Source organism: Canis lupus, chromosome 5 (genome assembly GCF_003254725.2).
Source record: "Canis lupus dingo isolate Sandy chromosome 5, ASM325472v2, whole genome shotgun sequence".
Lineage (NCBI taxonomy): Eukaryota > Metazoa > Chordata > Mammalia > Carnivora > Canidae > Canis > Canis lupus.
In genome coordinates this window covers 19,036,060-19,097,007 of record NC_064247.1, presented here as the reverse complement: position 1 = coordinate 19,097,007, position 60,948 = coordinate 19,036,060, and the positions used below count along the sequence as shown (strand labels likewise).

Here is a 60,948-nt window from a genome sequence, read left to right as displayed (position 1 = left end):
TTGCCTTTGTCCACGCATACTCCCAGGCCCAAGGGAGGGGGCTCCGTCCCTGGTCCTGACTCTCCCATAGCGTGGGGAGCACACTGCACAGCCCAGCTCACCCCGCCCCCCCAGGGGTCTTCTGTTGATAGGACACTCATGAGCTTCCCCTTGGGCTTTCACATGGCCCAGGAGGGGCTGAGCACTGGCTGCATAAATGCATGGGTAAACCGAGGCCCGTGGTGAAGGTAGGGCCTGAAGCCAAGACTCCTCACTCCATCGGCCTCGCTCTTTCCCCTCCAGGGTGCTACCTGCCAGGTGTCCTCTCCCTCCTGGCCCCACCCACCCGGGTCTGACAAATTGGCTTTACTTGTACGTTCTCGCAGCTTCCACTCCTTGCCACGAGGAGAAGCAGCCCGTTGAATCCAAACCTCTGTCTCCCAGCCTTTTCTGCCTCGTTCACATGCATACCCAGAATCTGCTGGAAACCTGGGTGCTAGAGCCTTTCCCGCCCCAGCCCTGTCCTTCCTCACATGGGCCGAGTCTGGGGAGTTCAGGTGGCTGCGGGCTCCCACGGGGTGGTGTCTGCCTGCTACCCCATCCCAGGGACAGCCGTGCCCATCGCCCAGCTGGCTGGCGCTGCCAGCCTCTCCGAGTGCCCTCACGTCCCACGAGGCAGGCCTGGGCTCTGGCCTTGGGGCATGCCAGCGTGCTGAAGACCAGATGGGCACCATCAGGGTGCAGCATATGGACCCGTGGAATCAAGCACCCAGGCTTGACTCTGATCCAAAGTAGCGGGGTGGGTGCTGCGCTGGACCCCCTCTAAGAAGACGGGCAGTGGGGGTCTGGCAGTAAGAACGTGGGGTTCAGAGTCCGGAGGACCTGGGTCCGAGGCCAGCTCTGCCATTCACTGTTTGATCTTGACTGCAATTCAGAACTGCTCCAAGGTCCATTTTGTCAACTGTGAGTGGGGTACAGTAATGTCTGCTCCTCCTACCCTCAGGACCGTCAGCAGCTAGAAGGCAGGTGACCTCAGCTTTCTAAAAACCCTGGTGCTTTTATAAAAGTGAAAATTATAAATGGGGGAGCAGGCTCAGGGCTGGTACGGGAGGGGGGCCGATAGCCCAGACACTCATTTCCAAGGCAGGAGCCCCCGGAGCCGGGACTCAGGAGCCAGGGGGTCCGGGGTGGGGGTGGCCGTGCCTCCGCTGGCATTGCTGGGACTCTTTCGCCACCCAGTGGGCGCTGGCTGCAGGCGCTTCTGCCGCTTGGGCGGGTCTGCAAAGGGACCAGGAAGGGGTGTCCCCTTGTAGGCAAGTGGCTTTGGTTCCTTTGGGTTTCCTGCTATACCAGGCTGGGCTGGATAAAGGGAGGATGCGATCCAGAGTCACACTGGAGAAAACGGGCTTTAACCACTTGCGAGAAAGTTCAAATGGACTTTCCAGAAGGTCTCGAGTCGATATTTCAATCCTGACCTTTTTTTCCTCCTACCTTTGCCCTCCCAACCAATCAGTCATGCCAATCCAACTCCTCCCATCCCTGAGAGGCTGGATTGGGAGCCGCTGTCAGGCAGTCCAGACCCCAGGCATCCATGGGGCCTCACCTTACAGAGGGAAGGCCAGCCTTGAGTGAAATCCAGCTCTTCAAAAGCTTTGCTACTGGGAGAAGCAGGCAGGCCAAGGGAGGGTTGCACGAGGAGCTGAGTGCCCAGGTCTGGCTCACTGAGGGCCTAAGTAAGAGGTGACCACAGGGGGCTGCCTCTTGGCACCTCCAGCCATCTCAAATGAATGCAACTAAACGGTTTGGAAGCCCCCTCCCAACCCTGGACTTTTGGCTCTGTGACTCTCACCACATCTGAAGATCCTCAGCGCAAAGGATACATATCCTGGCTCCGCATCACCTGTTAGCACTTCTTTAAAAAGCAGCATTTCACTTGGAGTTTCTCCCTCCGCCTACTGGTGTGGTCTCCAGCTTAAGTGAGCTTCTAGTGACACTGGGTGGTGGCAAAGGGGAAATGCATGCATGATGGTTAATCCAACCAAGGTAAGGATTTTCCCTAATAAATCCCTCTTTGGGAAGGGAAGGAGTCACAAAATGGCGGGGGTGGGTAGGGGGTAGGGGGTGGGGGTGGGGGTGGGGGTGGGGCTGGACCTCACCAGTTTGACTTGATTAACATTCACGTTATTCTCAGAAATCTCTTGCCAATTAGCATTCCTCCTTAACACCCTATCCCAAGCAGCAGTACTTGACCTTTCCCTTAATTCCCCACGGCACAGCTGAGACCAGGCTGGAATATTTAAATTAGATTTCTCTGAAGTCTCAAGGACAACAAAAGAAAATAAGCACCAAGAACAACATAACATTAGCCCAGCTCTGGCCTGCTTGCCTTCAGGAGCCGGGGACCATCTTTAATCCCTGTCACGCCACGGAGAAGCCCAACAAAGACAGACCCAGAGTGATGGAGTGACCAGTCCTTCTGTCAAAAGTCAGCTCCTCTCCGTGCACCTTGGGTGTCATCCTCTCTGTCCTTCCAAGCTCTGCTCCTTCTTTCCCCTTCTCTCTGCGCCACCCATTTCTCCCTCCCAACCACAGTGTTTCCAGCTTACAAACATCTCCCAGTTTAACACGTTTCTCTGATTCCATTGTCCCCTTTGGTTGCCACCCAAACCCACCTCCTCCCAACGGCGGCATTCTAGGGAGAGCTGTGTAGAGACACTCTTCATTCTGCGTGTAGTTTTTGATCGGAGTTTTAATCTCTGTTACTGCCTTGAAATGGTCTTCTCAAGCTCATTCCGTGGCTCCTCTTCCAAAATACAGTGGCTACTTGACTGTCTTCCTCCTCTTGATTTCTCACTAGCATTCTAGACCACTGGCTCCTTTTGGAAACACTACCTCTCCTGGTTTTTCGCCAACCCCACCAGCTGCTGCTGGTCACTCTCATTGGCTCACTCCTTCCTCCTCCTCTGCTGGAACTCTGCATATCATATTTGGCCATCTCTGAAGGCTTCCATGAGCCTCTTACCTGGTCTATCTACTTCTGCCACTTTTGGTATGGGCTAACGACTCCCCAGTTTTTTGGGTGTGTGTGTGTTTTTAAAGATTTTATTTATTAATTCATGAGAGACATAGAGAGAGACAGAGACATAGGCAGAGGGAGAAGCAGGCTCCCTTGCGGGGAGCCCGATGCAGGACTTGATCCCCGGGCCCAGAGATCACACCCTGAGCCAAAGGCTGACACTCAACTGCTGAGCCATCCAGGCATTCCAACTCCTCAGCTTTTAATCTCCAACCTGAGTTTTCCATGGCCTCCCCGTGAAGGCCCTGGCATTATCTTTATCTCTTCCCAAGGAGCGGAGAGAGAGTTTGAAGGGGGCTTGCCTACTTTTTAGAAGCCTTGGCCCAGAAACATATAAGGATATGTATCTTTCCTGGGTGGACCCCACTGGACCATAGTCACAGCAAGGGAGACCAGAAGATGTGGTCCAGCTCTGTTCAGAGCACAGAGGGATTGATTTTTGGTGAAGAGCTAGCACTTTCTGCCACAGTCTGCCCTTCTAGTCACCAAACATCTGTTTAGACTCTTCTTCCCACTCAGAGAACGTACTCACCCCCAAAAGAGAAATGACTGGATACTCCATCTCATCCTTGTAGCACCTATTTCAAAATTCGGGATCTCTGAGTCCTCGCCATCAGCTCTGTGAACTGAAAGCAGGTTATCTGTATGGGTTTATGGCTAAAATCAATGATGGTAGGTCCATCCTATGAAAAGTCACAACGTTTTGTGAGCTGCTTTCTGCACTCATCAGTTGTCTCTCCTTCCTCAGTATAAATTAAGACACTATTTTCCTCGCAGTTTGGTGTGACCAGGTGACTGAGGTCCAACAATCATGTGTGAACAGGAGTCATTAGTACCATTGTTGGACCAAGGCTTTGAAGGTGCAGCACACATACCTTGCATTAAATTCCCAAGGTTGTTCTAAGAAATTACTACAACTTGGTGACTTAAACCAACAGAAATGTATCTTCTTACAATTGGGGAAGCCAGAAACACAAAAGGCAGGTGTTGGTAGGGCCACATTCTCTCTGAAGACTACAGGGGAGAATTGTTTTTCTTGTCTCTTCCCCTCCTGGGTGGCTCCTGTGTTCCCTGCTGGTGGCGGCACCTCCACCTCTGTCTCACACGGCCTTCTTTCCCCAGGTCTCTGTGTGTTGTTGACCGTCTCTTTTAAGGACATGCTCAGTGGATTTAGGGCCCATCCTTATCTGGTATGATCTCCTCTCAACCTTCACCTTCATCACATCTCCAAGACCCCATTTCCTTATAAAGTCATATTCTGAGGTTAATGTGGATGTGAGTTTTGGGGAAACACTGTCCAGTCCACCTGGGCCTCCTTGACAACAAAAATCCCCTTGCACATGTATCAAGGGGAAGAAGGGAGCACACCCAAGTCCCTGGTCCAGAGCGATGCTGGAGTCCTGGTACATGGGTATCTGTGAAGATCCCCTGCCCTGGCAATGGAGAAAGTTCTTTAATTGGGCTTTGGATCTCTTGTCTTGGAAAAAAAGCCTAGCCCATTGTTCTCTGAAGCTCCTGGTTCCAGCCTCTAGAGAATCATTTTTTGACTCTTATCTGCTCTGGCCACATTTGAAGTGGGTCCTCGAATTTGGGCCTCCCTTAGGACTGCACAGTTTCACCACCAGCCTGATTCCCACTCGCACAAATCTGGGGGATTGAGTATGGTTTTAAGCTCCCATAGTCCAAGGCTTTTTTCAGCTGAGTTCATGGATTTTTGGCAATTCAATTTCCTTAAAAACAGCCTTTGGACCTATGCTTCCAATCCATTCCTCATGCTAGTAACCAGCCTAAAGTTCTTTCCTAGACATAGTTGTCAAACATGTTTTTATTATTACAATTCTTGTTATTAATTTTTTTTCTCCCTCAAATCTAAGCTTCCTTGTCTGCTTCCCGTTGGCTACCTTGGGGCTGTCTGAAAAAGTCAGCTTAGGTGGGAAAGGCAACAGTCTTAATTTGATGTTTGCCACAGAACCAAATCCCTTTATAAGAGGATTTTAAATAATGAGCCTTCATTGCCTGAAGCCTTGTCCACTCTTCATTCCTATAATTCAGGGCACAGAAGCAGTCAGCTTACGTATACCCAAAGAGACACATACTTCTGGATTCCTCCTATTTTCCTTCATTTCTTCTTGGTAACTTGTTATTTTTTTTCCCTGAACTCATCCCTTAATAATAATATCTTTCTATAAACCTGGAGAACAACCAGCATACAATAACATTGTGTTGCTTTCTCCACAGTTTCATAGCGCTTCAGGCTTGGGATACACTTGGTCTACCTTCCAGGTAATTACAGGCAGAATTTTCCTAAATGTATCATTCCTGCCTACCAGGGGGGCTCCTCTTTTCTAGCCAAGCTCTCTTTGCTGCCAGTGAAGGGCCTAAATAATCTGGCCACATCTGCTTCTCTGATCCATCTGCCTCACTGCCTCCCATCTGCTCCCAGACAGGGCAGGCCTTTGCAGGTACTGTTCCCTCTGCTGAGAGCCCACTGGTCCCTCAATCTTTGCCTGGCTGCCTCTTCCTCGTGTAACTCAAGTGTCAACTCAAATATTGCCTCTTCGTGAGGTCTTCCCTGACCATTCCATCTAAAGGTTGTTTCTTTGGGGCACTGGATGGCTCAGTTGGCTAAGGGTCCGACTCTTGATTTCAGCTCAGGTCATGATCTCAGGGTCTTGAGATTGAACCTCGCAATGGGCTCCACACCCATCGAGGAGTCTGCCTGAGATTCTCTCCTTCTGCTCCTCCTCCTGCTACCACGCATGCGCATGCACTCTCTCTCTAAAAGAAATAAATCTCTTAAAATAAAAGTTGTTTTTTCATTGCATTCAGCACCATCTGACATTCTCTTCTTTATCTGTGTACATGTCATGGTCCGTGTCCCATTTCCCTTCTGTGGAGCCTCTGTGAGACCCAGAGTCCCATTGGTCTCCATCGCTGCATCCCTGCAGTTTAGAACAGCACCTGGCACAGTGTTACTAGGAGAACAAATGTCAGTCCTTACATAACACATGTGCCAGGCACACAATTTTAATTCTGTGTTGAAAACTTGTTTTCCTGAAAAGTTTCTGAGATACACAAAAGATAATATAATGGGCTCCTCACAAAATCTGTCACCTGGATTCAACATCAAGATTTTACCATGCTCACTTCATCTATCCTTCCAGCTTTCCTTCCTTCTTTTTCTTTCATTTTTCTTTTCTTTTTTTCTGTTGAAGTCTTTTAAAGAAAACCCCAGGCATCGTGTCACTTCCCACCCCTGGCTACATACTTCGATGTATGCATTTTTTAAAAAAGATTTTATTTATTTACTCATGAGAGACACACAGAGAGAGAGGCAGAGACACAGGCAGAAGGAGAAGCAGGTTCCATGCAGGAGCCCTATGTGGGACTCGATCCCGGGTCTCCAGGATCATGCCCTGGGCTGAAGGCGACGCTAAACCATTGAGCCACCTGGGCTGCCCTGACATATGCATTTTTTAAGTAAAGTTTTCTGGTGTTGCTTCAATGGCATTCATACACCTTCAAAAATTAGCGATGGTTCCTCAGTGTCATCACTCTGTCCATGTTCAGATTTTCCTGATTGTCTCAAAACTAACGTTTTAGTGTTAATCTGTTTGGATGAGGAGCCAATCTATGACCATGTGCTGCATCTCTCAGATCTCTTCCCCCACCATGCTGTTGACTTGTTGAGGAAAGGAATGATTACAGTTGACCCTCCAATAACATGGATTTGAACTGCATGGGTCCACTTATAGTGATTTTTCCCCATAACTACGAGTCCAGCACTGAAATGTATTTTCTCCTCCATATGATTTTCTTCATAGCATTTTCTTTTCTCCAGTGGACTTTATTGTGAGAACACAGTGTATTATACACATAACATACAAAATATGTGTTATTCAACTGTTAATGTTATTGATCAGGCTTATGGTCAATAGTAGGCTATCAATAAGCTTTGAGGAATCAAAAGTTCTCTGTATATTTTCAACTGCCCAAGGGCAGCACCCCAACCCTTATGTTGTTCAGGGCCAACTGTTTTTATTTGTTTATTTATTTGTTTATTTATTTGTTTGTTTGTTTATTTATTTATTTATTCCAACTGTATTATTGAGTTGTAAGATAATGAGAACCCAAAACGGGGCTGGATGGTGGGAGTGAAAAAGACAAAATGGTCTGAGGAGATGTCGTGGAGGAGTCTTTTGGTTGACCCTGCCTTCCGTCCATGCAGTGCTGACACCACTACCCTCTCTCAGGCATTGGGAGTTACAAGAATGCCGGTTATCTTGCTCTCTCCTACAGGGTCTCAGGTGTGACAGCTGAAAGAAACCCTCAGATTAGCTCATTGTATCTCTTGCTTTAGTCACTTGCTCAGACTCTCCCAGCTGGGCAGAACATTTGTACAACCCTCTCACTTCTTCACAAAATCCCCTCTTTATCTTGCTTCCTCTGAAGCTTGTTAGGAGAGAGTCCCCATACATGATGCTTCCCATGGTTCCCAGACCACCTGTGCATCAGAACTCATGAGGCTTTGTTCTGCTTCTTTATTATTATTTTTTTTAATCAAGCAGGCTCCATGCCCAATGTGGGGCTTGAACTCATAACCCTGACATCAAGAGTTGTATGTTCTACTGACTAGGCCAGCCAGGTGCCCCTATTCTGCTTCTGTAAAAACTATACTCAACCAGTTGGTTCCCTACCCCCAGACCTTCTGAATCAGAACTCGTGGGCATGTTCCCTAGGAATCTGTAATTTTAAACCACTTTCCAGATGACCATGATGTAGCTGATTCAAAGACCTGCATCAAAAACCTTACAGAATGCACTGATTGGTGTGAGTCCTAAGATAAAGTTTGTAAAGGATTTCTGCCAGCAGAGTTACAATTTCTTTGGAGTCAGTCATTCCTCACCTTTTTTGTTTGTGCATGCTTTTCATTACAACTTTGTACATGTACCCAGTATTTGTTTACGCCTTATTTTCAGGTACTACTGTACTACCATATTAGGTGTAAAACATACTAAAATAAAAGTGTTAAAGATTTATCAAGTAAATAAAAATAGAAGTTCTAAAAAAAATAAAAATAAAAATAGAAGTTCTAATATTCACTTCTTGCAGCCTGGTGGTTTTTCGTGGACTCCCATCTGTGAACTATTGCTCTGGGATATTCCCAGCCAATTATCTTTTGCCTGAGGCTGCCCTAGGAAGTCCAGTATGAAGAGCTTCCAGCTATCATGAGAAACTTCTTAATTCTATTTAACTTTATCATAACCTCAAATCCTGCTTGAAGAGATGTTTGTCTAGTTTACCTGGCCTGCATTTTTTTCTCTATGACGAGACCAGGGGAACTTTCCCAAATTAGTTGCACAGTAGGAAAGCATGGTACATCCATCAGCAGCTCAAGTTGGGTTGGACCCCAGCCCATTCTTCCTGTGGCCCTCATGGATCTCTGGAGGCTTAGGACACAAAGATTCCTAATGAATATATTTCAGGTTGCAGAGGGAGGAAAGGTGATTGAGGGCCTAGAGGAAGCAGAAGGCAAAGTCTGGAACTTGCCGTTTCTAGGGCTCTTTGTTCCTTCCCATAGATCTGAGTTTCCATCAGGTATTATTTTCTTTTAGCCTGAAGAGCTTTTTTAATTTTTATTTTTTATTTAGTATTTCTTAGTCCAGGTTTGTTGGTAACAAATTCTCTCAGCTTTTGTTTATCTGAACATGTCTTCACCCTCATTTTTGAAGAGTACCTTTGCTGGATATGGAATTCTGGATTGACAGTTATTTTATTTGTTTGTTTAGAGATTTAAGGATGTCATCCATTATCTCTGGCCTTCACTGTTTCTGATGAGAACTCAGCCATTATTTGTGGCATTGTTCTCCTTGCCATAATATGTCATTTTTCTCTGAATAATTTCACAATTTTAGGAAGTGTAACTGTATGATGTGCTGAGTTGCGACTTTCTTTGCTTGGGGGCTTGCTGAGCTTCTTGGATCTGTAAGTTAGTGTGTTTTACAAAATTTGGGAAAGTTTTAACTATTTCTTCTTCATATAACTTTTTCTTTTCTTTCTTTTTTTTTTTTTTCATATAACTTTTTCTACCCACTCCCCATTCTCTCACTCCTTTTCTTCAGGGATTCTAATTAGCTACATGCTAGACAATTTATATTTTCCTACAAGTTTCTGAGGCTTTGTTCATTTAGTTTCAATCTTTGTTCTCTTTCTTCTTCAGAACGGATCATCTTTCTGACTCTGTCTTCAAGTTTATGGGCTCTGACTTCTGTCATCTCCAATCTGCTGTTAAAACTACCAGTGAATTCCTCACTTCAGATGTTGCATTTTCAGTCTAGAATTTATTTTTTTAATTTAATTCTATTTTTTAAAAGATTTATTTATTTATTTATTTATTTATTTATTTATTTATTTATTTATTTTAAAGATTTATTTATTCATTCAGAGAGAGCGAAGAGAGAGGCAGAGACACAGGTGGAGGGAGAAGCAGGCTCCATGCGGGAAGCCCGATGTGGGACTCGATCCTGGGTCTCCAGGATCACACCCTAGGCTGCAGGCGGTGCTAAACCGCTGTGCCACCGGGGCTGCCCAGATTTTATTTATTTATTCATGAGAGACACAGAGAGAGAGGCAGAGACACAGGCAGAGGGAGAAGTAGACTCACAGGGAGCCCAATGTGGGACTCAATCCCGGGACTCCAGGATCAAACCCTGAGCTGAAGGCACGCCACCCAGGCATCCCCAGTCTAGAATTTCTTTACAAAATAAAAGTTTCATTTCTATGTTGAGATTTCCCATTTGTTGTTCATTAAGACTTATTTTTCTTTAACTCCTTAAACACATTAATTATAACTACCTTGAAGTCCCGGTCTGATGATTTCATCATGTAGATCATCCCAGAGTCTGTTTCCAGACTTTTATTTTATTTTTATGGGTAACATTTTATGGGATACATTTTATTTTTATGGGTAACATTTTCCTGGTTCATGGAATATCTAAGAAGTTTTTGTTGTAGGTTAGATATTGTGGGAGATCTACTGGAAAGAGTCTGGATTATGCTGTTTGTCTTTAAAGAGGGTTGGGTTTAGTTTTGGAAGGCAATTGATGGGCAGCCCCTGTGGCACAGCGGTTAAGCGCTGCCTGCAGCCCAGGGCGTGATCCTGGAGACCCTGGATGAGTCCCACGTCAGGCTCTCTACATGGTGCCTGCTTCTCCCTCTGCCTGTGTCTCTGCTTCTCTCTCTCTCTCTCTCTGTCTCTATGAATAAATAAATAAATAATCTTTAAAAAAAAAGAAGGCAATTGATTTATCAGAGGGTTTCCTTGTCCCTGTCAAGCCTTGGTTTAAGGCTTTGTTAGAGTGAATCTACTAAAGTAGCCTTTATTCTAGGGCATGATCCTTCTTCCCAAAGCATGAATTTTCTGGTAGGGGAGCTGAATGCAGCAACAAGAGGATCTCTCCACTTTGGCTGGAATGATGACTCCCAGCATGGTGTGATCACGAACATTTTGGTTCTGTGCTCAACTCCTTAGCAGCCAGTCTCTTACAAAAGCTCAACCTGTACATGTGAAGCCCAGTTCTGGAAGAAACTAACGGGGAGACCTGGTATGGCTTAAATTGTGTTCCCCTCAAAAGATTCACTGAAGTTCAGTTCCCCCAATACTTCAGAATGTGACCTTTATTTGGAAATAGGGTTTTTACAGAGGTAATTAAATTAAAATGAAGTCATTAGGGTGGGTCATAATCCAGTATACTAGTGTCCTTCTGAAAAGGGGAAATTGGACACTGAGAGAAAGCCATGTGAAAATGAAAGGAGAGATCAAGGTGATGCATCTACAACCCAAGGAATGTCAAAGATTGGTGGCAATCACCAGACACCAGGGGAAAGGTGTGGAGCAGATTCTCACTCACCCTTAGAAGAAACTAATACTCCGACACCTTGATCTCAAACTGCTGGCCTCCAGAACAGTGAGAGAGTAACTTTCGGTTGTTAGAGCCTCCCTCCCCACTTTTGTGGTACTTTGTTATGGCAGCCCTAGCAAATGATCCATTTTGTGGGTCCCTCATGTGACTCCTTCCTCCCTGGTACTGAGCACACAAATTCCATTTGGCGACAAGTCCAAACTCTAATATTTGCATTCTTAGCTCAACAGGACAGCTGGACTCTTCTTGGGCTCTGCCTTTTTGTGCTGTAGTCAGGAAAAAGCATCCCCGGGTGGAGAGCTGGTGGAGGCTGGGCTCACTTTATGTGACTGCACTTGTGTGGTGCCTATTGTTGATGTCTGAAGACAGCAGTGTCCCACATTTGGTCCAGTTTGGTAGTTTTTACAGTGAAAGGCAATTCCAGTGTTTGTTACTCTGCCATGGCCAGAAGTGAAATTTCTGTTCTAGATTCTTTGAGTTATTTATTTTGAGTAAGTTATTTGAACTCATTTACTTCTCTTGACGCCTCTATGAGGTAGATTGATCATTGACCTCATGAATTCCAGATTAAAAAAAAAACCGAGGCAAAAAAGAAATTGTCCAAGGATATATCTTATAAATGGTGGAAGTAGACTTTGAATCTAGGCAGTTTAACTAAAGTCCATGCTCTTCAATATTTACCTAATATCTTATATAACAGGTGCTCAATGAATGCACTTTGAATAGAGAAATAGATGGCTGTCTCTTCTACTTTTTTGGCCATTTCCCTTATAATTTCCCCTGCCCAGGAAAATCCCAATACCACCTCAACCTATTATGTTCACTTTTCTTCCACCTAGACCTTTAAGCACACTGGGGAAAATCACACTGAACTCCTACCAAGGCCGATCTCCTACCAAGTTATCTGGGCCTTTGAAAATACCTAAGAATTCTGTCTTTCCTTCATCTGTGCCTTCCATCCATTCAAGGTTCTGCCTTGAATCTGAAACACCAGTGTCTCCCTACTCATTTTCAGGAAAAACACAATTTTCAGCTGTGAACTCTCAGATTCTCACTCATTTCTCTAAATTTGACTTGCACTTGCACCTATCCTTGCCTTTTGCTCTACTGTCAAAATATTTAGCATTTCTCTCTCTCATCAAAGGCATATCCACATGCGGCTACTGCTTGATGCCTTTCTTCCCCTCCCCAGCCAAGTGTTCCCATTCCCTGCGTTCCTCATCAACCTTTCACCTCCAGATCACTCCCTCAACTCCAGTCTGGCTTCTGTACTCATCACCTGTTCATTTATTAATGTTGACTTTCCCTTTTATTAATTTTATCCCTATGCTTTCCTTAAATGTATTTGTTATCATTTTAACTTCTTGATCTGGATCCCTAATTTATTATTTTTTATTATTCATTAACATCAATATTTAAGATCATGAATTTCCCACTGCTTTCAGATTCTCATCTGTAGAACTGTTTTCCACATATTTTAAGATTTTTGTTTTCCTTTCCTCACTGAACCAAGAGCATTTCAGAGAAAATTTAAAAATATATTTGTGGTAGAGGGCCTTTTTTTCTCTGGTTTTATAATGAATGTCTGTTTTATTGCATTTTAGTCAGAGTATTTCATTTTGTATTATTTCTACTTTGGGGAAGTTTTATGATTTCTCTGTAAATTCTTGAATATTCCATGGACAGCTTTAGCAAAAGGTATACTTTCTGTTTTCAGATTACAGAGATCAATATATGAATTAACTAAATTTGTGCTATTAATTATATTAAAAAATATTTTATTTATTTATTCATGAGAGACACACAGAGAGAGACAGAGACATAGGCAGAGGGAGAGAAGTAGGCTCCCTGTGGGGAGCCTGATGCAGAACTCGATCCCAGGGCCAAAGGCAGATGCTCAACCACTGAGTGCCCCAGGTGGCCCTATTAATTACATTTTAAAAAATATTGTATTTACTTATTAGAGAGTGAGAGAGAGAAAGCATGAGTTGAGGGGAGGGTTAGAGGGAAAGGGAGAAGAAGTAGGCTTCCTCTTGAGCCCTACATGGGGTTCGATCCCAGGACCCTGAGATCATGAACTGAGCTGAAGGCAGACACTTAACTAACTGAGCCACCCAGGACACCCCTATTAATTAATCTATCCTTTTTTTTATTAAAGAAAATGTAAACGCAGGGAACCTGTGCCCTTTCCCGGAGTATGGGCTAGGAAGTGTCAAGACTTCAGACTTGTTCCTACTCTCAATATGGTGCCAGAGCAGAAGAAAAGTTACTATGGTTGCTTCATGGCCCAGAAGATCCTGAGGAGTGGGAGAGTGATTTCCCTAGCTCCTGAGTGGGGAATGGAAATAGGGCAGAGGGAGTGGTACAGGCATAGAGGTTGCATAAAGGGGATGTTGTAACTCTTGTTAATCAGTTATCTGGAAAGATTATGCAATGGAATCTTGGTGCCAACATCATGGACAAAAGCCAGCTCCCCTTCCTGGCACCACATAACTTCCCCACTCTACCCCACCCCCACTCCTGGTGAAGGAAGACTCTAAGTGATTGAGATTTAACGTCTACCACCCATGGGACTTGAAGAAGAAATTCAGTTCAGTGACAGAAAAAGTATTTTTTGCATGTTCATTCCATATCCGTAGCTTCAGCTCAGATCTCTCTGTGTGTTCTATACTTATATCTGGGTAAGAGTAGGTTTTTCAGCCTTAAGTGGAGTATGCTCAAAACTAAACTCATCACTGCTGATTGTTTCATCTTCACCCCTCAACTAAAACATATTCTTATCTTCCCTATTTTGCTAAATATTGTCCACATCCAATAAGTGATCTGGGGCAGAAACCAGGTGTTGTGTGAAGGGGTGTAGTTCAGAAAATGCTTAAGATCAAAACAAACTAAGGCATATCCATCCTATTAACTGGGGGTTCACAGGGGAATTAATGTAAAAAATAGGCAAGCTTTTAAAATTGTTTTAAAAACCACTGTAGAAAAGGGCGTGGCACAATGGAGCAGAAGAGCCTGGAAACCCTTCCATACAAGCCAAAGCCACTGAAAATCCTGGGGGTTGGGGTAGGAGTAGAGAGTGGGGTCCACTGCTGGAGGAAGGAGCTGGAGAGGGGGATGGGAGTTTCGAGTGTGGCAGAGGTGAATGGCCGAAGGGAAGAGGATTCAGGGAACATTTTTCATTGGCTGTTCTGATCTTTATCCGAGTATTTAAGGGCAGGCAAAGTGACTAAGCCTGAGTTCCATCAAGAAGGACCCAGAGCATCAGACTGCTCCTTCCTGGACAAAGCTTATAATTCTCCATGGCTCTCCAGGAGTCCACGGGGCTGGATGTCTACCAGACATATTTTGAACCCACAACATACCTGGGCTACTACAAGATGGGCCAGAACCCTGTGGGTGATGACGTCCTCCAATTCTCCCTAAAACACTACAACGCCACTTTTAAACCAGGTGCTGGTCTCCTTGAAACCTGGGAGAGGTTTGTGGGAGGAAGGGTAGGCATGCAAATTTTAAATTAGTTGCTGATCTTCTTCAATCCTAGGGCAAGTTTAGGGTGGGAGTGGGGAAGGGCGGCTAGACAATTGACAGAAACTTTGGACCTTGGAGAGTATGAGGAACTGTCCTATAGGATGATTCTAAATATACTTGATATATGGTACTTGATGGGATGCCCTAAACATTTCTGAGGTCTCTGGGTCAAGATTTTCTCCTCTCATAAAGTCTAAGACTGGGAATACAGGTGGTTCGCAATAAATGTTTGGTGATTGATCTTTGGAATGTTATGGATGTTTTTAGTGGGGCTGTAGGACACTTAGTGAAGAGTGCTTGCATTATGGAAATGGGTGTCCCCAGGAGTGTGACTAGACTTCTTCTCTTAATGCTTATTTACAGTGATGAATTGGCAGTTGGAAGGACAAAAGCTGGTTCTCCACTAAGTGACCCCCCACCCCCCAAGATAAACTCTCCTGCTCCTCACTCTCCCCTCCTACCAAACTCTCCATGCTCAGTGCTGGGACTGTGCGGGGCTGCCTAAGGCTGTTTGGACAGGCAGCATTTCTCATGCTGGACTTTCCACTCCCAAATGGTTGACTCCCCGCAGCCTCTCCAGGTGGGACAGAGAGAGGAGCCTTTCAGAGCCACGTTTTAGCGCCCATGGCTTAGAATGTGTCTGTTCTAAAGCAGGTGGCCTGAGAGGAAAGCTCCTGATTGACATAGGCTCTGGGCCCACCATCTACCAGCTTCTCTCTGCCTGTGAGTCTTTTGAGGAGATAATCGCTACTGACTACACGGACAAGAACCGCCTAGAGCTGGAAAAGTGGCTGAAGAAGATGCCAGGGGCGTTTGACTGGTCCCCAGTGGTGAAATATGTGTGTGAGCTTGAGGGGGACAGGTAAGGGGTTTGTTGTTTGCTTTGGGATCGCCATGATGTGGGCTTCACTTAGCTCTCAGAATCCAAGATTTCTCATGGGGCTCATGTGGCAGGTGGAGACTAAGAAGGAAGAAAGTCAGTGGGGTCCCAAGAAGAAAGGAAGAAGAGTGAGATATGAATCCAATAAATACCAAAAGAGGGAAGAAGAATAGATGTCTGTAGACAGACCCAGAGCCAGAAAGGAGTTGTCATGAATGTCTACCCAGAATGCCAAGGCTTCCCCCCTGGGGTTAAGGGAGAATGGTGACAGCCAGGTTGTTTGGCAGGTGCCCCTGTTGTTCCAATTACAGCCTCCAGGAGACTCCGAACTTGTGGCATCTTTCTGCCCATCACAGGAGGTGGGCTTAGAGTTAAGACCAATCTTGCATGCAAGTGAGCAGACTCTACTTACCCTGGATAATTTCAGGGCACTAGGAAGTCCACCATAGCCCCTCCACTCACAAAATACCACTCTCCCCAGGTAGGTAAGATGGTTGAAGTTGTATATTGGATTCTTGTGCCTTTTGCTTGAGACTGTGACTTTTTAAAAATGCAGAACTGGAAAGAGTAAATTTCTAAGTGCTAGTCCTTATGCCTTATGTGGTATAAATGAGCCCCCATGTGCTGAGAAAAGATATAGGTAAAAAGAGAATGTATGAGGTGACAAGGAGGTCGAGTGGAGTGGTCAGGAGACACGGGGAGAGCCTGGAGGACCCCTGCAAAGTCTCCCAAGCACACTTTATAGTTTTGCTCAGCTGATTCCTGACAGGCCTTCCATTTCGTGTTGCACTTGGCTAGGTTGTGTTAAACATGTACCAGCGGAGAGAGAACGGGCCAAGCACCGGGAGCATTGCCCAGAGAGGGCCTATGGGTGGAAAGAGCAGTGACCTCAGGGTCAGGGTCAGCAGGTCCTAGGCTAGACTTTGTCAGTAGCTGGCTTTCTGACTTGGCCCCCTCTCCGGGGCTCGGTTTCTTGGTCTGTAGGACCAGTGACCTGGTTACTCTGGGAGTCTGTGCGAAAGGCAGAGAATGGCCAGGAGTGATGTATGCATGTCACACGATGAGCCTGACCCAGCTGGCCACTCTTCCCTCTTCCCTCCGCTCAGGGACAAGTGGGCTGAGAAGGAGGAGCGGCTAAGGAGAACTGTCCGCCGGGTACTCAAGTGTGACGTTGGGAAAGAACGGCCCCTGGAACCCGCAGTCCTGCCCCTGGCGGACTGCCTCCTTTCCTCTCTATGTCTTGAGTCCGCCTGCGGCACCCTGGAGGCCTTCCGAGACGCCCTGCGCCACCTCAGGCCCCTGCTCCGGCCCAGGGGCCATCTGGTGCTGACCGGGAGCTTTGACTGCACCTTCTACATGGTGGGAGACTCGAGATTCACTGTACTGCCACTGAAGGAGAAGGTCCTGCGTGAAGTCCTGCAGGAGTCCGGCTTCACCATCGAGAGGCTGGAGAAGGCTCAGCGAGGACCCGAGACCGTCTTGGAAAAGTGTTCAGACTACACGGGGTTGTTCTTCCTCGTGGCCCAGAAGAACGACTAACGCAGGGTCCTTGGAAGCGTGTGGGTGTGCAGGGGCAGGACTTCCAGCCCGCATTCGGCCACCCATTTGCTTTTCTCTCCCTTTAGCTGACCTTATTTAGAACCCTTACCTGCAAATGCTTTTAGAGCCTCATTATACATGATTGCCAGATAAATAGGGGTACTTATCTCACACGGAGAGGTTTACAATATACTCCACTAATGGCCCAGGGTCAGGGAAAGAATTGGACCAGAGAAATGAGGATATGCCTCCTCTAGTTTTGAGGGTGCCTCGGGGTGGCACAGGGTGACGAAGGTAGAGTCCCTCACCATCTCCTAATTTAGGCATTTGGGGACTGCTCACCTTCTGAGCTCATTCCCCACCTGCATCTTCGCCCCTGCTGAGACTGCAGCCCCATCCCATGAAATGAAAAGAACAGAGGTTTTGGCGTCGGAAGACATGGACTTTGGTACTTGGCTCTTAGCTTAGTTGCTCTTGTGATGTCAGGTGTGTTGTTAATACCACAGAGCCTTGTGTCCCCATCTCTGAAATGGAAATAATAACCCACCTCCCCAGGGCAGTTGTGAGACCCCAAAGAGAGAACATAAATACACCTGATAGATAAGTACACATGCGATGTTGTACGTGTAAGTTTTTGCTGACGTTCCATATGTGTGTGACAAGCAGTTCTAAAGGGAGTTGCAGAGATGGTTTTCCTTCATTGTCCAGTACAATCCACCTAAGCCAATTTGGGATGAGGATGGAGCATTCAGGAAAGACTTTTGAAAAAAATAGCAGATCAGTGAGATATAAGGGGTGACCAGGAGTAAGCCAGATGAAAGAATCCGGGATAGCCTGTGAAGAACAGGAATTCTGCAGTAGCAGAGACCCAGAGGGGAGGTAACATACTGTGTTTGGTGAACTTCAGAAAAAACTGAGGACAGCTGGGCAGGTCGGGGTCCTGTCCCTGGAGGTCCCCGATAACCCATTGGGCATTGGCATTCAGAACAGGCCAGCGCTTCAAGTGGGCAGAGAAGTCACCCAAGCGGTGACCATTAGTAGCAGCTAGGAGGTGGGCAAGCAAGTAATTTATTCACCCAACAAATATTTGTCGAGTGCCTACGTAAATTAGGTGCTATGCTCAGGAAGTGTCAGAAACTTTGCCTGGGGCTGGTCCTCACAGTTTAAGCTTAAGCTTCTTTTTTTTTTAAATTTTTATTTATTTATGATAGTCACAGAGAGAGAGAGAGAGAGAGAGAGAGAGAGAGAGAGAGAGAGAGGCAGAGACACAGGCAGAGGGAGAAGCAGGCTCCATGCACCGGGAGCCCGACGTGGGATTCGATCCTGGGTCTCCAGGATCGCGCCCTGGGCCAAAGGCAGGCACCAAACCGCTGCGCCACCCAGGGATCCCCAAGCTTAAGCTTCTTAAGCCCTCGATCACATTCTACCCCATGTCTGGGATATATTCTTGTGTGTGTATGTGGGTATGTGCACATGTATGTGTGTGCGTGCGTGCGTGTGTGTGTGCATGCTGACGATGGTCGTAGAGAACGGGTCATATCTATCCATGGGGTCACCACGTGAGTGATAGGAGAAGTTGACTCTCAAAGGCTGGGAGCAGATCAGGAGTTCACTACCAGAGGAAGCTTGTGTTGGATGCACCCAGAGGCTGAGCGTTAGTACCTCCTCCAAGGACAGCTCCAGGACACATCGAAGTGTGCAAGCCAGAAAGCTGGGCTGGGCTGGGCAAGCAGACAGCAAAGAAAGAGCAAGGTGGGTGGGCACATGGGGAGGGTGTCCAGAGCAGGGCTGAGTTGCCCAGTGCTCTACCTCCCTGCGTAGAGTGTGGACCCACATCCTGGGTACATTCTCCTGGGGTAGTTACATGGGTAGTCACATCAGGGAGCTATTGGCTCCTTCACATGATATTCAAGTTACCACGTACACTTTGTGGACTGTGAGTAGGCATTATGTTTGGTTTCAGGGGGGGCTAGTGGCCAGAAAGGGTTTATATCTACTGAAATAACAGGCAGCACACTTCTGTTAAGCAGCTGTTACTGAGTAGGTGTGGGACTGCACTGAAAAGCAGAATTTGCTTGGGAGAAGGACAATGATGGGAATCACAGAAGCAGGCAGGATTTGTTCCTGCTCAGGGATGGAAGCTCATGCAGTAAGTGGCAGCTGAGATGAGTTATAAGAGAGGGTGATGGTTGGAAAGGTGTTCACACTGGAAGAAACACTACTGCTAAAAAACATGGTCTCTGGAAGATGGCAGGTGAATGATGTTTTCTTTGCCTAGAAGATGAGCTCCATATGAGAGAACAGAGGGGGCCAAGGAAAGATGCGAAGGTGGCTCAGGGCATTAGACTCTGTGGGCCTCTCCAGGGTGTAGTCAGAGTTCATCAATAAATATTTATTTAGCGCCTGCCATCTGCCAGGCATCGAGCATGTTGGAATAAATATGACACAATTCTTGCCCTTGCTGGGCTCGTAGATAGTCATGACAACAGTGTTAGGAGAGGAGGACACACAGAAGGTCATGCCTAATCTGGGGGAGATAAGGAAGGCATCACAAACAGGTAGTGTTTAAAGTGAGTCCTCAACTAACAGTAAATGCCCAATTGCCAGGCAGATAGTGGGATGGAGGTGGAGGTGGGCTGGGGTGCTGAAGGCGTGTCAGGTGGAAGAAGCAGCATGGCCCAGGTGGGAGCCACGGGTGACAGCGGGCATATTTGCGGAACCTCGGCCAAGAAACATGGATGAAGCACCAGTTATATGTCTGTCCCTGTTTTGTATTCTGGGGATACAGTGGATAAGATCGGCAAGGCCTTGCCCTCATTCTACTTGGGAGGAGAAGGGAAGGCAGACAATAAAGGAGTAGATCAAAGACAAAATACAATAAAATAAAAAAGTATGAGTGCTAAGAAAGAAATCAATAGGGTGATATCGTGGAGAGGAACCAGGGTGGAGGGGGTGGGAGGAGGGCCCACCAGGTGCTTGGGACGAACAGACCCAGACGGAGATCTCACATGGCCAGACAGTGGTGTTAGGGTGGGGGTGGGGGGCGCTAGGAGAGGGCTGCCAAGCCCAGCAGTGTCCCTCTCTTTGTAACAGAGCCCTCCAAGCTGCCGTGGAGAACGCCTCTGGAAGTGGAATCTACAGGCAGACGGGAGCAGCTCTCTGGCCTGTTCCCATCCTGCATGGAGGCCTCCCCTGGAGAAATCCCCTTTAAAATGTTCAAGCCCTTCCTTTTAAAGCCTTCCAGGGGAGGATCCCGGGCACTCAGACAGACGTCCAGGGGAAATAACAGACGGTGAGTCGGGTGGGTGACACACTTCTGGAGAATAAGGCAGGTCGTCCCCTGACTGTCTCTATCCTTCAGTGGAAGGAGGCAGGATGGCCATGGCCGATGACTCCCTGGGGACCAGTCCTAACCCTGTTTTGGATTGTTTCCCTTGTCTTCTACTCTCTGGACACAAGGGGGCAGTCGAGCCTCGAGCTTGGCAAGCTGCAGGGCCCGCGGGGCCCAGGACTGTCTTTCCTCCACCTTGCTGGCCTGAGGCCTGCTCTCCTGTTCAAGCTGACCACTGAATGTGGGAATCGGGAAGAGGAGGGCCACTGCCCACACAGAGCACCTTGATTTTCACTGACCCTCGCTCAACCATATGTAAGGTGCGCTGCCCACCTCCCCTTCCACAACAGAGGGGAAGGCCCAGGAAAGCTGACCCGCATCCTCACTCTGCAGGGCCTGGTTGGGGATCAGCCCATAAGTAGCTTGAGTGACAGAGCCAGGGAGAGGCATCCCAGGTGGCTGCTGGAGCGGAAGACTTCTGGGCCTTCTCCATTGTAGTAAAAATCTCCCCCAAAGTTCATGAAGCTGGGGTAGGAGGGCCAAGGACAGTGGATAGGGCACACTAAGCCCATCAGATCCACTCAACAGCCATTAACGCCAATGCTTGTGTCAGGTCCCATGCTGGCATTAGGCATACAAGGGGAAATTGGATTCGGGCACTTCCAAAGAGTTGACAGTCAGGTGGGCAAATGGCCACTGTCACACAGTGTAGTCAATTCAGCATGAGAGGGTAGGTTAGGTCCTGGAGAAAACAGAAGAGGTGCGTTCACCTAAGTGTGAGGTGGGGTGAAGGAGGTTATAGAAGTCTTCCTGGAAATCTTAAAAGGGTTTAGCCAAGCAAAGGTAGACCAGGGCTTTTTAGGCAAGAGAAAAGTATGCGCAAGAGATCAAAGTCAAGAAACAACATGGGAGGGAGACTGAAAGAAGTTCCAGTGTGTCTGAAAAAGTTCCAGTATAATACCCTTTAATGTTGCAGCCGTTTTGATAGCACATGCTCTGTGGTCTGGCTCCTGCCTGACTCTCCAGCCAGCTGGAAGGGCTTTCTGAACAGGAGCCTTGGAGCAGGACTATGAGGAACTAGATGCTAGGGGAAAGACTTGGAAGCTGGGCAATTAGTTTCTGGATGCCTTTTTCTTCTGGGACCTTCCACTTCTTTAACAAGTGACTCCCCTGCAAACTGGGGACTCGAGTGGCAACTGACAAGGGGAGTTGTGGCGGTTGTACCTTTAAGAGGAATTCAGAGATTACAACTGTAAGCAAGTAACAAACACAAAAACCAAAACCAAAAGGCTAAATATTGATTAACTAGGTTACAGAAAAATTTAGATTGCTGACTGATAAAAGGCCATCACCAAAGTGATTAGGCAGACAGATTGCAAGAAACATTTACAGTGGATAAAATCAACATGGAACCAATGCCTTCTAGCATACACAAAAAATATACAAAAATAAAATATACAAATTTGGACTAGGAGGAAGTCCAAAGAAAAAAAAGGAGCAAGGATATGATTAGGAAATGTATAGAAGAGGAAACCCCAAAAGTTAGCAGACTGTGTAACTCTTCACTGATTTCTGTGTCTTTTCTTCTTTGGCACACAGTGAGACTACATTTCTCAGGTCCCTTGCCTCAGGCTGTGTGATTGGGTTCTGACCCAAGGAGTATGAATAAGTCCATGCACATGGCACTACAGACCTCCTGTGCTGTACTCCAAGGGCTGGTTGCAGGGAATCCAATGGAGTCCTCTAGGCCCTCAGAGATGACAGCTGCACGGTAGAAGTCTGACCATCTGAAGCTGTACCCGTACCCTGACCCCTTCCACACAGGACTGTGAAGTGAACAAAGATATACAAGCATTTACTTTAAGTCACTGAGATGTGGGGTTGTAATATCACTTACCTCACTGATAGCACCTGTAGATGTGCTCAAAGTGATCAGAGAAAAGCAAAATTTAAAAGTTGTAGGGGTGCCTGGCTGGCTTAGTGATAGAGCATGTTGACTCTTGATCTCAGGATCGTGAGTTCAAGCCCATGTTGGGTATGGAACCTTCTTAAAAAAAATTGTCTAACTTTACTTGTTTTCATTAGACTGGCAAACAATGGTAAAGTAGATCATTCTAAGACTTTTGGTAGGGGCGGGAGGTGTGTATGGCTGTGTTGGTGATTATAGGGACTTCGGTGTACTGTTGGTGGAGATGTAGACTGGTATAGATTTGCAGGGGATGTCCTGGTGTGTCTTACAAAATTAAATATTTATTTTTTTATTTAGAAAATAAATATTTAATTGACTAATGATATCTCAGCATTTCTACTCCTGGAAATATACCCTGTGGAAATTCTTACACAAATCTTCACAGAGGAGACACAGAGATCTACAGAAACAGTATGTTGGGGTGTTAGAGGCAATCTGGGTATCCATCCCTGGGGAGTAGATATGTAAATGAGGGAATGCAAGTCATGGAGGGACAAGAAGTAATAGCCCACATGTACACATAGCAATGTGTATGAGCCTTAAGGACATAGTAAAAATGGGACATCTGGTGGCTCAGCAGTTGAGCATCTGCCTTTGGCTTAGGTCATGATCCCCAGGTCCCTCATTGTTTCCTTGCAGGGAGACTGCTTCTCCCTCTGCCTATGTCTCTGCCTCTCTCTATCTCATGAATAAATAAATAAAATCTATAAAAAAAAAGGACATAGTAAAAATGACATAAATATAGACATATGCATACGTAACAACAGTCCCTAATTCACAAAAATACACATAAAGAAAAGAACACACATTAACCCCTTAGAAAGTTGGGTGTGAGGATGGAAAATGAGAGGGGAAGAAGACAGGACTGAATGGATGGGTCCTCCCACCACACACACATGTTCTTTTCTGAAGCTTTCCGACAACAGATTGAAGACTGACAACTACAGCTTTTACTTCCGAGAATGGGTTTCCTTCACAGGATCGGATTCCCATGAGGCTGTGACATCGTTCCTCAACTTTCTGAAAAGCCCACGTTCAGCCTTCACTGGTCCTTCTGCAATTTCATAAGCATTCCCTTTTAATCACTCAAACCTCGTGCTTTCTCAAAAACAAAACACAATGAAAGAGGAACAGAATTACAAGATCCGATCTTAGTCCAAACAGCTTTTACTCAGAACATAAAATGAGTTGCTTTTCACATCTATATTAAACAGAGGGAGAAAGAGTGAAATACATTAGCCTTCTACTCATACGGCATTATTAGTGGCAGGACAGGTGTCCCAAATATATGTGTTATACTGCTGGGGTAATTAGCAGGAAGCAAGAAAAAAAAAATCAATGGAACAGAGAAGCTAGGCCTAAATCAGATCATAGCAAGTATTGGAAATAAGCATATGACAAAAGATCATCACACCAGAGAGGGAGCAAACAAAATCATCCGGGTAGCACAGCAGCAACTCCAGGTCTTGGCTTTTGCCAGGTGGGTGTTGTGGAAGCCCTGCCCTGATTTTCAGCCTCATGAGCTTTGGCATTACTGCTGGCCACCTGCCCACCTCCAGCAGCCTGGCCACCTGCCACAAAGCCACTGGTCCCTGGCTCTGCCAAATGCCCTCAAATACCGCCTCCCTGCAGTTCACAAACCATGCCATGGGGGTGAGTTGGGGCTGGACACCTCTTTGCTGGATTATGGAATTTGCTGGATTATGGAATTGGTCCCTGAGCTGAGGCTCAGGAAGTCTCCTTCCCTTCCCTCCCCTATCCCTACCACTACCCCTGCCCCTACCCCTACCCCGGGTCTTTCTCCCTCCCTCTCTCTCTCCCTCTTTCCCTCCTCCTCCATTCCCCCCCTCCTCCTTCACCCTCTCCCCCCCTGCTTCCCTTCCCTCCCCCACCCCCATGCCCCAGGTCTCTCTTTCTTTCTCTCCCTCCCACCCACCCTCTCTCTCTCTCCCTCTCCCCCTCCCTGTCTTCTCCTCTGTCCCTCCTCTCCTCCAATGGAGCAGCTCTCACCCCGTACCCCTCCTCTCCTTCCCTGCCCTTCTCAAAGTTTCCTGCAACCCAAGCAATAGATTCAGTGGCCAGTTTAAACTTTGGAGACTCATGAGTGTAGATAACCAGAGAATTCGAGCTCCAGGCTGCGTCAGGACCTGTGTGGCTGCAGGTTTTCAACCTAAAGCTACATGAGAGGATTCACGTTATAGCCCTAAGGCACTTATCTGTTTGTGCACACATAGGGCCCCCTCCAGGTCTGATGGAATAACCCCCTTCCCTCCCCCCAAAAAATGTCCCGAGACTCTAACAAGAGAGGGGAGCCGAGAGGTTTCAGAGTCCAGGAAACACGCGTCCCTGCCATGAAGGCTCAGATTAATCATCCCTGGACTCACCATACTTATTCATTAAAATCTAAAGCAGGCCCAGTGGGCCCGTGTCAGATTTGATGAGTTATCATTTTGCTTGTAATTTTGTTTATTTATTATTAATGACCAAGCACATGAAAGGCTCCAAATGGCTGGCTCCTCTGACTCTGGGGGTTGCTTAATTTGGCTCTGCCCTGGATCCTGACCTAAGGGCTCACACCTGGCCTCCGGTCTGGTTTGAGCAGAGACCTGGGAAGAGGCTCGGGAAGAGGCTCGGTGGAGGTGCTTCTCTGCGGCTGGAGCAAACCCCGCTCCCCTGGGCAGCAGCAGCAGGCTCCTAATTGCTGTGCTGTACCTGGGTGTACCTTGCTTTCGGTGATAAGCAGAAGCCGTGGGGTGGGAAAGGAGAGACGGCTGCCTACTGGAGTCTGAACCTTTTCCGGAGCATCCCCGGCCCCTGATCTGAAGTAGGCCTTGATGTGTGAAGCGCAGGAGGACTTTTTTCAGCATTGCAAAGAGAAGCTTGGAGGGAAGCTTGAGAGGCGGTTCCTGTTCCCCATCATCCTTGCCCTGTTTTTGTTGGAAGAGTCGTTTTTGCTTCCGTGCCCTTCAGTGCTTTAACCCCAATGGGTAAAATTGAGCAAAAGAAGCCATGCTGGGGGATCCCTGGGTGGCGCAGCGGTTTGGCGCCTGCCTTTGGCCCAGGGCGCGATCCTGGAGACCTGGGATCGAATCCCACGTCGGGCTCCCGGTGCCTGGAGCCTGCTTCTCCCTCTGCCTGTGTCTCTGCCTCATTCTCTCTCTCTCTCTGTGACTATCGCAAATAAATAAAAATTAAAAAAAAAATTAAAAAAAAAAGAAGCCACGCTGGGGCATGTCTCACAGAGCAAATGGGGACACCTCTATGATCACGTACCCCTCATCTCTACATCTGTGCTCATTTCGAAAGCGACTCTGCATCTAAACATGCAGGGTGTGTTGTTTTTTTAATCATAAGATTGATCATACATATAGAAATGTTCATAAAGCACAAGATTAATATAAAATGAATCCTCAGTAACTGCCCCCAAATTGACAGATAGAACACCGCAGGGTGATGCCCTCCTTTCCTTCAGAGCCCACAACTACCCTGACATTTATAGTTTTCCTTTATCCTTTGCCACTCATTTATGCAGCACTAAATAATATTGTTTCCTTTTGCCTGTTTTGAACTTTATATAATTGGGATAAAAATGTACATCTTCTTTAGAGCTTGCTTCTCTCATGCTGCATCATTTGGAGAACTACTCACGCTGATGTTTATAGCTGTAATTGGTGCATTTTCATCAACCCAATGTACTTATTCTACTGTTTGCTGGACATTTAGGTTGTTTCTAGTTAGGGGCTATTTCAAACAATGCTGCAAGGAACAGTTACGTGCCTGTGCCAGATTTTCTCTAGGTATGACTTTGGCCGTGCAATTGGTAGGCACAGGGTACGCCCAACTCAACTCTCCTAGTTAATGCCTGCCTGTTTTTCTCCAGAATGGTGCACCAATTTTACACCACTAGAAATACATGAGAACATCTGCAGTCAAGGTCCTTGGTCTTGGCAGGTATGATTTTTGCCAATTTGATGGCTGTGTAGTAGTATCTCATTGGGATTTAATTTGCATTTTACTGAGGAGATTAAGCATCACTCCATAGGTTTATTGGCCATTTGGATTTTCTTTCTTAGAAACGGTCTAGGGGCACCTGGGTGGCTCAGCGGTTGAGCATCTGACTTCTGCTCAGGGTGTGATCCCAGAGTTCTGGGATCAAGTCCCACATTGGGCTCCCTGCATGGAGCCTGTTTCTCCCTCTGCCTTTGTCTCTGCCTCTGTCTCTGTCATGAATAAATAAATAAATAAATAAATAAAAAGAAATACCTTCCATTAAAATAAAAAAGAAATCCTTCTCTACCCCCCAAGGTCATGAAGATATTCTTCTATATTACCTTCTAAATCCTTAGAGTTTTGCCCAGCATCTACAGTTTTAATTCGCCTGAATAGATGTGTGTATAGAGTGTGCAGAGCATGTCTGATTCCATTTTCTCCCCTATGGATACCCAATTATTTCAGCACTATTTATTGAAAAGTCTGTCTTTTCTGCACTGATCTGGGATATCATCTCTGCTGTATATCAAATGTTGATAAAGTTATGGGTCTGTTTGTGGGCTCTCTACTATTTCATTGGTCTATTTGTCAATCCTTATACCAATACCATACAGTCTTCATTACTATAGCTTTATAATAAGTATTTTGTCTGGTAGAGCCAGTCCTCCTACCTTATTTTTCTTCTTCAAGAGTAGCTACTCTTGGCCCTTGGCACTGTCATATAAATTTTAGAGCTGGCTTGTCAAGTTCCAACAAAAACCTATTGGGATTTTAATTGGGATTTTACTGAGTCTATAAATCAATTTGGAGAGAAATGACATCTTTACAATGTTGAGTCCTTCAATCCATGAAGTGGTCTGTTTCTCCATTTATTTAGGTCTTCTTTAATGTCTTTTAATAAAATTTTATAATTTTCTCCATTAATGTCTTGTACATATTTTGTTGGATTTATTCCTAGGTACTTCTCATTTTTTAATGCCATTGTGAATGAAGACTGTTTTAAATTTCGTTTTATAACTGCTGCTGGTTAGAAATGAATTTAATTTTTTTATATTCACTTTGTACCCAGAAACTTGGCTAAACTCTTATATTCCAGTAGTTTCTTTGTAGCTGATTTTAAATTTCCTCTGTATATCATCATTATCAGTTTAAAATAATAATTTTATCTTTTTCATTTCCAATCCTTATGCCTTTTATTTACTTTTCTTACCTACTGTTTTCTCCAAGACCCCTGGCCACTGTTGAATAAAATTGGTAATTGTTAGCATTCTTATCTCTGTCCTCAAGTCGAAGGGAAACTTTTAAATGTGGGATCATTAAGTATGATGTTTGCTGAAGTTTTTGTAGATAATCCTTATCACATTAAGGACGTTCCATTCTATTCTCAGATTGCCAAGAGGTTTTTGGTTTTGTCATGAATTGATGTGGACTTTGGGCTTTTTTCCTCTATGTATCTATTGAATTATTAGGAGGCATTTCTCCTTTAATTTGTAAATACGATATGCATTAATTGGTTTTTGAATGTTAAATGGTCTTGTATTCCTGCAGTAAACCTATGTTGGTAATAGCATAACTACTAAAAGAATAAGTTGTCAAGTCAGACTGTGTAGGTCTGAATCCCAGCCATACTACTACCTAGCAGTGTGACCTGGGCAAGCTACTTACCCTCTCTGTGCCTTATATGTTGAAATGGGGATGATAGTACCTAACACACAGAACCATTGTAAGGTCCAATTACATGTCCAAAATCTTAAACCAATGTCTAGCACCTAGCAAGCACCATATAAGTGTTGGCTATTTTATGGACTACACAATAATTTAAGATTTTTGTAGTTGTGTTCATGAGTGATTTTCAGCTTGTGACTTTTCTTTCTCATAAATAGCCTTGGTATTCAGGTTTTGTTAAACTTATAAAATTAGTTGAGGGGTGTTTTCTCATTCTCTATGTTCTGAAGGAGTTTGTAGAAAATTAAAATTTTTGGTTCCTTGAATATATTCTAGAACTCACCTGTGAAGCCATCTGCCTCACGGGTTTCATGTGGGAACCATGTTCAATTTAAGTTCTTTGATGGTCACAGAACAATTCAGGTTTTGCACATGTTGTATATTTACTTGGGAACTTATACATCAAAATTTTCAATATATTGGCATAAAGTTATTCATGATGACTAGTTACCATCTTTTAAATGTCTGCAATACAACCATGAGGTTTCTAACTTCACTCTTGACATTGGGTGTATGTGCCTTCTCTCTTTTTTTTTCTTGATCATTCCAACCAGAAATTTGCTAATTATATTAGTCTTTGCAGAAAGCAGACTTCTGAGCCTTGCTGATCTTCCCTATTATATTTTAGCTTTTTATTTTATTATTTTAAAATATTAGTTTATTATTATTTTCCTTTTATTTATGTCTGTTTGCTATTCCTCTCCTAGCTTCATAACCCCATTTGCATTACTAGTGTATACATTTGAAGAGTAAAGTTCCCCTTAAGTATTCTTTTGGCTTCAACCCACCAATTGTGATATGTAGCACTTTCATTACTACTCAGTTCGAACAATTTATAATTTTCATAATGATTTCTTTTTTTTTAATATTTTATTTATTCATTCATGAGAGACACACACAGAGAGAGAGGCCAAGACACACACAAGAGACATAGGCAGAGGGAGAAGCAGGCTCCATGCAGGAAGCCCGATGTGGGACTCGATCCCAGGACTCCAGGATCATTCCCTGAGCTGAAGGCAGGTGCCAAACCGCTGAGCCACCCAGGGATCCCCAATGATTGCTTTTTTTGAGCCATGGGTTATTTATTGGTATGTTTCTTAATTTCTAAACATAAGGATCTTCTAGTTATCTTTTTATTTTTTTACTTTTAACTTAAATATGTTGGTCAAAGAATGTATTCTATATCATTTTGGTCCTTTGAAATATGTTGAGGCTTGCTTTGTAAGCTAGTGCAGGGTAATTTTTAATGGCGTCTGTATTCTTGAAACAAACGTGTAGGTGTTAGATGCAATCTTTTATATACATCCATTAAGTCCAGTTGATGAATCCTGTTGCTCAGGTATGACGTATTTTTACTGATGTTTTTGTCTATCTTTAACTCTCTATCAACTACCTTCTTATTTTACACATTGTATTTGTCCTAACAGGCTTTCTCTCTCTCTCTCTCTTTCTTTTAGTTCTTGCCTCCTTCAGAATTGACTTTTTTTTTTTTTTTTGGTCATTCCATTTCCTCTCCTCTACTAATTTGCTTGAGTTATTTTTATGGTGCCTAAAATTAGAGTATAGATATTTTACTTTGGATCCCACAAGGCACTGGTGTAGGAAAGTGAGAGAAAGAAAGGAAACCAATCAGGCCCCATTCATGAACCAGTTAGTGCTGTGGGCAGCTGGGGCTCACTCCTGGTGGGACCTCTGCGAGAGTGCAGAGAACATGTTTCAGGATTCCTATCCCGGGAGCAAGGAAGCTACTATAATTATTCAGCAACTCTTCATCTGTCACTGGGTGAGGTCCTGCAGACTGCTGCATTAACTGCCCAGCTTTTCTGACTTGCTCTATGTAGGGGCCAAACAAATTCTTACAACCAGAGAAAACCCTCAGACTCAGGTACTTGCAGTAGAAAAATATTGATATGTTGATTGATTGATACAGGCATGGCAATTGCCAAGGAAGTATGGGCAGTACACCATCATCTGCTTGGAATTACAATATGCATAGTTAGCTTATCCAAGTCTAAAGATAATCAATACTTTTATCCTTCCTGGATGATTCAAAGATCTAAAACCATGTATTTACCCTCCCTTGAAATTTATAGGTTGTTGCTGTTTTGTCTTTTAATTTCTTCTGGCTATTTTTTTTTAATTTTTTTTTTTTTATGAGAGAGAGAGAGAGAGAGAGAGAGGCAGAGACACAGGCAGAGGGAGAAGCAGGCTCCATGCACTGGGAGCCCGACGTGGGATTCGATCCCGGGTCTCCAGGATCACGCCCTGGGCCAAAGGCAGGCGCCAAACTGCTGCGCCACCCAGGGATCCCTTTTCTTTTTTTTTTTTTTTTTTAATTTTTTTTTTCTTCTGGCTATTTTTAACCACATCTGACACAATTAAAAAAATTTTTTTAAAGATTTTATTTACTTAGAGAGAGCTAGAGAGAGCATGAGTGGGGAGAGGGCCAGAAGGAGAGAAAGAATCTCTAGTAAACTCCATGCTGAGCATGGAGCTTGACGGGTCACTGGATCTCACAACCCTGAGATCATGACCTGAGCTGAAATCAAGAATCAGATGCTTAACCAACTGAGTCACCCAGGTGCCCTATGCCATTATTTCTTATACATCCATTAGCAATACCTGCAAATTAGTGTCCTTACCTGTTTTTCATTCTTTCTTGCATCTCAGACCTTGATTTTTTGTGCACTAGTATGGTAGAACCATTTTCTCACAAGGTTGTGACCTGAGATAACAAAGCAAATGCTTATGAGCCAACCACATGGGAAGAGCACCTATCGGCAGACCATGCTCCCAGTTGTATGAGAGTCGCATGCTTTCTTGATATTTTTCATTTCTCCTTCCTCCCCCCCCCTTTCACTCTCTCTGTCTCTCTTCCTTTCTTCTTCCTTCCCTCTTGCTCTTTGCTCCCTCCAGAGGCTATTGATTTTGGAACTATGTCTTCACTACATTTTGTTCACATGAGAGGATTGCCTTTCCAGGCCAATGCCCAAGACATTATCTTTTTTTTTTTGCTGACTGAAGCCTGTTGGAGTCACCATGGAATATAGTTCCAGTAGGAAGGCCACTGGAAAAGCAGATGTTTCCTTCAGTGTCCATGAGGATACTGTTGCAGCTCTGCTCAAGGACTGCTTTCATGTTTGCCATCTGGATATTCAATTGTTCTTGAAGTCCTATTCAAAAGGAAAATAAGACGTTGAGGGATCCCATGTAATAAGGATAAAGCAAGAAGCATTTCATATATATATCTTCCTTAATTTTTTTTTATTTATTTATGATAGTCACAGAGAGAGAGAGAGAGGCAGAGACATAGGCAGAGGGAGAAGCAGGCTCCATGCATCGGGAGCCTGATGTGGGATTCGATCCCGGGTCTCCAGGATCATGCCCTGGGCCAAAGGCAGGCGCCAAACCGCTGCGCCACCCAGGGATCCCATATATCTTCCTTAGACTTGGGATATGAAGTTCCAGTTTGTTAGCAGCAATTGCTAGGGAAAGGATTTGGGGGTTTTCAGTTAATGGCTTCTTAGAAAAATTCCATAGTGGACCATTTAGAAAGAAAAAGGGAAAATGCAGCTTGGGATAATGAAATAAACCACAAATTAAAATTCTTGTTTGAACTATTCAGCATCTGATTTAAAAATCTGGTCTTTGTTTTATATGATTAAACAGTTTGTTTTCATAGAGTATATGTTAACTCTAAAAAAGAAAAAAAAGGGTTCCCTTCCAGAAAAGCTTCCAGAGGCTGTTGATTTTGGAACTACATTTTCACATGTATATTTGTATGTTCATACATTCATAATTATAACAGATATTCATATAACAGTGGATAGAGGGCCAACATGCAGAGCAGATTTCTATCTATAGTGAAATCTGATTCTGATTATAAATCTTGCCAGATTCCAAAAAGGGTAGGAAAAAATTAATGACAGGATGAGGGGGCAAAGGGTACTATGGTATCAAAGCCACTTATATAAGCTGTATAACTACTATTTTTAAAGTTCCCTGTTAAACTGACCCATGAGTAGGAAGAGGGTACATTTCCCAAGGTAAGGATTCAATGTAAGGGAAGCTATGATTTAAATTTCTCAATACCTTGAACAGAGAACACTGAACAGAATAGATCAGAATAGATACTATTTAAAAATAATCAAAACACATCACCTTAAAATATGTCACTTGGTATTTGATTATCTTGATTTAAAGGTGTTTTAAAAAATGAGTAGGCCCAAGAAGGACATTCTGATCCTCCTTTTTCTTCCTGAAAGCAGGAGATGAAAGTCCCATATGAAAGGTACCCTCTCTGTACCAGAGGAAGGAAGACATTCTCATCACCAGCGACAGGGAATTTGGTGGTGAGAAATCTGTATACACAAACCTTATTAAGCCAACCCTTACCCTCTTAGTTACTTATTTATCAGTTGCTACTCTTAGGCCAAATCCCTCTGTCTTGTCAATTCTTCACAAATTGATTGTTTCATTGGCTAAAGGTATAAAGGTCTCCTGTTCCGGTCACTCCCTGTGGTCTTCATTCTCTCATGAAGCCTCCCACGTACATGTGAAAACTTAAGAAAATTCACATGCTTTTCTCCTATTAATCTGTCTCATGTCAGTTTAATTCTTAGGTCCAGCCAGAGAACCAAAGATGGGGAAGGAGAATTTTTTTTTCCTCTCCTGTATTATTATCCCCATTTTATGCACCAAGACTGAGGCTTCCAGATGTCAAAAGTTAGTTTTTCTAACCACCATTGTCATATGAATTATTGGTGGCAGGTCAGGATAGTGATTTGTGTCTTTTGACTTTGAGTTCTGGATGTTTCCTGCTGATTATACTCCACTACCAGGGCAGCTGGGAGAAGCAGGATTTATCAGCTGCGGTGCCTCTGAGCCACTCACAAAGACATATTGTATTGATTCTATATCCTTCCCATCTGTGATTTGACTTTTGAAGGTCCAATGGTTGTAGTCATCCGAGACATTTGGTCTGTTCCATCTAAGTCCCTGTGATGAGCAGTCTTACTACCACATAGATCTCTTTTACTACCCCAACACTTACTGGGAAGTATCAATGATTGACTCAGACTGGACCAGGCAGACAGATTTCTTCTCTAAGGAATGGGATTTGGACAACAAAGACCCATTTGGCCAGCTGTGAGGAGGTGGGTTAGAAGATTCTGTAAGGTCAGGTGCAGAGACCAGCATTTGGAATGGTCCAAATGGAGCTGTGTATAGTGGATGAGCAAAAGAAGTCAGTTTGCAGAGAATCAAGGCCCCTAGGAAGACAGAAAGAGATAGAGAAAGACCAAGAGAGAGGGAGAGAGAGATTAGCTCCCTAATGATTTTCTGGTTCAGGAGACACAGTTAGATACCCTGCAATGTGTTTCCACTATATTCTCCTATTAATAATTCCTTTTTCACCTGAACGGCTTTGAGTGAGTTTCTCTGCTTTGTAGCCAGATGTGGGCCCTTCATAACTCATCACCCATGGAATATAGAGTACTCAACTGTGAAACAATATGACAATAGTCAACTGATCAGTGTTTTGAACACCTACTCCAGTGTTTTGAACACCTACTCTGTAGATGTGATAGGTGGGGGGCTGCAGAGAGAACTGAGCCATAGTCCTTGATCTCAAGGAGTTGGTGGCTTAGTGCATCATTCACATAACAGTTTAGTTTGGGAGGTAAGATTGACACAGACAAAACCAGGAACAAGTTTTGGTTGTTCAAAAAACCAAAACATGAGTGTTTTTTTGAACCCAAAATCAAGGATTCGGCAGGATGAGCTAATTCTAAGGGCAATGTGAGTCCAGAAGAGGGAATATAAAAATTCTTAAAGAAAGTGGAGCACTTAAATTTCATCTTGAAAGGACCATCAGGATTTGAATGGATTGAAATGAGTGGGAAGGCTTGGGGAGGAGGCGGTTTCCAGATGCGGAGGACTGACAGTTGCTGGGAGCTGTGGATGCCCAGAGAGGAGAGCCAGGGGTGTGCAGAGCATGAGGAGAGGATTATAGGACTGTGGCTTGCCCAGACATTGGAGGGAGCCTCATCCAGGTTTTTTAAATTGCTCTTTCACCCCCTCTCATCTGCGATTCCTTCTTTATCCAACATTCCTTAGCCCTAAAGACATTTCCTAATCCTCTTCTTTCTCCTCCTTTCTTTATGATTGTTAAATTTAAACCATTCTTTGTGGCTCTCTTTTGGGAGTATCATTACAAGAAGAATGATGGTGCTCTGGGGAAATGACCCACCTCTCTAAACTTAGTGGTTCTTCTATGAGCTAAATGATTTCCCGGATGAGCCCAGATGGTTCCTCCCGCACTTGAACTTCACCCCTTGGCAGAGAATTGCATGCAGCTCATGTCCCTCCCCTTCCTGCATGCACTTCTCCTAGGCTCCCTTGCCCAAAAATTTCATCACCTCCTAGAATAGCCAAAAGATTCTTGGTATATTTCTGTTAGTGTTTAACTGATCATCTGTGTCTAAGGGGTGGGTTGAACTAACAGAAGAAAGATTGAAGCCTGAGACTTAAAAAGACAACTTTTGCAGGGTGACTCCCTGGGTTCTGGAGGAGAGTGAGGGAAGGCAAGTGGGCACAGGAGGGAGCCACAATGGAATCTAGCTTCACCTCCAAGGACACTTATCTGAGACATTTTAACCCTCGGGATTACCTAGAAAAATACTACAACTTTGGGACCAGACACTCTGCGGAAAATGAGATTCTCAGGCATCTTCTGAAGAATCTTTTCAAGATATTTTGCCTTGGTAAGTTTGTGTGTTATCTGTGTGTCTCCCTGCCAAAATGTGAGGCATCCCAATAGTGTCTTAGTGCATGGCTGGGGTTGTGTGTAGTCATTGCTATGGGACAGCCCTTCTGGCGTTACTTGTTTATTTAAAGAGGATGAAAAACCACTGTTTTTTGGTATGGACATTTTACAATTTATAGAGTGCTTTTATATGCATGATCTCATTTGGGTGTGCAAAGGGAAACCAGAAGGCAAGAGTTCAGTCCTTGAGTCTACATCAGTGTGCTGGGTGACCAGAGCCAGCCATTCAACCATGATAGGCCACTTAAGAGAAGGAGACTGTAATACTAATTCCATTTCTAATGCAAAGGAATGTTGTGAATGTGCAAGAGATTTAAAAAAAAAAAACCTCCCAACATATGAAGGTTTGGATGCTTTTTGGAGAGAGACATAACAATTCAATTTGAAAACAATTTTAACTTTCCCCAGGAGTATTCCTTAATAGTTTTTTACATATTCTGTGCAGCAGTCTTTCTGCATCAGGGGTCTGTACACCAGATGTAGACCTCTTCTTCCTTCTTCTACACCTAAAGTTACCCCAGCAACATGCCTCCAGCCCAGACTGTGGAATACAAAACGCAGACATGTTTAAAAAAAAGATTTTGAGGGAAGAGGAGTGAGTAGAGAGATGGGCTGTCTCAGGGGCTCTCTCACACAGTTCCAGCAAGGACAGTGCATCTCAGCTCTGTCTGCATTCGTATGATACCTTGTTCCCCCTCTAAACCAGATGGCGTGAAGGGGGACCTCCTGATCGACATTGGCTCTGGCCCCACCATCTACCAGCTCCTCTCTGCTTGTGAATCCTTCAAGGAGATCATTGCCACCGACTACACCGATCAGAACCTGCAGGAGCTGCAAAAGTGGCTGAAGAAGGAGCCAGGGGCCTTTGACTGGTCCCCAGTGGTGACCTACGTGTGCGAGCTCGAAGGGAACAGGTAGAGAAACCGGGGTCTGCTTCCTGGCTTTCTGACAGTACCTGAGTGACAGTTCATTTTTCTGAATCAAGAATTATCCTTAGAGTCCAAGTTAAAAAGCAGAGGGAACAGAGAGAGACCAAAGAGAAATCCAGAGGGGGAATAAGAGGTAGAGAGAGAGAATGAGACAGAGAGGAGTGGGAGTGTGCACTTGCACATGCGCACACCAGAACAGCAGAAGACACAGAAGAGAACTAAAGAGATGGCCATGGAGCCAACGGGAGACAGAACCTTCCCAGGCCAGTGTGGGGGTGCAGTGTGCAGGCAGGTACCCTGGGATGGCGATGTTTAGGACAAGTTTAGGAAAGAAGTAAAATCGGCTCCTCACCAGCAGCTTTTGGGGGTCAGGGCTTGCCCCCAGCACGGTCCTCCATCCAAGTGCGGGGGGCTCTGCTGTGAGGGTAGCTAATGCTGACACCACCAGAGGCAGTAAAAAGCTGACTAGGCTTTTGGACCTGGGATTAGCAGCATAAAGGAATGATCTGAAAAGAATGTGTTACTCACCAGCCACAAAATCAGAGCTTGACATACTCACAGCTAATGATCAGCATCTTAGCCTACCCTCGTCTACAAATCAATTTGTGCAAATGAGCCTTGTTTCAATTATTAATTTCTCTCCGCATGAGAACTTGTCAGTAGCCTACTAGACAGAGGTGGCCAGTTCTGCACTTCACTTTCTCTTTCTCTTGTCCCCATGTCCCTCCATCCTCTGGCGATTGCCCCGCGACGGCTCAGCCCAGTGCCGCTGTCCCACGCAACTGACGGTCACTCCAGCAGCAGAATGTCTTTGCTGCCATGCATGTTGCTGAGGCCCCACAGACTCCTTTGCAAACTGTATTAAAGGACCACTTCCATATTCCTCTTCGGAGCCTGCTGGCCCGTCTGCTACTTCTTATATGCTCAGTTATTTCTTCCTTTCTTTTTTTCCCCTGCTCTTATTGTTTTTTGGTACATTTTCCCTATCTTTCTCCACCCTCTTGCCCATGGTTTACTTTTTACATAATTCTCCCTTCCCCAGCCCACCTCTTCCTGTATTTGTACCCCCACCTTTGCTCCTATATTGTACTTCTCTGTGTGGCACAGCATCCTCTGTCTTGCCTTGTCTTTTTGTTCACGATGGGAAAGCATACCTATTTTGTTTTTTTGTTTTTTAAGATTTATTTATTTTAGGGAGAGAAAGAGAGAGAGAGAGAGAGAGAGCACACATGGGAGGAGGGGCAGAGGGAGAAGGAGAGAGAAACTTAAGCAGACTTGCAGTGAACCCAGAGCCTGGTGCTGGGCCCTATCTCAGGACCCTGACACACAACTGAGCTGAAACCAAGAGTCAGAATTAACAGACTGCACCACCCAGGCACCCCCAAAGCATACCTATTTTTATTGAACCTATTCCTTGCTTTGGCCAGGAAAGAGCTCTGACTTCCCAGCAACACAACCCCCCTTTAAGAAACAAGTGCTGATACTTTTTGGATCTTGGTTAAAGGAACCAGCATTTGTTCATTTATTTAATGAACCAAGATACAGCATGTATGATGTGCCACATGGTCCTAACTGCTGGGGTAGACTGGTAGACAAGCCTCGAGTCTCCTAGACCTCATATCAGGGAAGGCAGGCACATGTCAGATCATTTAGGGCTTTGAGGCCAGGCTAACGATCCGGTATTTCAAGTGTGATGAGAAGGCATTAGAGGTGTAACCAGGAAAGTGATGTGGCCCCATTTACATTTATGAAGATCTCTTTGGCTGTTGTGTGGAGAATGGGGGAGAATGAGAGATGCAGAAAGGAGACACTTTAATCCAGGTAAGATAAGATGGTGGCTGGAGGGTTGGTTGGTGATGGAGAGAGGAAGGTGATTTTAAGATAAATTATTGAGATAGACTGGATAAGAGTTGGTAATGATTGGTCATGGGGAATGATGAGAGAGAAGTCTCAGGGATGACACCCATGTTTTTCAACTTGAACAACAGGAGGAGTGAAGTAATATTCTGGAATCCAAGGGATAAATATAAAATCTTGTGATATTAACATGTCCCTAAGGAGTATGTCTACCTCCATACTCAATACTCTTCTTCTAAATGGTCAATTTATTTTTCTATAAATGCACTTAAATTCAATTCTCATTACTTCACCAAATGTGCTCATCCTTAAGTCAGATTCTCTTCTGAAACTAATTCTACAGGCTGCTTTTATTTCTTTAACCCCTTCATTTTCTTTTCATGGTCTGCTGAATTCTAGCTTAGTTAGAGTATTCTAAACTCCATATTTGTTTTCTTACATGTTGCTACACTGTCTTATTGATAGTCAACATGGGTTGTCCGATGCAAGTTATCAAGGTGACTTGTTCTTTATACAATTTCTTATACTATAGAGGTATGAACAATAGTAATTTTATATTTTGTTTCTCAATTAATGTTTTTGCTACGTGCAGAGTCGCTAAACTTCCACTGGGTTTATGCTTTTATCCCTTTTACCAGGGAAAGTAAGTCTTGAAATCAGATAGTGTAAATCCTCCAACTTTGTTCTTTTTCAAGATTATTCTGGCAATTTTAGTGTATACACACACACACGCACATAATATATTTAATTTAATATATTTAATTGAAGTATAATTAACATACAGCATTATATTAGTTTCAGGCATGTAATATAATGATTCAACAATTCTATACATTACTGAGTGCTCATCATAACTGTGCTCTCAATCCCCTTTACCTGTTTCCCTCATCCCCCCCCTCCCACTTTCCCTCTGGCAACCACCAATCTGTTCTTTGTATTTAAGAGTCTTTTATTTGTCTCCTTTTTCTTTGTTTGTTTTGTTTCTTAAATTCTACATATGAGTGAAATCATATGGTATTTGTTTTCTTTGTCTTACTTATTTCACTTAGCATTATAACTTCTAGTTCCACCTATGTTGTTGCAAATGGAAAGATTACATTTTTTATGGCTGAGTAATAGTCCTCATAGTCCACATAATATATATGTGTGTGTGTGTATATATATATATATACACACACACACATACACACACTCATATACCACATCTTCATTATCTGTTCATCCATGGATGGACACTTAGATTGCCTCTCTATTTTGCTATTATAAATAATGGTACAATAAACATAGGGATGTATGTATCTTTTCAAATTAATGCTTTGTTTTCTCTGGGTAAATATCCAGTAGTGGAATGACTGGATCATATGATAATTCAATTTCAATATTTTGAAGTACCTCCATACTGTTTTCCACAGTGGATGTACCAACAGTGCATGAGGGTTCTTTCTTCTCTATATCCTCACCAACACTTGTTATTTCTTGTCTTTTTATTTCAGCCATTCTGACAGGTATGAAGTGATATTTTATTGTGGTTTTGATTTGCATTTCCCTAATGATTAGTGATGTGGAACATGTGTTCATATGTCTACTGGTCATTTGCATATATTCTTTGGAAAAATATCTGTTTAGGTCCTCTACCCATTTTAATTAGATTGTTTCTTCGGTGTTGGGTTGTATAAGCTCTTTATACATTTTGGTTATTAATCCCTTATCAGATATGTCATTTGCAAATAACTTCTTCCATTCAGTCAGCTGCCTTATTGTCTTGTTGATGTTTCTTTCATTGTATAAAAGTTTTTTACTGACACTATATTTTGATATAAATTTTAGAATAAACTGGGGTGCCTGAGTGGCTCAGTCACTTAAGTGGTTAAATGTCTGCCTTGGGCTCAGGTCACGATCCCAGGGTACTGGGGTCGAGTCCCCTGCTCAGTGGGCAGTCTGCTTCTCCCTCTCCATCTGCCCCTCACCCATTCATGTGCACAGGCCCGCACGTGCATGTGCTCTCTCTCTTACGAAATAAATAAAAGCTTTAAATTTTAGAATAAACTTGTCAATTTCTTTCAAAAAAGACTGCTGAGACTTTGTTAGTGATCTCTGAATTTACAAATTAGTATAAGAGAATGGACATACGGAATCTGCAGTCAGCATGATTTCTATTTATTTAGAAATTCTTCAGTTTCTCTCAGTAATGTTTTGTAGTTCTCATATTTTGTATTTATTTTGTTAAATTTTCCTTATGTTTCATTTTTAAATTATTGTTAATTGCTTTTTTAATTTCAAATTTTAATAATTTGTTAGTATATAGATATACAATTGATTTTTATATACTTACCTTGTGTCTTGTAACCTTGCTGACTTCACTAATTAAGTTTAGTAGTGCTTTTTGTAGGTCCCATAGGTTTTCCTATGTACACTCTTATCTGCAAATAAAAATAGTTTTACTTCTTCTATTCAAACTATATGCCTTTTATTTATTTTTCTGGCCTTATTACACTGGCTAGAACCTCCAAAACAATGTTGAATTGAAAAGATGAGAGTGGACATACGTGCCTTTTTCTATATCACAGGAAAAAATGTTCAATGATTCATTGTTAAGTATAATATTAGCTATAGATATTTCACAGATATTCATACTAATTTTTTATCATACTATTTTTTTTCATACTATTTTTTATATTTGTAGTTTCTTGGGAGTTTTAAATCAAATGTTGAATTTTGTTGATATTTTGGAAATTAATCAAGATGGTCATATGATTTTTCTCCTTTATTCTGAAAATGTGAATTGTATTGGAAGATTTTTGAATGTTTAAATCTAATGGCACACACCCATTGTTCATGAAGCAGTATCCTTTTTATGTATGAGTGGTTATGATTTGTTAATATTTTGTTAGGGATTTTTCATCTATGTATATGAGGGATACTGAGCTATAATTTTATTTTCTTATCATATGCTTAGCAGATTTTAGTATCAGCATGATGCTATAGTCATGTAACAAGTCAAGATATGTTTCTTCTTCCTTTATTTTTTGAAAGTGTTTGTGTGTTAATAGTATTATTCCTTCCTTAAATGATTAATAGAATTCACGAGTGAAGATACCTATATCTGAAGGTTTTTTTCATGGGTATGAAGTTTTAAAAATTCAGAATAATATCTTTTATTGGTCATGTAGCTTTTCCATTTTTTCTTTGTTTTGATAAGCAGTATTTTTCAAGGAATTTATCCTATTCATCTTGGTTGTCAATTTTATTGTCATAGTTTTTAAAAAATATATATCTATTATTTGGCACACCTGGGTGGCTCAGTGGTTGAGTGCCTGCCTTCAGCCCAGGGCATGATCCTGGAGTCCCGGGATCGAGTCCCACATCAGGCTCCCTGTATGGAGCCTGCTTCTTTCTCTGCCTATGTCTCTCTCTCTCTTCCTCTCTCTCTCCCTCTCTCTCTCCCTCTCTCCCTTTCTCCCTCTGTCTCTCATGAATAAATAAATAAAATCTTAACCCCCCCACCCCAAACCGACATATCTTTATTACTCTTTTAGTGATCTTCCTTCTTTGATTCTTGATATTGGTAATTTGCCTTTTAAAAAAATATCTTGATCATCTTGCTAGAGATTTACCAATTTTATTAATCTTTTTGAAGAACTAACTTTTTGTTTTGTTGATTTTTTCTATTGTCATTTCCAATAGTGTTGATTTCTGCTCTTACTTTTCTTATTTTCTCTCTTCCATTTACTTTAGTTTTTATATGCTCTTCTTTTTCCTGCTTCTGAAGTTAGAAGCTTAGATAATTATTTCACACATTTCTTTCTTCTAACTTAGCCATTTAAGGCTATAAATTTCCTTCAGAACTGTTTTAGTTGCATCTCATGATTTTTGATATGTCATATTTTTACTATTATCCACTTCAGCATATTTTCTTATTTTAAAAAATTATTTATTTATTGTTTGAGGAAGAGAGAGAGAAAGAGAGAGAGAGCGAGCAAGCTAGAGGCAAGGAGGTGCAGAGGAAAAGGGAGAGAGAGAATCTTAGGTAGACTCTTCGCTGAGTGTGGAGTCTAGTGTGGGACTTGATCCCACAATCCTGAGATCATGACCTCAGCTTAAATCAAGAGTCTGATGCTCAATTGACTGAGCTACTCAGGTGTCTTACTTCAGCATATTTTCTAATTTTCTTTGTGGTTTCTTCTTTGACCTGAATTATTTAGCATTGTGTTCCTTAATTTCCAAAAATTTCAGGATTTTCTAGATATTGTTATTGGTTTCTTTTTTAAATTTTTTTTTTTTAATTTATGATAGCCACAGAGAGAGAGAGGCACAGAGACACAGGCAGAGGGAGAAGCAGGCTCCATGCACCGGGATCCCAATGTGGGACTCGATCCCATGTCTCCAGGATCGTGCCCTGGGCCAAAGGCAAGCGCCAAACCGCTGCGCCACCCAGGGATTCCCTTGGTATTGGTTTCTATTTAAATTTTATTGTAGTCAGAGACGGATTTTATGGTCAGCATATAGCTTATTTTGATTATGCTTTCTACACTGAAAAGAATGTATATCATCCTGTTGTAGGTATAGTTTCTATAAATATCAATTATGTCAGGTAGATTGATAGTATTTTTCAAATTTTCTACATGATTTTTTGCTTATCAATTACTGATAGAAGGTACGAAAATCTCAAACTATGATTATGGATTTATCTCTTGTTCTCCATTATTCTGTCAACATTTGCTTCATACATTTTGAAAAGCTTTGTTACTACCTGCATATCTTTTTAGGATTATTTTGTCTTCTTGATTTATTGACCATTTCATCATTAAGAAGTGTTTCCCTTTACTGCCAGTAATACACTTTGTCTTGAAGTCTACTTTGATATTAATATGGCCACATCAACCTTCTTTTTTTCTGTATTTTTTCTTTACTTAAATTCAATTTGCCAACATACAATACAATGCTGCTCATCAGTGCTCATCACATCATGTGCCCTCCTTAATGCCTGCCAGCCTTCTTATGCTTGGTGTTTGCATGTATGCTTGGTAGATAGCTTCAAAGATGGCTCCCAATAATCTTCACTTCAAATATTCATCTCTTGTTTAATAGCCTTTCCTTTGCTGGCCATTGGATTTAGAGACTAGATTCTTTTTTTTTAAAGATATTATTTATTTATTCATAAGAAATGCAGAGAAAGAGAGAGAAAGGCAGAGGGAGAAGCAGGCTCCATGCAGGGAGCCTGATGTCGGACTCGATCCCCCCACCCAGGGATCCCTAGCGACTAGATTCTAACAAGTACAATGCAGCAGAGTACTGAGCATCAATTCTGAGATTAGCTTACAAAAAGATTATGGCTTCCCTATTAGATATTCCCTCTTACTCACTTGTCTGGAGTGAGCTTGGAAGCAAATTACCTCCCAGCTGAATCTTCAGGTGAGACTGAAGACATGGCCAACACTCTACCTCATGAAGGACCTTGCACCAGAGATACTCAAATAATCTGTGCCCAGATATCCGACCCAAAGAAACTGTGAGATAAATGTTTGTCATTTTAAATTGCTAAGTTTAATTTATAACGTAGCAATAGATAACTAGTAGACAAGGTATATCTTTTTCACCTCTTTTTTTCAACCTATGTATACTTTTATACTTAAGATGTTTTTCTTGCAAGTAGTACATAGTAGCTCTTGATTTCCAATCCAATGTGATGATTTCTGCTTTTTAACTGGATTCTTTAGTTCACTTACATTTAATGTAATTACTGATAATGTATGATTAAGCCTAATCAATCATCTTGGTATCTATTTTCTACTTGTCTCATATATTTTGTTGTTCATTTGTGCCTTTGTTCCTGCTTCTCCTGGGTGTAATAATGTTTGGTATTCCATTTGTATAAATATAAAGATTTTTAGTATTCCTTTTATCTTCTCTGTTGACTCTTATCTTTTCTATTGGTCTCTTTTGTGTTTTGGGTGAGTATATATATATATGTGCATGTATGTGTAATTTTTCTAGAAATTTGAGTATGTATTTTTAAAAAGACTTTATTCATTCATGAGAGACACACATAGAGAGAAAGGGAGAGACACAGGCAGAGGGAGAAGCAGGCTCCATGTAGGGAGCCTGACGTGGGACTCAATCCCCGGACTCCAGGATCACACCCTGGGCCAAAGGCAGGCACTAAACCACTGAGCCACCCAGGGATCCCTGAGTATGTATTTTTAACATATCTATTACCTCATGAACAATGTAGGATTTTACAATGGTATAATTCTTTTAAACCACTCTAGCCCCTTATGCATCTGTCATATATTATACTTTATATATACTATAACATAATACATTATTATTATATTTGCTTTAAAAAGTCGGTAGTGCTTTTATTTTTATTGCTTTATTTTTTATTGTGGTTAAAAAACACATACCATAAAATTTAGCATCAGAATTATTTTTAAGTATGTAGTTCAGTAGTTTTAAGTATATTCACATCAGTCGGTAGTATTTTATTTATTTATTTTTTTAAAGATTTATTTATTTATTCATGAGAGACTCAGAGAGAGGCAGAGACATAGGCAGAGAGAGAAGCAAGCTCCATGCAGGGAACCCAAGGTGGGACTCTATCCCTGGACTCCAGGATCATGCCCTGGGCTAAAGGGAGATGCTCAACCGCTGAGCCACCCAGGCATCCCAGTCAGTACTATTTTAAACAAAATATATAAAACCTTTTATATTTATCCACATATCTGTCCTATCTCGTATTCTTCATTCCTTTCTGCAGATCTAGACTTCTATCTGACATCACTTCCCTTCACCTGAAGAACTTCTTTTTTTTTTTTTTTTTTGAAGAACTTCTTTTAGTATTTTTTTTTTCTTTTAGTATTTCTTAAAATTCAGGTCTGCTGGAGACAAATTCTCTTGGTTTACCAATGCCAGGCAAGAATCAGTAATTTTTTCTTTCTCATAATATGAGGAACTTAACAATTTTTGACACCCAAAGTCCTTCTGGCATCTCTGTTGCCAGTGTTTCTTGTTAAAATTGGAGATTTTAATTCCAAATATTGTAACTTAAAGCATCATTCTCATATTTTCTTTCAAGATAAGTTTGGATATTTGCTTTCTGTTTGTAATCATATTTGCAATTATGTGAACATTTTAATTTTATGTTCATTTTAGATGATTTTTCAAGTTGTTAAGTTTTTAATTCTGATTAATTTTTGGTCCATTGAATAGGCCTTCAAATGTTTCAAGAAGAACACATAAGTGACATTTTCTAAGCCCATGTATATTGGGAATGTGTTTTTGTTGCCTTTACACGTGAACAACATCGTAAAATTGTTTAATATTGCCTAAATACTTCTCCATTTTCCCCCCCGGCATTTAGTAAGAAGTTGAGAGGCTACTTTCATATGCCATTGTAACCTATAAACCTTTACTTAGAATTTTACGCTCGCTATAACCTTCATACTGAAAATAATGTTCTTCAAAATAAATGTAATTTCAAACCTCTTTTTTATCTATTGACTATGTGATTCTACAGAATGAAACTGGTATTAACTAGGGGGAAAAAACCCTGTAACTGTGAGGATTTGGGCAATAATATTTATTATTAAATAAATAAGGAGTTTCCCAGGATTAATAAAATTTCTGGGAAAGTTTATAAAAGAGTTTTCAGTCAGCCAGACAAAATACCTTTCTGAGGTCCAAATCATATGTCAAGAAGGCTTTTAGAACTTTCTTCTCAATTTCCCTACCTATCACAAGCTTTTCCATCTCATTCAAAAACGAGCCCTTAAAATCTAGCAGGATACTAAAAGCATTGCTTATCTCAAGCCAGAATTGTCAGCTTGTAACACTTGGCTCCTGAGAACCTGTCCCTTCCCAATAGCTGTTAGAGTAAGGAACTGTATTTTTGGCAGTAAAATTCTACATTTTCACTCTTATCCTTGTGCTAGATCCTGTGGCTTCAACTATTTTGAGAATGATAGCGATCCCATTCAACTTATGTCTTTCTTGCATCTTCAAGTACCTCTATCAGCCCATAACCTATTTCCTCTGAGATTATTTCTTCTTTATCTGAAGCTATTTCTTGTGCTGACTGCTGCCAAAGACAATTTGAGCCATCTCCTGTTTCTCTGCCTTTGGAGTGTGACTCATACATTTAGATACCACTCATTTTTAAAACTATCCAAGAAGTTGTAAGACATTGGTACCAAATTCTGGCTTGACATTATTTATTTATCAAGTGAGAGAGTCAAATGCTAAGATATAAATTATTATACCATGAGCCAAGGGAAATGAGCTTTTACCTTAAGAAATCCTAGGAACAGCACTGATGTACCTCTGGCAGCACATGGCCTGCCTTGCGGTCCTCAGACCAAGCAGCTTCCATATCACCTGGGAGCCTGTTAGAGAATGTAGGCTCTTGCCCCCCCCCCCACTCCCCACCTACACAACCAGATATTTGAATGAGATTTGCAGGGGATTGTATGCATTTTACAGTTTGAGAAATACTGGTGTCTAGAACAGAGCTTCCCAACAGATACACCACGACATGCTAGCGAGTGGGAATGAGTTACATGGATGCTCTGCAAATTCTCCTCAGCCCCCAGAGCAGCCAGGAGGGGTTTGGAGATGCTGGAGCTCCTCCTGGATGCCTCTACGGAGAGCAGCTCCTCCACTTGCCACCTCCTGCCTGACATAAGGAGGCTTAAGCACCTGTAGAGGTGAAGTAAATGTTCTCCATACAAAGATTCTCATGTCTATTTTTTAAAATGTTTTATATATATATATATATATATATCCTTTATATTGTTGCCCAATATAGACACACTTGTGCCACATTTGTCCCATGAAGCTATTGAACTTCCCCTAATCGGAAGCATCTCTGTATTTTCCTGTCTTGTAAAAGATTGATATTCCTTCTGACATCAGGATCTTGATGGTCTTGGTGATTGTTTCAATGATGCCTGGGAAAAGTTTCTGCCTTTTAAAAGCATGACTTTCTCATAGATGTTCTCCTTGCACTATCCCTTGGGGAAAATGCATAGGGTGGGCTGAGGAAACTTCACCTGGCCATTTCCTTCAAATTGTAACCATTTCTACTGGTGTGTCTAAAAGTGCCCCAAATAGAGCTATGATCCTCCCCAATTTGCTCCATTTCTGGTATTCTCATCTCCCTGGGGGTTGCCATCATATAATTACTTGAACAAGCCAGAAGCCTAGAAGCCTACCTTCTTCCTCTCTGTCATAGTCCATGACCAGCACCAAGTTCTATCCATTTTACTTCTGAGTTTCTCTCAAACCAGTATATGTCTTCAGTATTTTCTATCCAGGATATTTTCCTGGTCCAAGCCACTATCCTCTTCTTCCTAACTGGCTTTCCATCTCCATTCTTGTCCCAAAGTGATAGCTTCAAAATGTAGATCCGATTGCACCACTCCCTTCCTTAGCACCCCTTCATAACTTCCCATGGCTTTTAGGATAAAAAGCAAAATTCTTAACATGGTCCCCAAAACCCTGTCTAATCTGGCACCTGCTGATCCCTATTGCCTCATTTTCTACCATGCTCTGCTTTGTTCCCGAGATACAGCCTCATTTGGCCTTCTCTCCATCTTTCATCCTACCACATGGCCTTTCCACCTGCTATTTCCCCTTACTGGAATATCCTTCTCCCCTCCCTACTCTCCATGGCCTAGTGAACTCTTGTTTATTTTCTCTCTGCCTACCTGACTCCATTTTGGAGCTTTCCTTGATACTGGACTTCCAAGCTGCCAACATTCTTTTGTTAGTGCTATGTCCCTCTCCTTCCAAGAGTTTATCGCAATATTAATTTATCATTTTTGTGGACGATCATTGGATTAATTCTTTCTCCCCTCCGCCCCAGCCTGTAATCACCATGGGGAGAGGATCTGTTTCTCATTTGTTCTATCTTGGGTCCTCATTGCTCAACACTCTTCCTGCCACATCACAGAGGTTCAAAAAATTATAAAATAAATAACTGCATGCATTTTGCTTCCTAGCCTGTCCCTCCTGAAATGTCTGTCTTTTACCTGATTTGGCTGTGGCCAAAGGTTTACTAATTATTATTCCTGGCTTGTACAGTTCTTACATTGAAATCTAAGCTTATGTAGCTTTCTGTATCCTTTATACATTTTGCCAGTTCTCCCTCAGGAGGGCCTGCTGGAACCTCTGGGGATGGGGCTTTAGGGGGTGAGTGTCATTGAAAGATCTCATTCAGGGACTTCTGGTCCACTGCTGCCCTGCAGAAGGGGGGCGGGGGGAGCCTCTTCTGAACCTTGGGGTATTGTCTTGGGGTGTGGGAGTACGCTCTCACCAAGTGCTCTTCCCAGGAGCCCTACTCTATATCCCTTCTCCCCTTACCTCCTCACCTCCCTCAGGCTTCTGTGGATTGCATATTTACAGAGGAAATAGCTGCCCTTTTTTACATACTGATGTGTTGGAAAGAGTAGATCTTCAGAACTAGAGAAACAGTCATATTGCTATTAGCTTCCTGTAGAACCGCCTAACACTTTTCTGGTGTATGTTTATGCCCTACTCCTTGAGCTGACCATGTAGCTGAACAGTAATTGCCTGTGTCTCCGGGCCAGTCCATTTCCCTGCAGGCAGGGGGCATGGTGCAGGTGCTGAGAAGCTCTGATGTGGCATCTGTGCACAGCTACTTGGGCTACTGAGTTCCCCAGCATTTGCTGTGCACCCAAGGATCAGCAGGTCTCTATCGCAGTGGGTGTTTCCAGCCAATTTCCTTCTCAAATTGGCACATTCTTTGTGAGCTTTCTAGATTTCACAGTGTGTCTCCCTATTTGGGAACAATTTCCATCATCAACTGACTGGCAAGGACTAGTTCTGTGGTAAGGCATGTCTTTCAAACAGTTTAACACACAATAGGGCACAGAGGTCCAACCTGCTTCTGACGTCATTACTTAAATACACATGCCCACGGTGTTCCCAAAATAGAGGATCATCTTGAAATGTGTTCAAAAAAAAAAAAAAAAAAAAAAAAACCATGTTATCACTCCTTCAGCTTTTTGTCTACACTTCTCAGTTATCCATATGTGCAGATAGGTCATTTGAATTTTTCTATTCTATATTAATTTACTTACTCAAATCTGTGTTTCACAGACTTCCATAATGTTCCATTGTTATTTTTTTATTCTTAAAATATTCTGTCAAATCATCCTTGTTCCAGGAGGCTGAATGGTAGCTTTGTAACTGACTTCCCTGTTTTTAGAATGACTAACCTTCCCTGTTTGCCCAGGACCAAGAGGGGTTTCCAGGACCTGAGATTTTCAGTGGGAAAACTGGGGAAGTCCAGACCAATCAGGACAAATTGGTCACCCTACTACCATTTTACCCTAGATAGAGAAAAATAGTAAACCCAACCAAAGGTAATTATCATTCCTTGTCTATACTGGTCTACTGGCTGGTAGGAATTCCCTGAAGCCAATACCTTGCTAAGCTACTTTTCTTTCTCTCCTTTGTACAACAGCTTCCCCAAAATAAAATTACCATCACATATGATTCGCCCATCTGAAGCGTGCAGTTTGATAGTTCCTAGTATACTCATGTAGTTGTGCAATCTTCACTCCAGTTTTGGAACATTTTCATCACTACCCAAACAAACCCTGTACCCATTGGTAGTCATTCCCATTTTCTAGATCCTGTCACTGCTGGCAACCACTGATCTGCTTCTGGTCTCCAAAGCTTCGCTTTTTCTGGACATTTCATGTAAATGGAACCATATGATATGTGGCCTTTTGTTTCTGGTTTCTCTCACTTAGCATCATGTTTTCAAGGTTCTTCCATGTTGTAGCATGAATCAGCACTTCATTCCCTTTTTTTTTTTTTTTTTCTTTTCTGAGATCGACTTTATTTTTGTTTTTTCCATTTGAAAGCAGTCATTGATTAACTGACCAGATTACAAAAATAATCATGGTAGATACCTTAGTTCATCCTTTTCATAAGCCTATTGATCTGGTCTTCCCTGTCGCCAGCATCTCCACCTTCTACAAAATGAGTGGTCTTTTTCTTCATTCCACCACGTGGAGAAGATCATTTGAAGGGCCATAAAAAGTTATTCGCTTCTTTGAAACGCTTTCCAATGGTATAGATCTCATGACTCAGATCCTCCATGCAGATGATGCCATATTTACCAAGAGATCGGGGGATGAATGTGTGACCGGTCAGGGCAATTCGCTTCTTGTTGATCTTGCCATAACCACGCTTGTAGATCAATTCATTCGCTGACTTCAGGTTTGGGACCCCCCCCCCCCCATGCTATATATGGTTCCACAATCCTTAGCATGTTACCTGGAGCCTGTTGAGCTTAACAAAGGTTCCATTGAAGATCTGGCGAAGGCAAAGAAGCTGCAACACCTTTCAAACCTTTGGGCTCACACCACTGATACCTCTGATCCTGATGACAAATGCCAATTTGGGTTCTGCAGGCACATAGAAGTTGCCACCTTTTCTCGCCATCCTCGCCGTTCGAATCTCAGTCCTGTACATCTGCCTGTATTCCTTGTGGGAAGGCTGAGCTTTTTCAAAGATAAGCTTCCTCCTTGCCTTTCGAAGCATCTTTTGTGCAAACTTTTTTTTTTAATTTATTTTTATTGGTGTTCAATTTACTAACATACAGAATAACACCCAGTGCCCGTCACCCATTCACTCCCACCCCCCGCCCTCCTCCCCTTCTACCACCCCTAGTTCGTTTCCCAGAGTTAACAGTCTTTACGTTCTGTCTCCCTTTCTGATATTTCCCACACATTTCTTCTCCCTTCCCTTATATTCCCTTTCACTATTATTTATATTCCCCAAATGAATGAGAACATATAATGTTCATTCCCTTTTATGACTGAATATGATTCCATTGCCCAGGTATACCATCCTTTATTTATCTCTTCATAGGTTGATGGACATTTGGGTGGTCACCATCTTTTGGCAATTCTGAATAATTACTCATGTACAAGTTTTTTTTAAAACAGATTTTATTTATTTATTTGGCAGAAAGAGAACATAAGCAGGATGAGCTGCAGGCAGAGGGAGAGGGAAAAGCAGACTCCTCACTGAGCAAGGAGCCTGACTCAGGGCTTGATCCCAGGACCCCAAGATCATTACCTGAGCTGAAGGCAGATGCTTAACCCACTGAGCCACAGCTCATATATAAGTATTTGTGTGGATATATGCTTTCATTTCTCTTGGAATTCCTGAGTCATCTGGTAACTCTATGTTTAACCTTTTGAGGAACTTCCAGACTGTTTTCCAAAGTAGCTGGACCATTTTACATTCTTACCAGCAGTGTATGGAGGTTCCCATTTCTCCGCATCCTTGCCAACACTTGTGACTGTCTTTTTTATTATAGCCGTCCAAGTGGATGTGAAGTGGTTATCTCATGGTTTGATTTGCATTTCTCTGATGACCAAAAATTTTGAGGTTTTTTTTTTATGTGCTTATTGCTAAAATTCTTTTTAAAAAAAAAAAAGATTTTATTTATTTATTCATGAGAGACCCAGAGAAAGAGAGAGGCAGAGATACAGGCAGAGGGAGAAGCAGGCTCCATGCAGGGAGCCCGACGTGGGACTCGATCCCTGGACTCCAGGATCGCACCCTGGACTAAACTGCTGAGCCACCCAGGGATCCCCCTTAAGTGAAAAATTATACCGTAAAGGATATTTATAAATAGCTGATTATGTGCACTGGGCTCAAGATTTTAACTAAATACTTAAATAGGATGTTCACAACTAATTGCTGTCATCTCAAATCATTCTATGTGGAGGTAAATCTCCAAGTTTTATTTAAACCATTGACTTTTCCTTATGACCAGAAGTGGTCCCAGGGCAAGTCCCTCTCTCATCTGCTCTGATGTTGGGCCAGCCTCTGCTCTCTCCATCAAGCCTTGCTGCCCAAGAGGCTGCCTTCTTCTGGAGCCAATGGACAGTGTAAGCCTGGATTTGCACCGCTGGTGCTCTGTTGGTAGACTTCCTCAAAGCATTGGATATCCAGTCATCACTCCTATCATTGGGCTCTGTGGCCTTCTGGGCACTTTACATACTCAGTCTTGCTTTTTTCTTACCTCTCTGATTTTCTGCTATTGTTGCTCCTTTTTTCTTTCTCCAGTTTCTCCTGTGCACTCTATCTGCTCATTTAAGTTCGCTCACCTGTCAGCTTGTTCCTTCATGCCTCCCTACCACGTTCCAAGGCACTCTATTCCACCTCCGGCCCTCGCCTTCTGTGCCTCTTCCACGCACTGGTTTTCTTCCAGGGAACCCCACTGATTTTGCAGAACAGGTTAGTCTTCTGAGCAAGACTACCAGGAACATGACCCCCTTGAGAAAACACACTCTCCATCTGGAATGTGTTTCTGGATTCAAGAATGGCAACTAGTGGTTCCCTTCTTTCTAGAGGGGCCCTGGCCGCGGTTCTGTTGTGGTTTATCCACTGCTTCTGTAAAATGTCTACAGATGACCCCACTCCCATCCCTGATCAGCAGCTATACAAGAATACTATTTCCACATTTTAAAGTCATCATTGCCTAATATGTATCAGTCAAATGGCTGCTATGTTACAGTTCGGAAGAGGAGACAAGTATCATAATTAATAAACAAGTAGCAGCAGCAGCAGCAGTAATACTAGTAATAATAATAAATGAGGCAGGCACTATTCCAAACAGTGGAGGAAGAACCATTTCGGTCCATGGGAGAAGCGGGGTTTGGTACTCTCATTATCATTTTCACGTTGTCACTCACTTCGTGAAGGGATTTAGCCCCACACACGGTAACATGGTCACATCTGTATGCCAAAGTGGTCCTTCATTTCTTCTTTCTCCGTGTTTACCATAGGGGTGTCCCCAAGGACATAACATTTGGGACAGCACTGCCATTTTCAGCCCTGACCAGAGAGATCCTGGTTCTCACGAGCGTAGGGCGGCAAGTGGTATTTGTCGGTTTGTGTCTTTCAGAGTCAAGGGGCTGGAGAAGGAGGAGAAGTTGAGGCGCGTGGTCAAGCAGGTCCTGAAGTGCGACGTGACTCAGAGCCGGCCTCTGGGTGCCATGTCCCTGCCCCCGGCCGACTGTCTGCTCAGCACCCTGTGCCTGGACGCCGCCTGCCCAGACCTCCCCGCCTACTGCGCGGCCCTCAGGAACCTCGGCAGCCTGCTAAAGCCGGGGGGCTTCCTGGTGGTGGTGGACGCCCTGAAGAGCAGCTACTATATGATCGGGGAGCAGAGGTTCTCCAGCCTCTGCCTGGGCCGGGAGGCAGTAGAGGCTGCGGTGAGAGAGGCCGGCTACTCAGTGGAGCGGTTTGAGGTGATCTGCCAGGGTTATTCCTCCACCATGTCCGACAACGAAGGGCTTTTCTCCCTGGTGGGGAGGAAGCTGAGCAAATCTGTATGACGCTTTATGGTTGCCATTAAAGCAATTCCTCTGCCCGGCTAACTTTGGTCCTTGGTTCTAACTGCCACGGTCATTGTGCTGAGTCCACTGGCCGGGCCCAACGGCTCATCGAGGCCAGGGTGGGCGCAGGTCAGGCGGAGGAGGACACTTGGGTGACCCCTCCTCGGGGCTTCCTATGGGTGCTGGTGCTGGGAGGACACAAATTGGGCAAATGGCACATCCAGTCTTCACTGCCCATGACTGGAAAAGAAGACCTCGCTCCTCTTAAGCTTCCCGGTGATGGGGGCTCACACACACGCCCACAGAGCAGTGTCTGCAGTGATTAGCTCTCTTTCCTGGGGGGCCCGCTGCCTCCTTCTCTCTTGGGAACACACTTCTCCTGTTCCTCAACCATTGCCTTCTCTGTGGGCCCCATCCTCTCCTGGGATCCACAGGTGTCACCACCACGTCTGGGTCAGGGAAGGGCCATCCCCTTGGCTCCTGGATCCCAAGTAAGGGGCAGGGCCTCTCGTACTTCCTTTCACACACCAGACCAAGGCTGTGACTTCTCCCTGCGAGAAGTTTAGGAGTTAGAAAGAGAGGTAATAGGCACTGTCTTACGGCTGCTATTAGAAACAGGTATCTGCAGAGCTCACGAGGGTTCTGGAGGGTGACCTTTTGGCCTAGGTCTTGGGGAAGCATCTACTTGGAGTTAGGTTTACTTGCCCATGGCATGTCTGCCTTCTCTGGTTCCTAGGCCCCATTGCTATGATGTTCCAAAACAGAGGTAGACAAACTATGGCCCATGAGCCAAACCCAGCTGCTCAAGCCTGTCTCATGAGGTTTTACTGGAACACAGCCATGGCCATTCATTTATGTATTGTCTATGGAGGTTTTTGTGCTCTGAAGGCAAAGTTGACTAATTGTGACAGTAACCGTAGGTATAGCCTGCAAAACCTAAAACATCTGTTATTTGGATATTTATAGAAGAAGCTTGCCTACCTCTTCCCCAGAGAAAGGAATGTCCTCATTCCTCAGGTCTGAGGCCTCTCTGGTCTCTCATCCCAAGATCTCCCACCCCCCAGAGTTATAGACAGTGGACATCCCTACTTCTTGCAGTGAGATTCCTTCCTTCCCATTGCCCTCCCACATGCCAATCTGACAATCACATCAGAGCCCAAGAGTCTATTATCACACATGTTTGTTCATCTGGTTGTGTAGGACCATCATGTCACAATACAGTTTCTGTCCATTTTCAGGATATTTTCAGTTGTTCAATATCATAGGACGTTCACATGACAATTTCTAGAGATTCCATCCTGAAGGAACCTGACAGGCCAGTCCAGGCTGGATGGAGAAAGCCAAGCCCAACTCCATTCCTCTAAGCAGGTGGGGATGACCAGGCCTGCGCATCCTTTCTGCAGACAACTGCTCTTGAGAAGAGCTCACTTAACTTCCCAGGAGCCACTAAGGCCACAAAGAAGCAAACAAGTTTGTAGAGACAAGACTCTCTCAAACTCAAGTGCCCAGAACAAAGGCCACATATTCTGAAACTTCAAGCATTTTGCACAACTGGATTGCCCGGTTTAAAGGGATGCTTTGCAATCTCCTTTAAAGGCAAGCTTTAAAATAATAGGGCTTCTGCTTTTATCTATGAAAATTTGGCAAGGGTGGGCCGGGGAGGGAAAGTCTGAGACCAGACTGGCAATAACAGTTTTACAAGGCACAGCCCCTTAGCAGACACTCTTCTGTGATTTTTCCCTCTAAGGTGACATTTATTATATTGCATTATAACTGTCTTATTTTCTGTTTCCCCACTGAACTGTGAGCCTCCTGGGTTTACATTTAGATTCCCCAGTGCTCTGGCCAGACATGGTCTGGACCCTGGGGACAGAGCAGCGAGTGGCAGTTGTGAGAGCCTTGTTCTTGGGAGTTTATGTTCTAGGAGAGAAAGTGGGGGATAAAGAAACAAGTCAATAAATAAGGTACTTTCTGATCAGGACAGAGCTGTGAAGGAAATAGAATAGCATAATGGAATGGAGACTAAGTAACAGAATATCTGTTTTAAATGTTAGAACATTTAAAAACGTTCTAAACAGTACGGGTTTCCCAACAAGAAATCCAGAGGTAGGTTCTTCCAGGACATGATGGTGACTCGACAGCACCATCCAGCAGCTGGCTTCCATCCGTCTTTCGCTCACCTTTGCCTGTGAGTGGGGTTTTTCATGAGAGGAGATCTTTTTCATAAGTGCCCAGCAGGGATCCCTGGGTGGCGAGCGGTTTGGCGCCTGCTTTGCGGCAGGGCCGATACTGGAGAAAAACCCCGGGAGAATCCCACATCAGCTCCCGGGCTGAGCCTGCTTCTCCTCTGCCTATTCTCTGCTCTCTCGTCTCTTCTGTGACTATCATAAATAAAAAAAAAAAAAAAAAGAAGTCCATTCAGCTTCTACATCTTATTAACCCAAATGGAGTAACATGCCCACCTCGAGACCAATTACGGATAAAACCAGAAAGAACAAAGGGCATATTCCTTGATATCTTTAAATGAAGGAATTCTTAGATGGCAGCAAAGAGGAAAAAAAGGAAACCTACTGATTAATGGAAGTAGGCCATCACTTACAATTATTATCTGTCTTTCAACGACAAAGATCATGCTGTTTTCAAATTCTGGCTCTGCCACCTAGTAGCGTATTCTCCTTGGGCAAGTTACATAACCCCCTCGTGCTTTAGTTTTCTCAATTGTAAAATGAGATTCAAAGTAGAATTTCTTGTCAAGAGAATACGAATGAACTGCTACATATAAAGGACCTAGAATAATGCTGAGTAGTTGATACGCCTGTAATATTTATTTATCAGAAGCTATAATTCTTTTCTTCATCTTTGATACTAGTTGCCAAAGCTGTGGAGAAAAGACATCTTGATCTCTACGCAGGAGAGAAAATTCTAGTCCTGGGCTGCAGGCATGCAGGCTCTTTTCTGGCACTGCCTTCAGAGGAGGTGTGATAATACTCTGTTTCCATGCCACATGCCAATTCCTTTCTCATTTAAGCCATACATTTATTATTTATTTACAACCAGGCAGCAAGAATGCAAATGAACCCCCAGTGTCAGCTGGCTCAAGGGTCCCCATCTTTGCAATCACAATACAAACACCCTCAGTGCTTCCAGATACTTCCTAAGGTAGTACTGCAAACTGCAGCAGCAGTCCCCACCCAGAATCTGCCCTGGTCAGCCTCTCCTGCACAGGCTCTGCTGCTGCTGGCACACGTCCCCAGCCTGTGAGTGCTGCGGCGGGGATAAGATGGTCTGTTTAGAGAAAGAAGGTGCTCCTTGGATGCCTCAGAGCCAGGCTGGTGTCTTCCCAGAGGCTTGGGGAACACTGTTCCCCAAGGTAGGCAAACTTTTCCTGCAAAGGGCCAAATAGTACATATTTTTGGCTTTACAGGTCATGCTGCCTTGATCCCAACTACCCTGATCTGAAGTTATCACAAAAGCAGCCACACACACACACACACACACACACACAGAGCACAGCCATGCACAATATGCAAATTAATGGGTGCGGCTGTGTTCCACTAAAACTTGATTTATAAAAACAGACGGCTGGATGGGTATGGCCCAAAGGTGGTAGTTTACTCATTCCTGATCTAAACCCTGAAGCATTCGTGTTTGTGTGCACAGTTTTACAGGGTTTCTTGCAAACATTCTAGTTCTAACACTCAGTCTTACTGATAGGAGTTCAGACTCAAGCCAAGAGGCTAAAAAGGGAATAGGAAGATTTTCTCCATTCTCTATCTCTCATTCCTCTCTTCCCTGTTGCATCCCGCAGTTAGGACTCCTTCCTCCTGCCCTAGGTTGAAGGCATCCAGTAGCTGCAGCCAGATGAAGTCAGTCACCCCAGTATTTTTCAAACTGCAGGTTGTCAGTCATGAGTGGAACACCAATTTCATCAATAAACATTTGAAAAAATAATAGAGACTAAACCAGAAAACAAAATCCCAGATAGTAGCAGTTCATATAGTATTATTTTGTGAGGTTTTCTTTTCAGTCTTGTAAGACAATCATGTACGTATATATCACCATAAATATTTGTTTACTGGATTATGATATAAAGTGTATTTATTACTGCAGGTTGTGATCAAAGAAGTTTGGAAGCCCCTGACTGTACTCTGGGCTTCTGGGGCTCGTCTCTGGAGGTCAACATTTGTCTTTCATACAGAGGTGAAAGGTGTGCTCTCTTTTCTTAGAGAACTGCAAGTCATAGGGGAAATCGACAGGAAAACAGTTAAAATTCATTACGATAAGAGCTCTGAGAAGAGTAAGCACCGGGTGTTTTGGAGGGGGGATGTCAAGAAAGGTGGCATTTACTCTGGGTCGTGCAGGCTGAATCGGGGTATGTTTGGCAGATGGGAAAGACAAGGCAATCTGAGGAACATCGTGTACAGGAGGCATGAAATGACTCCTACTATCATGTTCCTCACAGATTTGTTCTCCAAGTGAAGTCAGGACCTAAGCAAACATTTGGCTGCTGAGTTTTATTTGCTTTCCCTGAAATCAAACAGACCAACCGAGTCACTAGCAAACACTGAGTAGGGGTCACTCTGGTACTAACTTATAAATCTCTTTGACTACTGACCCAGCGCAAGTTTTTTTTTTGGTCCACTTTCTGGGAAGTGTTCAACAGTTTCCCCTGAGCCAACTTTTCTGATGCAGGAAGACGCAAGTCTGTGTGTAATGTCCTGGTCAATGACCGGGGAAGAGAAAGCTATTAAAAAGGTTGTTCATCCATTTGGTGTCGTGCAGCCTGACCAGCCCGGCTTTCGTAATTCCCATCATCTGGCTGTCAAGAGTAATAAGAGGAGATGCCCATGATATGACTTACTAGGCTGATCTTTAAAAGCTGTGACTGTCCCCTCTAATTTTAGCCTCAGCCACACTAAGACTACGAGGAGACCATTAAATCTTATGGAGTCTTGGAGGAGGTGGGAATAGCTCAGAGCCGGGAGACAGAGTACCTGTGTGAATCTTAGCTTATCACTTGATTGCCATGAAAGCATCATTCCACCTTTCTCAGGCTCAAGGCCCTTCTGTAAAATAGGGGTGATAATCATTTCTCAGGGTTATTGAGAACCAATAAGATACCTGTGAAGACACTTTGTAACCTGTTAAGGGATATATAGCTACTAGATTAACTTTGATACCCCTTCTAAGGAAAGCTGCTCAGTCACATGTTGCTAAGTTCATTAAGATTCCCTTCATGAACTGAGTATGGCCTTCAAAAGCTCTTTAAAAAGCTCTTCAAAAGCTCTTCATCATGTCATTGGGAGACTCCAGCTATGACTAGGGAATCCTGTCTTGCATATGCATTGTACCTAAGTCGGCACCATGAATCCAGTCTTCTTCATAGCTGTTTATTCATTCCGTAGACATTTATTGTGTCCCTATTATGTGCCAGGCATTGGGCTTGGGAGCTAGGGATGCTATGCTGAAGGTGACACAGATTCTGGCCTCATGGGACTTAGATCCCATGAAGGAGACCAGAAAGTCGACTATTCTTAGCTTTAGGATAAGTACTAGATATTCTGGATCTTTATGGAAATCATCACAAAGAAAAACACCACCGTGAGCAAAATCATTGAAGCTTTTTACATCACATTTTCCAACAGAAGCAGTGACTTGGCCTTCCCAAGGCTCTCCACCATCCCCTCTTCTGCTTGGTGGCCAGTTTGGCCCTGAAGGGAGATGCTTTCCTTGGCTGCGTGGTCGCCAGCAGAGGGCGCACGTGGCTCTTTTCAGAGACCTTCATTTCTGAATTTGCTCACTGATACAGCAAGGAATTTAAATTGGGTTAAACCTTCCCAAACAGGAAGCCTCTCCAGAGTATTACCTTTTGTATGCTCCACGTATGAGGCTGCTAGGGAAAGGCGAAGGGAGAAGTCAGCCTATTTTTCTTTAACAAAAAATATGTATAATTATTTTTATAGATACATATATTTAAAACTTTCCTTTTCAGGTCTATACACAAAATGCTAATTTTAATAAAACCGCACAGAGGCTTTTGGAAAGATTAGCATAAAAATGTTGAATATTCGGTTATGCGGTTAACTCACCATCATCTTCTATTTCCTGTTTATTCAAAAAAAGGAAAAAGAAGTTTTTGTGCTTTTTCAAAACCCAGTTTTTTAATATTTAAAATGAAGAAATCTTTCCACAATTGCTGGCCAAACCACAATACTTAAAACTTTAATTTTTACGTTAGTAGTGTCTGATGAATTCAGGGGACCAGTTAGAGTTGAATTTTGAACCGTCCCCATATAATTGGGAGTTAATATTGCCTTTGTTCTGACCTGAGTGTTAAAGATCAGGAAATGATTTTGACCCTGTTTGGTTATTAGGTCTTTCTCTATTTAATAGAGAAAAGCTTTGTTTTTTTTTTTTTTTTTTTCTTTTTTCCCTGCAAAGAGCTGTACTGTTTCACTTGGTTCACAGCTTGGGCGAGGACTAAAAGGCTACCTAGGGGCTGCAGGGAGAGGCTCACGCAGAAGCCCCCAGAACCGGGGCGGGGGGCAGAGGGGCCCCTCCAAGGCTCCGGAGGCTGCCGGTCCGCTGCAGGGAGAGCCCCTGGAAGGGATGCTGTGCGGCCCGGCCCGCCGAGCTCAGGCAGGTGCACCCCATCTTCCCGAGGAGCCTCACCTGCTCCTCTAGGTTCTCTGGCAGGTCCCGAGTCTACGCGGGCACTGCCCGGGGCTTGCAGAGCCACGAGGGCCTGCTTCTGGTTCTCCCGGGGGTTCAGGGGTTTGCAGGGTCCGTCCCGGGAGGCCTCTGCTCGTCCTGCGGGAGGGCGCGGCCGCGGGGCCGGGTTTGCACCCAAGGGCTCCCGGCGACCCGGCGCTGGTCCCCGGCCCGCTCGCGGAGGAAGTGGCCTCGGCGTGCAGAGCCACAGCGTCGCGGTGGAAGTAGAGGCCCAGGCGGAGGAGGGCAGGAGGCCGGCAGGTGCAGGCGGACCCGGCGGCGGGCCGCGGCCTCCACGTGGGCGGGAGGATCCCGGGATCCCGGCAATCCCGGAGCTGGTAGCGGGTGGGCAGTAGGGGCTGAGCTCGGGAGCTGCTGCGGCCTGGTCCCCGGGGCAGGGGGTTGGGGTGGTCAGAGGCTGGGAGAAGGGGCGCCCCTCCGTCTCTTTCCTCCCAACACTGTTGCAGCAAGAGATGGGCTTGAGGGACCGCGGGGCGCATTGACCAGAGAAGAGCTTTCCAACATTTAAACAGGAGAGGAGTTAGGAACCGTAAACAGTTTGTCTTCTGAAAAATCAGCAGTGCCAGGACCAAGTCACTTGGAAGCCTACCATGCGGATGACTGGTGTTCTTAAGAGCAGGGGTGTGGGATCCCTGGGTGGCTCAGCGGTTTAGCCCCTGCCTTCAGCCCAGGGCCTGATCCTGGAGGCCCGAGATCGAGTCCTGCAGTGAGCTCCCTTACAACCTCGTGGAATTTATCATCTTACTTGTGAGTTAAGATTTACAAAAGTAAAAGTTAAAACCTCCCATTTTATGGGTGATGAAATGATGACGGAGATCAGGGGCCAAGACCGTCACCTTCCAGAACACCCTATGGCTCTGCTGTAAAATGAGAGGTTGAGTTGAGGAGCTGTGAGGGTCCAACATTGTGTGATTTCTTTTTTTTTTTTTTTAAGATTTATTTATTTATTTTTATTTGTGATAGAGAGAGAGAAAGAGGCAGAGACACAGGCAGAGGGAGAAGCAGGCTCCATGCCGGGAGCCTGACATGGGACTCGATCCTGCGTCTCCAGGATCCCGCCCTGGGCCAAAGGCAGGCGCTAAACCGCTGAGCCACCCAGGGATCCCCATTGTGTGATTTCTGAATCAGAGAATATGACTTGTTAAAATAGAGTTCTAGCACACGTGCCGCCTAAATTGATCCCATTGTTTAAGATTCAAGTGAAGTTGGCTCAGACCCCTGTACCCACAATCAGTGATTCCTCTAGGGGGGGGTCAGGGGGCAGTGACTTGTGTTTCTT

At 43.8% G+C, this 60,948-nt stretch overlaps 2 protein-coding genes and 1 pseudogene across 3 annotated transcripts; 2 read left to right on the top strand and 1 right to left on the bottom strand.

Moving 5' to 3' along the window:
* Window positions 1-14,190: 14,190 nt before the first annotated feature.
* LOC112671309 (nicotinamide N-methyltransferase-like) lies at window positions 14,191-17,533 on the top strand. 2 transcript variants are annotated; one of them, XM_025465473.3, is made up of 3 exons: window positions 14,191-14,427; window positions 15,160-15,367; window positions 16,492-17,533. In XM_025465473.3, exons 1-3 carry the CDS (start codon window positions 14,277-14,279, stop codon window positions 16,922-16,924), a joined length of 792 nt encoding a protein of 263 aa, XP_025321258.1. In that variant the 5' UTR covers window positions 14,191-14,276; the 3' UTR covers window positions 16,925-17,533. The 2 variants fall into 2 exon arrangements, with proteins under 2 accessions (XP_025321258.1, XP_025321256.1); XM_025465471.3 differs by having other exon boundaries at window positions 15,157-15,367.
* A 16,833-nt stretch (window positions 17,534-34,366) lies between these two features.
* Window positions 34,367-52,979, top strand: LOC112671308 (nicotinamide N-methyltransferase). Its single transcript, XM_025465470.3, has 3 exons — window positions 34,367-34,703; window positions 35,472-35,679; window positions 52,505-52,979. Exons 1-3 carry the CDS (start codon window positions 34,550-34,552, stop codon window positions 52,935-52,937), a joined length of 795 nt encoding a protein of 264 aa, XP_025321255.1. The 5' UTR covers window positions 34,367-34,549; the 3' UTR covers window positions 52,938-52,979.
* LOC112671471 (60S ribosomal protein L7-like) lies at window positions 49,422-50,139 on the bottom strand (annotated as a pseudogene).
* Window positions 52,980-60,948: the final 7,969 nt, after the last annotated feature.

Bases quoted from the DNA above. Each gene is read 5' to 3' on its own strand.
- LOC112671309 (XM_025465471.3), top strand. From the start codon at position 14,277: ATGGCTCTCCAGGAGTCCACGGGGCTGGATGTCTACCAGACATATTTT. The intron at 14,428-15,156 runs GTGCTGGTCTCC...TCTGTTCTAAAG, and splicing joins CAACGCCACTTTTAAACCAG to CAGGTGGCCTGAGAGGAAAG. The intron at 15,368-16,491 runs GTAAGGGGTTTG...CCCTCCGCTCAG, and splicing joins TGTGAGCTTGAGGGGGACAG to GGACAAGTGGGCTGAGAAGG.
- LOC112671308 (XM_025465470.3), top strand. From the start codon at position 34,550: ATGGAATCTAGCTTCACCTCCAAGGACACTTATCTGAGACATTTTAAC. The intron at 34,704-35,471 runs GTAAGTTTGTGT...CCTCTAAACCAG, and splicing joins TTTCAAGATATTTTGCCTTG to ATGGCGTGAAGGGGGACCTC. The intron at 35,680-52,504 runs GTAGAGAAACCG...TGTGTCTTTCAG, and splicing joins TGCGAGCTCGAAGGGAACAG to AGTCAAGGGGCTGGAGAAGG.